We start from the raw sequence: 70,125 nt of genomic DNA on the forward strand, positions 1-70,125 counted from the left end.
TAGCCAGAGCTTTACAAGTCACAGTGCAGACTAACATGTACTCTACCAGTTGGGTAAAACTTGATGGCACTCAATATAGACCTGGTCTAGTTATATGCACAGAGATCAAAAATGAACTTCCGTTTTTCAGTAAAATCATTATCAGTAAACATTCTTGTGTTGGGTGAAAATGTTTATTTTGTGGTTGAAAAACTTGTTACAGAGTCGTTCAGTGAGCATTATAATGCATTCAGAGTGGGTGATGTTAATGAATTTGATGCAGTTGTTGAAGCTGATAATCTTAAGCATTATAAACCCTATGACCTTCAAAGTGCATGGACCGAATGTGAATATGTATGTTGTGCCTTTGCACAGTTTTGTAATGTTTTAACTGTTGTAAGAGTGAACACATTTTTTAAACTATTAAGAGTGCATATTCACATTTGGTCCATATGCCTTTTCACTGTTTTTATAGGCAGTGTAGTGTTTAAACTATTGTAAGACTAAGAACAAATGTTGTACTTGATGTTTTTGTGTTGAAACCATTCAGAGTATGCACATTTGGTCCATGTTTGTTGTATCTTTTTACTGTTTTATTGGCAGTGTAATGTTTTGACTGTTGTTTTGAGATTAAGTGTTAAAAACATGTCTTTGCCTTTGGTGTTTTGGTAAAAAGATCAAATGTGAATTTACCAAAATATAGCAACTTTCATCTGAACTATTTGTTTGTTAGATTAACATTTCTAGTTGTTATCAAATTTATCTTATTTAAATTTAAGGTAGTGTTATTTTACTCTGAAGAGTTGGATTAACATTTCTATGAGATGTCTGATTAACTCCGTAAGAGTTAAATGTTGAACTCTCAGTAAGTGTTAATTCATTAACACTTTTAAAAGTGTACATTTAACTAGGGCCAGTGTGGATTATATATACACCCAAAAAGTGTTAAAAATAACTCTCACAGAGTTAAATGAACACTGGTGATTTTGCAGTGTACTAAAAAGATGTTGAAAAAATGTTATAGGATACAAGCAGCAGTTTAAGAAAAGTAGCTGTTTTGTTCTTTTGAAGAGTTTGAAGGATTTAAAGAGCTGTACTGGAAAAATAATATCAATGAGCAATTTTCAAAAATGTAAAAAAAGACTCTTCTCTTTGCGGTCAACCAGTGTGTTGTGAACTTTGTTAAATAAAAAAACGTGATTATTTACAACCGCCATCCCTGAACCTAGTGCAAATTTAATAAATTTAATTATTTAATACAAAATTTACATTTAATACAAAAATTATTTGTTTAAATTATTTTTAAAAAATCAATTATTGTATAATGACAGGACTAATACACAGATTCCTCATAAATAAGCCTCCTCATAAAGAACTCTTACCGAGATCTGCACAAAACGTACATACAGTAGATTTAGTGATTTGGCAGGCCTCTGATCTTAAATGGCCCTGCCATTAGCACTCGGTACAGGAAATTTTCAGCCATTCTTCAAATCAAGTTAAATCCAAGTTAAAGCACTACATGAAACACAAGCCAAACGCCTCCCACATGTCTCACTTACACAGAACTCAGAAGATTGTTTAATATCTGGTGATCTACAGCCGAAACTTTTATTAATGACTCAAGGAAAATGGAGTTAATGCACACTTATTGACTCACAAAGGAAAATTTAAAGTATTATGTTATCATATGCTGATGTTTTAGATCCATTTTGAAATGCACATCCGCAACATAATATTATAACATCTAAACTGTTGAATGACATGATTTGGTCACTAACACACATCTATGTAGAATATACAGTACATGGAATATACATGAAAACAATTTTGTTTTAGTTTATCACTTAAAAAAGTTATATTACTTAATTTGGAAATACATGTAAAAAATATGCCGTTTAGATGAAAACTAGAAATTGTGTTAAAACAATAACAGGAGCTGTAATCACAAATCAATAAGGGGTTTTCCCCATTTAGTCTCCACCAATAATTGGTTACATAATAAAACAGTAAAATAATAACAGGCTTTGTACATTTCGTATATAATATGTGAAACGGGTCAGCTTACATCCCATCAATAGAATCAGCATCAGTGCAACTAATTCATTCCGCTGTTATGTAACATCTTATTAGTTATCTTTTATAGATGCCATATTTGCACCGTGTAATATGTTAGATTTGTGCATGCAGGCCGCATTGAACAGGCAGCTCCAGGGGAACATAGTATCTGTGACACAGAGAGATAAAAGCATAGGCCAGCGTACAAGAGGCTGGTTTAGAAACATCTGCACGTCCGACACGTTCGCACTCGGATCTTTCACACGCCATCATGAACTGCTCAGGATCCACCTATGAGTAGAAATGGAAAATCAAAGAGCAGCCATCAACGTGATGTGAAGGTGTCAACAGATTGACACATGAGCACGTACGGAGACAGAATTCTTCATTTGAAATTGATTTCACTCTTGTTTACTATTTCTCTCGTGCTTTTGTTGATTTCCTCTCATGCCCCCAGGACTCTGTGTCTTTTGATGAATCTAATCACAGGGGTCTTTTTATTCTTGTAATTACTAACTTGTAATAGATAGCACGTAAACCTTGGTGAAAGCCGTGCTGTTGGGTGCGAGAGTAATTACCACTCTGAAACAGGGACTCAGAGGTGAACTGGTGGAAAGGAACAGAGATTTGCATGACGGGGAGTCCGTGGTGCCATTTTCACAGAATCCTGATGTGCTGACGCACTTGGAATCCACCTACAGGAGTCATAAAGTTATATTAAATCCAAAGAGATATAGGTTACAAGCACAGATGGATATGCACATTTTCCTGCAGACCTTTTAAAGGCAGTTCATCCAAGAATGTTATAATAATTTTCTTACCAGTTCTATGAGTTTCTATGAAAATGTGTGAAGATTTGAGAGCTGACCAGTGAATAACTACAATTAAAACGTTTGTGTGGCTTCAGTATAACAGTAGTGCATGATGGAGTACTTTGGTATTACACTTTTGGGATTTTTGCTGAATATTCTTAAAGGGATAGTTCCACCAAAAATTAAAATTCTGTATGGCGGTACACATTGACATCTATTGTATGCACAAAACCAATGCAAGTCAATGGGTACCGCCATTGTTCGGTTATCAACATTCTTCAAAATATCTTCTTTTGTGTTGTGCAGAAGAAAGAAAGTCATACAGGTTTGAAATGACAAGAGGGTGAGTAATGATAACAGAATTGTCTTTTTGGGATGAGCTGTCCCTTTAACTCATCATTACTGATCAAAGCAATACTTTGCTTTCTTTTCAATTTGTTTTATTTATTAATTTTATATGATCAATCAAAAAACTGAAAAACATAAACAGGTGTGAATTCCTCTCTCTCTCTACCTGCCAGCTGTGAGTAAACTGAGTCACGCTGTGTGTGTGGGAGCCATCTGGCAGAGGAAGCTCATTAACCGCCTCATTATCATTTGTTCCTAAAAGACCCGCGGATACACCTGAAAAACAAAGGTACGGTTAAAGTTGATTACACATGCTTCCTACCAATTCATACTAGAAAGAAAGATTTGATGTGTCTTTAAGTGCAAAATTCAGTTCTTTAGAGTTACAGTACATTAACATTTACAATGGAGCGTGTTAAGTGACCTTTGTCCCATATGTATTTTGCTCATTCACTTTTTTATACACATGCCAAAATAAAACCTATATTAGGAGTTCGGAGCCTTGAACCAAACCAACCAACTCCAACAAGGGGAACATAATATTACGATTTGATTAAAAAAATAGAAAACGGTACAAGGACACTGATCACTGAACTTGAAAATAGTTCATAATAGTAATATGCTTTTACAATTTTCTCAAAAATTTCTCTCCCTCTTGCATACTTTTAGAACTCATGAGACATCTTTTTTAAAGTAATAAACCATTTATGTCATAATTTATATGAGTTTTGACACATTGAAGCTCTTTTTGGCATAATTCCTGTCTTAGTAGGGAGATCACTGATTGGTAGATTTTGTGTAAAACCTAATTAGTCTAAAACATACCAACATAGTTAAAATCACTTTTTTTGTTGAAAAAACAGCATTCACTTTAAAAGCATTCACTTGTCTTCCACTTGTATGTTATTGCTTAAAATCAATGCAGAAAATGAAAGACATTTGTATTTTCAGAACCCTACTGTTACACTCTTGTTCAAAGGAATTCCTGTAACTAGCAATTTCTCAAAATCTCAAAAACTTAAATAGTAATACTTGAACTACCTAACTAGAATTTAGGAAGCAAACAAAGCTAATGATCTTACCATGAAGCCATGCATCTATAATTAAACTGCAGACATCCATATGAGGGTCACATGATACCCGTACTCCTTTCTCATTGGACACCTCAATCAAGTTCATATCCTTTCTGATAGTCACTTCACTGTTTGTGTATGGTGTGTGCGTTACGTAGCAATTAACCTCCACCTAAAAAAGGTTAAAAAAAACTTCTTAGTCAAATTTACAGTAAGCCATAAACTGTCTTTTCCAGTGATGTGTGTTCAAATATCATGCACCTCTCCATTAGGGTGAACTGCAATTGTTGTGTTTTGCATCTGCATCATGAGCGAGCGACGTCGGAACCTGTCAGACTTGAGCAGAACGCTGAAGGTGTTCTCTACGACATCAGCTGCCAGAATGACATCACAGGAAGCAGGGACTTTTAACAAGTGGCCATCGAATGACACCAAATATTCATCCGCCACTAGAAATGCCTGATCTGGGCAGAGGAATAAAAGCACAGATGTGAGGAAATCTCATTTCAGTCTCCATAAATCCAAATATTAACTCAATAACTAGTCTACAAACATGCATTTGGCATAAGGGCCTGAGAGCCAGGGCACCAGAGCAGGGTTAATGGTAAATATGGGAAGGGTAAGGGTTAAAACAGAGCTCGGATTTAGCTGGCCAATCATCTGAAACTCTGATACTTGAAATACTTCATACTTGATACTCACGGTTGACAGGACTGTCCATGATCCTTCTCTTTAGCCGGTAGAGCTCTGCAGTGGCACTCAAAGAGTTTAAGGCTAGAAGTGGCTTCAGGACAAACTCCTCCAGAAGAACCTCAGTCACACCTGCCTCTTTCATCTTCAGCCAGGGGCCGACAGGGAGCGGCACTCTGAAAATTACCTCACCCTCACTGGACCAACACACAAAGTTTGTGACACTTCTGAAACTATTTTTTGTTCATTTTTAAAGGGATAGTTCACCCTAAAATGAAAATTCTTTCATAATTTACTCACCACTTTCTTTGTCATTTCGAAATTGTATGACTTTCTTTCTTTCGCAAAACACGAAAGTAGATATTTTGAAGAATGTTGTTAACCGGCAGGTCCGGCACCCATTCACTTGGTTTTGTGTCCATACAATAGAAGTGAATGGGTGCCGGCGCTGTTCGGTTACCAACTTTCTCCAAAATATCTTCTTTTGTGTTCTGCGGAAGAAAAAGTCCTACAGGTTTGAAATGACAAAGTAAATGGCGAGAAATGAGGTCAGAATTTTTATATTTGGGTCAACTATCCCTTTAATAATAAAAGTACAAACTGCAGATTTAATAAAAATGTTATAAACATCCCAAAATAACTTTTTGTAAAGAAAGGAAATGCTCCAAGCTGCAAACACAGGCACATTTAGAAATGCTTATGGAACAGCCCAAACATATGAAGACATGAGCTGTCATGTTTACAATGGATATAAATGACGAGTATGTCATTAAATGTCTTTTTGATGAACAATGCTTTTACAGTTTATGAAGCATATAAGTTACCTGTCACAAAGTCTTGGCAGAGTCCTTGAAGAATTAAAGCGTGCAGTGAAAATACCCAAATGAACAGTGTTTATCTGCAGGTTTGTTGTGTCAATACATTTGCTATCATCTGTTAGTAAGTCAAAAAACAATCGGCACACAATTGTTAAGGTCAGACTGAAATGATCAGGGTTCTTGTTATGGTCAAATTAAATCTAAAATGTAAATTCTATTTGTGCAAGGAACCATAACCAAGAATTTAATAAACAATAAATACATTTATGATTAATAGACACTATTAAAAGACCTTAATACCTCATCCAAGTGCTTTCAATAGATGGTCAATCAAATGGTGAAGGTTATTTTGTCCAACAAAATGAAACACTTTCTATAGTTGGTTTACTTGAAAATACGGTCACGTGGAATAGAGTTTAGATTACAAACAGATGGCCAGACAATCTGTTGTTGAATTTTGTTACAAGTGAAAATTCATTGGTCCCCCAATGATTGAAGCAATCCAGACTTTAAGGCATCAAAATCACCCCACATCATTATTTTGACACCATGCCTCACAGTTGGGGATGAGGGTTTGGTGTTGGTATGCATTTCGTTTCCAGCAAAACATCACGCTGCATGAATCAATTTAACAAACGGATAAATTTGGTCTCATGGCCACAGGACATTGTTTCAGTAGTGTGGTTCAACATTCAGGTGGTGTTTAGCATACTAAAGTGTTTTTCACATTTTTTATTAGAAACAGCAAAATACTCAAATGATCTAACCTACACTTGTTTTTGTTATCACTGACCATTTGTTCAAATACGTATACTTCATTTTAGATAATATATATTTATATCATATTCATGGAAATTGCCAACAACATTTATTTTTTCAATGACAAATCTGCTGACTGAGTAAAACAAATGAAACTGAAGGAATCTGTCTGTAATCCTTTCCAGTCTCGCTCTGAAATCCTTCTAAAATCTCTTTTGATTGGCCCGTCACAGTGAATTTTTCACTGAATTGTCTGAATTGAATCACTGAATTGAATTGTGTCGCTTGTGAAATAAGAATATCTTTATTTATTAGAATGACTTAGATTAGGATCAGATTACATTTCAAGAAGCCATGGAGAAATCCTAAAAATGTCAACCCATGTTAATATTATTAGTAATCCAGGTCAACATTTTCTCACAAGAACCAGGAGTGTATAATAGAACAGTCTCTTATATTCTGAGTGGGAAAGACAACTCTATAAACAAAGAACTCATCGTTTTCTTTTAAATCAACGTGATAACATCAAACACGTTCGCAGCTTCTGAGACTCCAGATATTAAACTTGATGTACACATGTACAAGTATATTAATAACAACTGTCCTATAAATGTATATTTAACATCACGCATCACGATTTAAATATCCCACAATGAGAGACATTTCAGAGCTATTGCCTACCTTTCAGAGAACTTGTACATGAGTGAAAGATGTCTTCTGAGTCCAACCAGCAAAGCAGCCACTCTGGCCTCCATCCATTGAAAAGTCTGCTGGCTCACCTGGAGAACATTGACATTACTTCAAGACAAGTACAAACTGTACTTGATCTTTGTCGAGAATGTACTTAAGACTGCTAAAAAACAGACAAATGTATCTGTCTTGCCATATCCAAAGTGATGATCGCTATCTGCAGAGCGGTCAGCGACGGCGTCTTCAGGTGATGATCGTGAAGCATTGAAGGCAGAAGTTCGGTCAGGTCTCTGGTCCACAGCTCCACTCCTTGCTGCCAAACGGTGTCCAAACGCTCCCCCGTCACATCATGATACGCTCCGGCTAGAGTGGCCAAAGGTCCTGGGAGAAATTAAACCTGGATTAATGTTTTTTTAATTTACTGACAGGCATCTACTACCTGAGATCACCAGAAGTTAAGAGTTAAGTATGAGCTGTACAGAGAACTTACTCCTGAGTTCAAGTTGGATCTGTTGAGACATTTCACTGAGGTGTCGAAGTGTGTGTGGCATACTGTGTGTGAGAGTGTGCCGGAGCGGGCTGGAGGTCCAGGTGTTCCACAGAGCTCCTGTTCTGAGCAAGAGGGTCTCAGTTTGTTGGGTAAGAGACAGTGGGCCTTCACTCAGCTCCTGTAGCAACATGCTGTCCCCTGCCTGTATGTAAGGGATAAATAGCATTAGCGTTAATATTAAAGGTATACGGTTTTAGACTTATATCACAGATCAAAATCATGTATGATATTTATTGAGTTTTATAGATTATAGATTAGAGCTTCATAGGTTCAGAAGATTTCTGAAGCCTGCACTACCAGTCAAATTTTTGAATGATTTTTGTTCTCATGATCTTCTTTTTAAAACGTACTTAAAGTGATAGTTCAGCCAAAAATGAAAATTCTGTCATCATCCTCTTGTCATTTCAAACCTGTATGACTTTCTTCTGCAAAAAAATAAACAAAAAAAGATATTTTGAAGGATGTTGGTAACCGAACAACGGCAGTACCCATTCACTTCTATTGTATAGACACAACACCATTGCAGGTCATTGGGTACCGCCGTGGTTCTATATCCAACATCCTTCAAAATATCTTTTGTGTTCTGCAGAAGAACGGAAGTCATACAGGTTTAAAATCACAAGAGAGCGAGTAAATGATGACAGAATTTTCATTTTTGGGTGAACTATCCCTTTAAAGATATCCCAGAAATGTTTAGCCCAGAGTTACACTCTGCTAGAGTAAAAGGTCAGTAGAGATCTAATGGAAGCCATTATTTCAGCCTGCAGTACATTAACAAAGATAAACCCCATTTTAAAATGAAACATCACCCAAAAATGAAAGTAGATCCTGATTTACTCATCCTCATGCCATTTGAAACCCATATAACTTTATTTCTTGATTATAACATACTCACCCTTCGACTCCTTGCGCATATTTCAAACATAGTTTAATATGAACTATAACAAACCTGTCTTCTGAATGCTAACAGAAGATGGTGAAGTCTCTGAACCCTGTCCAAAAGTTTACTCCTTATGCCGGATCCCAGCTGCTGGAGCCGTGCCTGTGAAGATACGATATCGAGCCAGACCTGAAAAACTATGTTTAATAGGGTATGTGCCACATTTACGGTTCTTGTGCGGGTTACATAACAATTCCTTTCCGTTCTCACCTCAGTGGCCCACAAGCATTCCCCGCATCCCTTAGATTGAAACAGCAGACTCTGATTGGCTGCTCCTACAGAGATGAGAGCGAGGGTCTCCTTCTCAATGCCACGCCCTCCTCTCTGAGTCTCCAGGGTAAACCAATGATGACCCTCCATGCAGAGAGCCACTTTGATATCATCAGATGTTTCTGATGGAAAGCAGAAATCCACACATACAAATACTTTACATATATTCATAACACTCAAAAAAGAATATAACCAATTTACAACAACGATAGTACCAACCAATAGTATACACTTTTTAAATAAGTTATGATACAAATGGTAAAAAACTACTTCAGCAGGTCAAATAATTCATGTTGTAGTCATAAAGTAGCATCATCACCATTGTCGTATCCAGCAGCAACTTGTAGGCAGCGTTTCCCCAGAGCCATCCGCAGCCACAGCATCTCACTGCGGTCTAGCCTCGCCTGAACCTGCATCCCAACATTCCTGCCTGAAAATACAGAACTGCACGCCAGCTCCACACTCCAGTTTCCTACCTGCCACTGAAACACACATACTTCAAATAAGTACCAACCTTCTAACTTAAGCATTCAAGATTTTGTTTCTTTTCTATTCAAGAGCATTCATAACTTCACTCATGTTCAACAGGAGACACGTTCATAATACCTCGGTGAGCAGTGAGTAGTTGAACTGTTGACTGCTGCTGATATTTCTGAGGGACAGTGTGAAGATGTTGTGTTGAGGGTGTCCAGACACAGACAGACGAGTGTGAGTGTATAACATCTCCTTGCCCAAGTTCACTCTGTGAGATCCAGACCAGATTAAAGCCTGTCAGAGACAAAGACAATGTTACTGTCAATTAATTTAAAGGGATAGTTCAGCCAAAAATGAAAAGTTCTTGTCATTTCAAACCTGTATGACTATCGTTCTTCTGCAGAACACAAAAGAAGATATTTTGAAGAATGTTGGAAACTGAACAACGGTGGTACCCATTCACTTGCATTGGTTTTGTGTCCTTACAATAGTAGTGAATGGGTACCGTCGTTGTTCGGAAGAAAGAAAGTCATTCAGGTTTAAAATGACATGAGGGTAAGTAAATGATGATAGAATATTCACTTTTGGATGAAATAATCACTTTAATATTACTACAAAACTAAACAAAGGCCATTTGCTCAATAGGTACAAGCTACTCTTAAAGTGATGGTTCACCCCAAAAGAAAACTTCTGTCATCATTTATTCCTTTCTAGAACACAAATGAAGATATTTTGAAGAATGTTGTTAACTGTCCACCATTCACTTGCATTGGCTTTGTAAATAGTAATGAATGGGGGCAGTGCTGTTCGGTTACCAACTTTCATCAAAATATCTTCTTTTGTGTTCTGTGGAAGGAAGAAAGTCATAAAGGTCTGAAATGACGAGTAAATGATGACAGAATTTAAGTTTTTTGGTGAACTATCCCTTTAATTCAGTCAAACTACTCTCCAGAAGCAACGTGGTTTAGCTACACTAAAAAATGTTTACAAAAGCAGTTAACCACACTAAAGCTATTCAAGAGGGAATTGACTGTAAATGAATATATAATTCATATAAATATCCGATTATATGACTATAGTATAAAAACAGTATTTATCTGGCACTAAAACAATACGATTATCAATCAAGATGACGGCATCACATGTAATATTTCTGAGTAATAGACATTCACTCTGAACATTGAAACTAAATAAATATACCACAGGGAGTATCAGGAATCAAAGTTACGCAAGTGTTATTGTAATTTAATTGAACAAAAAGACGACGTGATCTCACAGGCTGTGATGGACATAGCCCTAGCTGAACATGGTGCTCCAGGTGGTCCCTCAGGTTGGTGTGTATCTGGGTCAGAAGACTGTGAGACGGGCAGGGAGATGGAGAGACATTCTGAGCCCCCATCTCCACAAGAAGTGTGTGCATTCCTTTGACCCCTCCCTTGAAATACACATACAACAAGAGCAAAACATTTGAGATTGTAACAGCTTAAAGTAATGTAACAAAAATGAGTTTAAATCTCTTTTTAACATGCCTGGTATTTCATGCTTTGTGTGATTCTCTTGTCCTTCCATTTGAGTTCTGTGTTTTGGGAGTAGGCCTTTCCCTCCTGAGCAACAGCGAAGCATCCCTCCATCTCCACTAGAGAGAGCACTGACTCTAACTAATACAATACAAAGCAATATAGTTAAATTATTCCAACAAACTCTATTGCAGGAATATAATAAGATGCCGTGTAAACAATAGTTTAATGTTGTATAGAATTAAACAGATAACTGTGTGTGTGTGTTCATGTTTTTATATCCCGGTGGGGACCTAAACCTGAATGCACACCAACACATGGGGACTCGTGTCACCGTGGGGACCAAAATTGAGGTCCCCATAGGCAAAAAAGCTTATAAATCTTATAAATTGTACAGAACAATATTAAAAAAAATCTAAAAATGCAAAAAGTTTCCTATGATCTTTAGGTTTAGGGGATAGAATATACAGTTTGTACAGTATAAAAAACATTACACCTATGGACTGTCCCCACGGAGATAATAAACCAGACATATGTGTGTGTGTGTGTGTGTGTGTGTGTGCGTGTGTGTGTGTGTGTGCGTGTGTGCGTGTGCGTGTGTGTGTGTTCATGTTTGTATATCCCGGTGGGGACCTAAACCTGAATACACACCAACACATGGGGACTCGTGTCACCGTGGGGACCAAAATTGAGGTCCCCAGGGGCAAAAAAGCTAATAAATTGTACAGAACAATATTTTTTACAAATCTAAAAATGCAAAAAGTGTTCTATGATCTTTAGGTTTAGGGATAGGGTTAGAGATAGGGGATAGAATATACAGTTTGTACAGTATAAAAACATTACGCCTATGGACTGTCCCCACGGGGATAGTCAACCAAAGCCTGTGTGTGTGTGCGTGCGTGTGTGCGTGTGTGTGTGTGCGTGTGTGCGTGTACAACATGAAAAATGTACCTGGCCTGGAGAGAAAAGAACACAAGCCTGACCCCGGCTGGAGTCATCATGCCACTGCTTGCTCACTGTTACAGAAACATTTACAGGCTTTCCTTGATCCAAAGAAACACGGACCTGTACAGGAACACAACATTTATTCACATGAGTGTATTACAGATATATGCAAAGTGAATAAGTTAGCAGGGCATTAGAGAATAAAGCATTTAAAAGTAGCCTACAGAGAATTTAAAGGTGTGAGAGACGGACTATTTGTCAATGAAAAGAGTATTTGACAGCATAAAAATATCCAGGTTTTTAATAATGTGAAAGTATAATAATATTGAGTTAAAATCATGAAAGAGTGTTTGAGATTATCTGAGAGCAGAAACTGTGCACCTTGTTGTTGCGGCTATATCCGTGGGCTGGTCCATGTGACATAGCGTGTATGTGAAAGTGAGACAGTGTTGAGGTAAAAGCTTGTTTGTGCTGTAATGAGGTCTCACTCTCTCTGCTCACCAAAGTCCATGAGCATCCAGCTTTGACCTGAAAACACAAGACACAGTGAGTGGCCTCATATATGTGAGATTGTGCACAATAACACATACCCAAACTATAGCAGATGCCAAAAACACTCACCTGCTCATGGCTTCCAAACAGAGTCCAGTCAATACTGAGATCTCCTAGTTTTTTCTGTGCTTTATTTTCTACTCTTAGATCCAAACCCCAACCCTGAGCTTTTCCTAGAATTAGACATTTTAGCATTTGAAATGTCAGAAAGCAGGGGTCATAGAAATACAAGGCAATGTCAGTCATTTATTTATAACAGTTAATATGTTATATGTTAAAGTAGTTCAACCAAACATGAAAATGATGCCATTATTACCCTCTTGTTATTTCAAACCTGTATGACTTTTTTTCTTCCGCACGACACCAAATATATTTTGGGGACATTCTACCAGAAACGTACATTTACCGTGACAGGGCGTGACACTTTAGCTCGTCCTCCTCAAAAAAACAAGCTTAAAATTATACAATTCAATGACAGAACTCACCCTTGATCAGTGTCAGCTTCACCTCAGTCAAATGATGTCAAACCAAAGATGTATTGCACACATTTTATGTTGAGTTTTATGTAAACGTGACAGGACTGACCAAAAACATGGGGACATATGTAAAATAGTATTTATTTGTAAAATTTATGTATAATTTCATGTTTTTTATCAATTGATATGAACTTAAACTTTGATTGAGTTTTTTTCTAAATAACATTTTTTTAGCATAACAAAACTATGAAAGGACAGGGACAGGATTTGTGATTTTCAAAAGTGTTTTTAATAAAGAAAAATATATCTGAGAACCTAATGAATGACATTCCTTTACTGTAACAGTTCAAGGACAGATAATATATGTTTCTGTAGAATGTCCCTTTGAAGAAAGTTGGTAACCGAACAACGACGGTACCTATTCAATTGCATTGCTTTTGTTGCCATACAATAGAAGTGAATGGGTACCGCTGAATTTTGAAGAAAGTAAGTCATACAGTTTTGGGTGAAAAAATAATTACCTATCACTTTAATGTGTTTCAATTTGTCCACATTTTGTTGTTTAAATGTGCACAGGTCACATATCACCTGTCATTTTAGGATGATGTAACTGTGTGACATCTGAGGGGTCGGTGGGTGTCGACTGATTCTCCCACTGCACTCTGTGTGTGAGAATGTAAGACCACCCCTTTCCACCAAAGAGGGTCCTTACTGTCATAGTTTTAGGCAATGATAGCTAAGTGGTAAAAATAACAAATATTAACAGGAGTATTAAATAACAGAATGTAACATACTGACATGCAGTTACGTACTATTGAATAAGAAAATGACAAATATTAAAACATATTTAAGGGTATGCAAAACCAAATCTGAATTTTAAAAATATTTATTGTTTTTTATAAGGATTCCTGAACACCCTTTTAAATATGACTTTGGTGGTAAATCAGACAGTCTTGCACTTAACTCACTCCCATTGGTTCAGTCAATGTTGGTGTGTTTAACTAAATGAAAAGTACACTTGACGTACTTTACCTTTAATATTATGTCCTAAGTATTATGTATTACCTGTGGTATTGAGTGATTGAACACCAGCACTTGCTTAAAGCCAGATTTTGTGCTCGTGAGCTCTCCTTCAAAAGTCAAAGCAGTCTCTCCAACCAGAAGTTCTGCTGTACCCTTAACTGAAGAAAGTGAATGCCTCAACTGTATGGGAACAAAGTGCATAAAAGTAAAACAATTACTTTTCATGCTAAAGATGCTATGATAAGAATATTGAACTGATTTTGTCATACCTGCGATTGCGAGTGAAACTCAAATGGTAGGTACGGCTTAAAAGCAGATACGTTGTTGGACACGTTGATCAATAGCCCGATGCTAAAATGAAGAGCATTTTTCATGCATTACAGTAGCACATCACCTATGGATCACTATATTGTACTAATATTTGCTTTAGATAAAAATACTGTACTTTGAGGTATTATGATGACCTTGAAAATCAAATGAGAAACTCTCGGATTTCGAAAGAGCGATTCTAATTCCAACCTACAAAAAACAATGCGCCTTTAATCACATGTTGCAAGTACAGCACACAATCACTTTCTTCTTCAGAATGATTATTGCATCATTCAAAAAAAGGACAGATCCTCAATATTCTCACTTCCATACGTACTTTCAGAGAGCGTCCACGGTCCAGTCCAGAACAGACCCCCGGCAGGTGGTCCGCGTCAATCCCCTCTGTGCACTTCACCTGTAAAAACAAGCCTCCGTGTCTTCAGTTTGCTTTGCTCGTAGGAGAGGAGTGTGGAATCAGAGGCATTTCCCTCTAACAACACGAGAACTGACCCAAAGTGTTGAAAGGGTTTCTGGGGCAACCATATGGATAGTAACGCATGCTAAACCAACACAAGTGTTTATTGCTGCATGTTTGAATACGGCAGGCACCTCATGGTGTGTTTTAAAAATAAACAGAGACAAGCTGAATGATGTCACGACCATTGCATTTTGTAATGAACTATTAATTTAAGAACATTTTAACTTTCAGAAATGAATTTTATGGAGAAAAAAAGAATACACATAAGAATATAAATATATTAATATTTTTGCATTTTCCAAATTACTCTACTATGGGTCCCTGACCTGAGAACGTCCTGTAGTTTCTGTGTTATGCGAACGTCGCTCCAGTGTGGCTCTTATGCCCCGGACCCCTGTGTGCTGCTTCTCTTCGGCACACATCCTGCTTTCGTTCCAGTTCACATACACATCTGCACTGCTGTTAAATGGAAGCCCGTCTTCAATACAGAGAGAGAGAGAGAGAGAGAGAGAGAGAGAGAGAGAGAGAGAGAGAGAGAAATACTGAACACCGGTATATATCCATAGCTTATAATGCTTCTGAACATACCTGCAGAGGGTTGCCAAGGGAACATGTGCGAAGGTCGGGTGTGCAGACTCTTGCACCCGTGCTGTGTAAAACTACTGATGTTCACACATAGTGACTTGTCCATAGAAAGTGCACACAGCAAATATTCATTCCCACTCAGATCCTCTCTGGACTTCCTCTTATCCTGATGTGTCAGATCTAACCCGTATACAGAATCATCTATAACTAGTGTGAGCTCTCCTACAACACAGACACACACACACACACACACACACACGCACGCACGCACGCACACACACACACACACACGCACACACACACACACAGGGAACAAGACAGTTTCAAAGATTAATATGTACATATCAAGATGCTGTCTGTCAAGTTTGTTTGTTGCCATGGTTGCTAGCTGGGATGCTTTATTGTTGTATCCCAAATTAGCAAAGAATGATCCAGAAAGATCACATTTATGGCCAACAGTGCTTTATCTGGATACCAGACATTTTTATTTTTGTTTAATTCTCGTTTCTGTGGACATGCATGCGATGTGGATATCTTGCTGGAGCGTCTCGGTTGTTATGGTAACGTGCATGGAGAGAAATGACACAGGTCAACAACTTAATCAAATATTGGATAATTGTTTTCGTCACCAAACCCATTCGTATGGCTTTATGACACTTGAAATGTGCAGCATGAGATGCCTGGAGATATAATATCACACTTTAGTGTCCATTTGAAGCTTGAGAAAATTGACACAATCCACTCCTATATCACAAGAAAATGCCTAAACTTATTTTTATGTTTTGGTTCTGAATATCAAAGCCATTGGAGGTTTGAATGACACAAAATAAATAATGACAAAAAAATGATTTCGGGGTGAATTATTCCTTTAAGATGTTTAAAATAAAAACTTTGCCAATAACCTTTAAAAATGTGTCCAAGTGGACCTAAGAACTGGTGCTGAGAGTAAAGGGTTGCCAAATACTCACTTTGTGTTTTTGGTTTACTGCTCTTTGATATTTGTAAAGTTTAAATTAGAGACTTTATACACACACACAGTACTGCATATATTTCTGAAATGAGTCTTTACAGCAAACCTTTGTACAGACATTTAGAATGTATTTACCTTCGGTTTGACTGCCAGAAGTGGTTAGTACTCCAACCAAGCTGCTTATGTTGGGTAGAGCAGTGAGAGTTGAGATTGAATTGACAAGATCCCCTGAAATGGACATTCGTAACCCTGGATCATGCTCTAGAGATCCACTCAAGTGAGCACTCAATGCCCCTTCATTCTTTTCTACTGTACACTGCAAGAACACACTAGAAAGAGAACAAGGTGAAAGATGATTAGAAAGAGAAATATAAAGTGGCACAGGAAATAACATCCTACTGTAAGAAAACTACAATCAGCATATACTGTACCTTTTAGAAGAAGAGTTTGCCGTTAAATGAATACGACTATCAGAAGTAACCTCAGGAAATAAAGTCTGATGAAATCCAGCATGAATATACATTGCATTAACTCCATCTGGCACAGTGTTTTCTAGAGTAAAGAACAGTGTAGCATTTTTTTCATCTTCATTCAAGCTTATAGTACTGCTGATGTTTCCAGTAGTTGACACTGTCATTGCTGCATGTGCCTAGAATTACACAAACAAAATGAAAAAAAAAAACAATAATCTTTGTCCAAAAAACAATATGCAAAGAATAACTTGCAAAAGGACGTTTGAGAGTATTTACATGACAATCCTTGTCATCAATGGTTGCTTTCACATCAGAATGATACTCAAACTCGCTGGTCTTCTTGTGGCTCCTGTGAGCCTTAACATCCAGGCTGACAGAGGTTGGGTAATTTGGCTGGAAAATGTTAAAATTCAATTCAATTTATTTATATACAATGTGCATTGTTCCAAAGCCGCTTTACAGGAGAAAATAAGAAAAACTGAAAAACACAAAAAAAGGTAAAACACAGCACAGTGCAAGTGTTTATAGAACAAGAAAGATTATTCTAGTAAATAATATCTAATAAATGCAGTCCCCCGGTGGTTTGTTTAGCATATTATGCATTAAGTGAATGCTTGGCTGAAAAGATGTATCTTTAATCTAGATTTAAATTGGGAGAGTGTCTCTGACCCTCGAATAGTATCGGGAACGCTATTCCAGAGTTTAGGTGGATTTAGCTATTCTAGGTGTTATCAAAAGTCTGGAGTCTTGAGATCTTTGAGAGCGTGATGGGTTGTAGTGTGGTAGACATAAAAGACATGGTTTCAGGGCAAGACAACTAAAAACAGGTTTACCAAAGAAATCTAGCTGGTTAAGCTAGCTAAGATGTCAAGTAGGGTAACCAATACACTAATACTAGTGATGCACGATATTGGATTTTTGCCGATATCCGATACGCCGATAATTTCCACCTCAATAAACCAATAGCCGATGCCGATACCGATATATGCTGTGTATCCACCGGGCGTTTAGCTGCGTATCCGCTGCGTGTCCGCTTTGGCCGCCTGAATTTGGTTAAAGGCCTACTCTCCGTGACTGCTATAAAACAAAGGCAAGCAGTAATTATTATTAGTGTTAAGGCTGTAGGTTAACTTTTTTTGCACATAGCACTGGTGCTAGAAAGGTTTAAAGTTTGGTAGCACAGGCCAAACTGTAGGAGTATAAATCGTTTGTTGTCATCATTTAAAAAAAAATATGCAATTGCAGTTCATCATGAATAGTCAGGTAACTGACATAAGATATTAATGTTACATACAGATGAATAAATTAGGGCCGTATCATTTTTAGATTTCCTAAATTTATTTGAATATTTCTCAGTTGTGTATCTTTCCTTTTTAACTATACAATAGTGGTATATTTGTCCACATAAATTACTGTAGTATACTATAGTAAACTGCAGTAAAATTCTTAGATACTTTTTTGAACTTTACTATAGTATACAGTGTTTATCAATTCACTACAAGGGCACTACAATTTTCAATAGCAAATACTATAGTACACCACAGTATTTTTTGTCTGAGTGTTCAATTTAACGGGACTTTTATTTTGAAGGGTCTTTGGGAAGACGCATGTTTGCAGATAGCTTCACTCAAACAGTAAAACGCTCGTAAAATAAACTCTCAGAGCAACTCTGACTGGAGATGAAGTTCATGTGTTCATATCCTCATACAGTGCAGACGCAGATAAATCCTCGACCATCACTCGTGTTGTTTGTTAAACTGTGCACTTAATTCACTCAGACACGCAGAACAGCCAGATGACATTTAAATAACAGGATTCCGCGTCCGCATGTAGTTACATAGTGCGATGCGCCATTGATTATTGTCACACACAACAAGCACCACCACGACAAACGCACTACACACAAACACACAGCTCTGTCTAATGCACATATTCTTATTATTCTACATATATGTCGCACTGTTGTTATTTTCTTTCAAGTTACTTGTCCAGTCGGGCAAGTAAAGTTATTTCTCACTTGCCCATACAAAACATTCACTTGTCCCGGACAAGCGTTAATGTCGAGCCCTGCTTTTCACATTTTAAAATGATGATAAACGAAATAATTTTAAAACATTTGGAAAATGAATTTGGTGAATATTAATTAAAGAAGCAACAAGATCATAGGTGTCTTAGAAATGGAGACTACAAAACGGCAGTGAGTATGCAGAGACGAAAGTCACAGGGCGGCGCGTTGCATATTATGCACGCTTGAGCTCAAGTTCAAAGTCTACTCCCGATGGACGATGGGCAGGATTCAACTTTATTTTTACTCTGTGTTTTAGTTAAAAACGTTCATCAATAAATAGGCAGTGCGCGGCTGACGGGCGCAGAGATGGATTTCTTTGCGCACTCAGTTAATGTAAGAATGTGCTGCTTTTACAAGCATGATTTAATTACAGCTTCCTATCTGCGAGGCATATCGGCGTTATTTTCTTTGTCGGGCCGATAATTAATTTATAAGCCATTATCTGCCGATAATATCGTGCATCCCTAACCAATACAATACATTGCATTGAAGTAAATGGTCATAGAATGTACAAGCCTTTGCTTTACCTTTAGTAGCTGCTAGAGGTTGACTTTAATTGTAATACATTGCTGAGATGCTGAAGTTATGTCAAGATGAACTTGACCAAGAACCGAAAGCACTTCCTCCTTTCCAGTCCACAACTGCCACATAATATCACGCACAGTCTTCACAGAGAGGGTTAACAAAGTTTCAAGAACATTTCTTCAATAAAGTACTAATATCACAGAAGCATGACTACATTACACTCATTTTACACTCAACAAAAAAGTTTCTGGTCAGCTATAATGAGACGTACAGTATATAATATCTTGGCCTGTTACCTGGTTGTTTTGGACAGTGACACAGATTTTTGAATCTTGAGGGATTCTGTCAGTGCTGAAAGACTGGACTAAAGAGGAGCACACCTAACAAAAAAACCCACAATATATTACTTTTATACATTAATATTAGAATCACTTAACAGTGCACGTTACTTCTAAAGTGTATAGTAAAGACGAAAAGTTAAGACACAATAATACTAATATAGATGTTTATGGGCAGCACTAATTATTACGCATTGCAGTGTGTCTGAACTCACATATGGATGCTGAGGCTGGTAACCAAGAGTAAGCACATGAATGGCCTTTTTGTTTCCATTGACAAGAACCTTTGATTCTAAAGTGTACATTTTTTGAAACAGAGCAATTGTAAATGTCTCCTGGAGCATTAAACTCTGAGGAATAAACTTGAACGGCTGTCTGTAGAATGAAACAAAACATTCAACACACATGACACAATACTGCAAATGAGTTATAAATTGAATTTTCACATTTAAATGACCTGAAGTGTAGCCTCCATCGTTTCTGATAAATCCTCCTGTCCTTTCTCATCTCCTCTGTGGCACCCTCCATATGAAACTCCACATAAGGGGTTTTAAGATCCGACAGGGTCATTGTCGTCATTAAAACTCTCTTCTTCAATTTCTGAAAGAAAGAGCCAAATGATTCGATCAAATCCAGTCAAAGCTTTTATGCACATAAAGTACACATTTAGCTATATTCTGGACAAAGCAGATTTGCTGAGTGTCATTTATTACCTTATCAAGTGTACTAAGAACTGCAGAAATGTTAAAGTCTTGCTTGCCACAACCTCCACTTATTTCCAGTGTCTTATCATGCTTGGCATTGCCTAGAGAGATCTCTCCATGTAGGATTGGTGTCCAAGCTGTGCCGATTGAGTATGAACCCTTAACCCCACGCTTGCCAAGCAAACACCAGCCACCAAGCTAAACAACATAAAACAACTGAAAGGTTAATAGATTAGCAGGAAGAAATCCATGAATCTATCCTTGCTCCAGGGAAGACTGTCTGTGTGAACTGTAATAAAGGATCAGCCTAACTGAACTTCTATTAAAGTGACAGGTCACCCATAAATTAAAATTCTGTCATCATTTACTCACCCTCTTGTCATTTCAAACCTGTTTGACTTTCTTTATTCAGCAGAACACAAAAGAAGATATTCTGTTGTTAACTGGCCCCCATTCACTTGCATTGGTTTTGTCCAATAGAAGTGAATGGGGGCCAGTGCTGTTCGGTTACTAACTTTCTTCAAAATATCTTCTTTTGTGTTCTGCAGAAGAAAGAAAGTCATACAGGTTTGAAATGACAAGAGGGTGAGTAAATGAAAACAGAATTTTCATTTTTTTGGTGAACTATCACTTGAAATGACCTTTAACCAAAACTTATATTTGTACATCCTTGGGAACGTGTAAGCTTAACAAATATACACACAACTATACGAGGAGTGAGATGTGGAATGAATGATACACGCACCTTGATATAGCTGAGAGTGGGAGTGAAAAGGTGCAGCTGGCCCTGCCTCTCTTTACCCCTATCCTTATAGAAGCCCACCAGTGTAACAGTTGGGATGTTCACCAGTTTCCGGGTGTTGATCTCAGAATTGAAATGCGAGATGCCACGCTGGGGCTGAGTCAGTTTTTGGGTTGCGTACACATAGAGCCAGGGTGTGTCCATGTTGAATGAACCTGTGGGGACACAGTGAAGGTCAAATACAATTTCACATAAATGAGAAAATTCATATAAATTACATTGAGTGACAATTTCTGTAATTGTTTAAATAGGCTCTTTTCCATGAAATCCGTAATGCCGTGATAAACTGTTTCTGGTGACAATCAAGAAAATGTATTAATTATGCACCTTCCCAGTTTTGAAGTGAGGCTTTTGCTGACAAATTCTTCCAGTGCAGTCCGGCTACCAGAGGCATTTGATTGTTGTAATTGATTTTAAGATGGGTGCTACTCTCAGATTTCGGTCTCTTAAAATGAGAGTGCAGTAGCTGTGTTCTGAAATTCAGTCCCCTGTCTAGAAGACGCAAGCTGAGCTGGAAGAACAAGACATTGTGGTTATTTTTGTCCTGTTATTTTTGGGAACATTCATCTATTCATTTGTTTATGGTCAAGATACAAAACCATGAACAACATGTGACACAATTTAGATTAAATCTAGACTCAAAAGTTGAACCTCAACAGCATAACTGGTGAGGGCAGGTCCAGACTGGTTTCTAAGCGACTGGTTTAAGAGGATCCTGTGTTTGTTACTGCTCTGGTTCCATTGCTTCCCATAACTTATATCAAGTGAGGAATGGACATGGATTGGACTCCGTTCATGTCTGAGCTGAATCTATCGATCGAAACAATCCACTGATCAGCTTGTTAACATCTTATTTATCACAGACTCGAACAGCATGCGTGTGCCTGTGACCACCAAACTTTTCAAACTGTGACAGAAGACTATTACCTTGTGGTTTAGGTTGAAAAAGTGAGAACAGTAGAGTTCATGTGCTGCTGTTATACGGTAGGTCTGGACGGCGTCAGACTCACTATGTAAATTCTGAGTCATGTGACACTCTTGCATGTGTTGTGGATCCTCTGAAAAACGTAAACATGAATGAAGAATCTCTTGTACCCTAGTGTCATTCCAAACCTGTATGACTTTCTTTCTTGTGCAGAAAACAAAATATATTTTGAAGAACGTTGGTAACCAAACAACACTGGCCCCCATTGACTTCCATTGTATGGAAGCGTAACCACGCTCGACCTGATTTTGCCAAGTGGTTGATGTCCTCAGAGCAACATATTTTGTTGACCTAAGGACAACATTTTTATAAATAAAACCTAGACCCACAGCAAACCCCAACCCTAACCATAACTTACCCCTAAAACCAGAGGGAAATGATAAGTGAAAAACAATGGTCTAGAAGCACCTAATCCTGGTTGTAGGATTAAACTTAAAATAAACTGTAAATTTATTTCTGAAATCTGATTGATTGATTTAAATGTTGTCCCAGGGTCAACATGATGTTATCCTAAGGACATCAACCACTTGGCAAAATCAGGATAGCCCCGTAACCACAGAGACATTTATCAAAATATCTTCTTTTGTGTTCCACAGAAGAAAGAGTCGCATACAGGTTGTATAGAGCATTATGCTATTAGTGGAAATCTCTTACCTTGTACACCACACTTCAGTCTCAAAGCAGAGCTCCATTCTGTGCCCTTTTGCTTTAGTAGCCCAAGAGCCCTTATGCTCACTACGCTAGGCAAATGAAAACCTGCATCTACAGAATAGTGTCTTTGGCCATCTTCCAAACCTCTCTCCAGCTGCACTGTGAACGAAAGCACATCACAGAAACTTCAAATATGGACTAACATTCACATCACTGTGAATTATATGTTTAAAAGTAGAAGTTAAGTAATAGTAAACATAACAGCAATATCAGCAAATACATGCCTGAGAGTGATGCATCCTTATTGAAAACATTTTTAAGCAGTGCCTGTACTGTGATCTTTCTGCTGCGAGCGTGTGTGGTGTTGACAGACAGGGTTATTGGATGACCATCTGCCACTACTTTGGCATCTAGATGAAAGTGGGCTCGGGTCTCCGAAGCAGAATTCACCGTCTCCATTAGGCCCTTGAATTCAATGGTGAATGATTTCTTAAGATGATAACACAGCAGCTTTTAGTTGCAATAAGGAATGCTGCAAGCTAATCTCACTTACTTTGATAAAATAATGGTGGATGTTGTCTATCAGTAGTTCGATTCTACCGGAATGTTGGTTGTTTAATTGTTCAAGCTGTCCTATTTCAAAATATGAGGAAATATGAACAGAAACAATTTCTAGATAAGCATTTTGTATTAACATTTTACAAATTAAAGTTGTTAAAATTAAAATTGTGTCCAACATTTTAAATGTACTTTTAAAAGGTTACTATCATCATTTTATAATTCTGTGGTACAAATAATAATTGTATAATTCATGTTATTAATAATAAAAACATATTTCATGTTTGTAATAATAATAATTTTACACTCTTAAAAAGGATGCTTCACAATGTAGAAGAACCATTTTGGCTGAATGGTATCATAAAGAACCCTTGAAAGGGGTTCTTTAGATTTAAAAAAAATATATTTAGATTTTTAGATTTAATAAATGTTCTTATAAGAACCTTTGAGTAAATGGTACCTTGAGTAACCAAAAATGGTTCTTCTATGGTATCACTGTGAAGAAGCACTGGTAGCATCTTTTGACATTTTTTTATTAAATTTATAATTGATGTTCTTGAAATCCAAATAAAACAAATATATTTGATTTTAAGTGCTTTTGAAACCTTGAATGAGAATGGTTTTTAGGGGATGGGTTATTTTCAGAATCATCTTCTTTGGATTAAAATTCAGGTCCAGGGAAACATCTCTGGGGAAAGTGGATTGTGGCGTGCCAAGAAAGAGAAGCAAAGTGGCTTCTTGGGGCATCCAGGAATTCCTCTGACAAAGCACAGAAAGATCATTTTGACCCAAAAAAATCTTAATAAAATGCAAAAATCTTACATATCTTGACATCATAATTGATAAAACTGCATCTACCTGAGGTACAAAAGTATAGGCCGCCTCCATGAGATACTGCTTGAGACTTTTGTCCAATTTTTGTAGTCTCAGACTAAAAAGAACAGGTCCCAGAAGTGGGAAGCCTCTCGGTGTCAAGGGATAGGTGAGATCAGAGCACAACTGCCATCCAATCATCTTAGACACTGCAAAATGACCGTACAAATACATTTTTTATTATACGTTTTTATACCATAATGTCAAATGTCACTGAAAGATAGCCTTTTTATTAAACCCACATGCTTTAGGAGTACATGTGTTCTTCTCTTTGAGATTTCTCATGGCTGTGAGCTCCTCTCTAGTGTCCCCGCTCACATGAAACATCCTGGAGCTGTTCGAAAAAGAAGCTCAAACTATTTTAAAGTCAAGAAAAACAACTGTACATACTTGAAATAACAGTAAACACTATACCTGAAGGTAAAAATATCGATGACATCTTCTGGAGTGTTGAGGGCCACCTTTACGCTCTGGCCATGGTGCACATATACACCTCCATCTAAGCTGGTGGAGGTTTTAAATTGAGTGACCCACTCTGACCCCACACGACCAAATGCTCCATCCACTCCCGCTCTCACAGAGATGGCAACGAATGCACTGCGTCAAAAGACAAACATGACTTGACATCATGACTTCAACCTGACAGCACATTTGCATTCATAAAGCTTCACCACACACACTTTGGTTTGACATAACCAGCCGTTGAGAAATGTGACCAGTTCTTGTAGTTTGCAGTGCCTTTAAGTCTCATTGTGAAGACTGTGGACATGTTGAGGCTCAGCTTCATGGGTAGACCGGAGAGGGACGGTAAAACCAGTTCTTCTGCCATCACTATTGGCCTTTGACTGATTTTAATCTCTTGACCCTGACAAATTGGAGATAAAACCACTGGATAAGATATAAATATACTTTCAAACATAAGGAAGACACATACAAATTTTTACTTTTATGCATGACAAAGTCTAACAAGATTACAAGAAAATTTGTCATTTCGCTATCTTTGAAAGGGAGCAATAAAATGTTTAAACCTTTAACAACTTCACAACAAGTCCAGCTGTGTTGAGTGACAATTTTCTCTGAAATGCGTGGAGGTCATCACATGTCAAAAAGCTGACATCACTGCCAAACATCTTCACATTAATCCAGCATCTGAACGCTTTGTCTCTTTTCCTCTGCCCTGTGAACTTAAACAAAAAATAAAAGTAGAACCATAAAACAGACACCAAACCACCATTCGCATCTCAATCTCACCTTAGACCTAATGGAATCTAAAACTGATGATTGACAGCCTTTTCTGGAGATGTCCACCCGCTCCTCATCACTGTTCATTTCCATCTGCTCATACGCCATAGAGTCTTTAGGTCTGGAGTTATCAGCTGATGCTAGAGGATGTTCCTCAAACATGTTCTTCAGAATCAGCTCGAGGTTTTCCATTCTAAAACTGATCTAAAAAATAAAATAAATAGGCCATTATGACCCATTTTATAGTGTTTGCACCGTATGGAGCTTTCCAGACATAAGCTATATAAACTTTGATTGTACGGCAAAAACTTTTGGGCCAAATGTAATCAAAATGTCCTTCTCTTTTCACCTCCAAAAGATTGAATGCTCTGCCCAGGATGTGAACTGTCAGATTCGCCATAGCATAACGTGGAAGAAAAGATTCAGGGGAGAAAACTACGGCTCCCTCCATGTTTGCAGCTGCCACTCCTAAAATACAGACACCGAAGACCAAAACTAGACACTGGAAACCATATATTGAAAAACAGAAAACTGTCATTTGATAGAGAAGTTACCTGTGATTGAAAATGATTACCTGTATCCACTGTGTAGTCCATGTGTGAGGAATATTTCCACGGCTCGGCTTCAAAGTCTTTACTAATGATGTCATCTGGCAGTGACTCCATCAGATCTTTCTTCAGGGGGTCTTCTGTCTTCTGGATATTAAACAGGTGACTCCAAATAAACGACCCAACTGAAAGGATTTCAGAATGTCAAAATGTTTCTCATTTTATAACTGATGCTGATAGGTTTGGCTCATTTTGTTCAATAACTCAAACCTTGACTGGACTTATCGATGCTTAAAGTTGTCTTTACAATTCTGAAGATGTCCTGGTTTGGGCAGTGCATTAGTTGCTGGTATGCTGCAATTCTGACCTCCACATTTTCATCTTGTCTCTGAAATGCCCAAGCAAGGACTTTCCTCTGGTAAAAGACACAAAAATGTAAACAGTTGTAGGTCACATGGCATGATGTGTTCCTTGATTCCAACAATAAATGCTGTATAAGCAGGTGAAAAAGCAAAGAAAAGGAAAATTACAAATTCAGTAAATTTGTAAATGTATGAGAAATCATCAGAGACACAGTTAATACTTAAAGGGACAGTTCACCCCCAAAAAATCTGTCATCATTTACTCATACTTGAGTTGTTCCAACTCTATAAATGTATTTGTTCTGATGAACACAGAGAAAGATATTTGGAAGAATGCTTGGTAGTAATGATTACAACAATGGTAGTCAAAAGTTCCCCAGAACTGTTTGCTGTCCTACATTCTTCAAAATATCTTTTTTTGTGTTCAACAGAACAAAGAAATTTAGAAAGCAATTTTTCCTACTATGGTAGTCAATGGTGGCCAAGAACTGTTTAGTTACAAGCATTCTTCCAAACATCTTTCTCTATGTTCATCAGAATCTGGAACAACTTGAGGGTGAGTAAATGAAGACAGAATTTCCATTTTTGGGTGTGCTATCCCTTTAAATGAAAAAAACAAGAACCTATAGGAAACTGATATGAAGCATCCAGTATTAAACTCTTCTTATACTGTATAGTTCGGTAAAACTGACATTCATATGGCATGGTATTCTCCTGAACGCTCGTATAGCAGCCAGCCGAAGCTCCAACAACACAGTATGATCTTGTACACAGCGGCTCAGTGATGGAATGAGATCTGCCATGCCTGCGTTCTCCACAGCTTTCAACACATGTAGCAACTGTTTGAGAGAAAGCACAGAACAACTCAGCCTACATGCAATTTCAGAACACCTCTACCATCTTCTACCATTCTTCTCACCTCTGTGATCTCTGACTGGTCATCCACTACACATCCTCCCTCAAGTCTTTGCTTCAGAACATGGACAAACTGTTGGACTTCTGTAATCTCATTGCAAGGGGTCTGATTTCGTTGACACAGTCTGTGGACCAGCGAAGAGACAACCAGCAGTGCTTTTGGACCAATAATAGGAAACTGCAGCAGGGCCTGTTGGAGAATATGGTGCAAATGAACATGTAAAACAGATCACACTGTGTGTTTTAGAGTTCAGTGTTAATATGTAACTTAAACACGTACACTGGTGTGGTTAATCATAGATGATGTGGGGTAGGGAGCAAAGGTGATAGTATTGAGGAGAGCCAAGGTTTGCTCCTGGTCAACTTCTTTGTTCAGTATGAGGTCTGTAGTGAATAGGATGCAAGCCTCACTTCCACACGCTGACAGTGTTTCTAACAGGGGCTGCCTGGCGTAACAACAAAATACACAAAATAGTTTGTTTGGGAATAATTATAACATGCTATGTTATGTATAACATTATATGCAGACAAATGAGGATGCCAAGGGACCACCACTGGTACACTTACAGTTCTTTTTTGACAAAGTAATAAGATACATACCATCGCTTAGCAAAATAGGCCGAGAAAGAGTCAACCATTTAGCCATGTAAAATTCTTATTAGAATTGTTAATGGACAAACCAGTCATCTCGACATTTGAAGGAGGCCTCATTCCACAATTCTCTCAACTGCTGGGACGACAAGGTCCTCAGCTGAACCATTAGACCCAAGAGGAGCTCTGACTGCTGAGAGAAGAAGATACAAGAATAAATACAGCCGTGGAAAAAATTAAGAGACCATTTCAAAATTATTTTCAGTTTTAATGAATGTACTATTTATAGGTATGTGTTTGGGTCAAATGATCATTTTTGTTTTGTTCTGTGAACTACTAAAAAATGTCTTTAAAATTTCTAATAAAAATATTGTTTCTATTTGGATTTATTAATTAAAATAAAAACTGGAGAAACAAAAAGATTCTGTATTTTCTTTCAACTGTAAAGAAAACAAGCTCATATTCACTTTTAAGCGACACAACAGTATTTGTACATGTACTTAGGAAAAGTTAAGAAAAATGTATTTTTTATGCGATAACCTCAATTTTATAACAGTTTTCATGTGGCTTGTCATGCTGTCAGTCTTTCACATTGCTGTTGGATGATTTTATGTCATTCCTGATTTTGTTGAAATTCAACAGACACTGGACTGGAATGGCCACAATACATCTAGAAATACTGATTCAATGAAAATTTGGAATTGTCTCTTAATTTTTTCCATGGCTGTATGCGAGAAACCTGAATTAACAAATGAAAGTTATAAATTAAAGTACATTTACATGATTCATTTGGCAGACTGTCATGGCTCTGCTTCATTTAGTCATGTTTTTCTTGGTCCTGTAGCAGAGTCATGACAAAGCCTTTGGTTATGTGTGGAGAGAAACATATTATTGTCCTTTTGACAATAATATACGTTCTCTCCAGTGTCTCGTCATTGGCCCCGTTCCTCTCGTTTCCTTGTTATCTTTCCCTAAGTGTTTGATTACCCACACCTGCCCTGTGTCGTTATCCCTCGTTTGTGTTCCCCTATAAATGCCCTCTTGTTTCATTGTCCGGTGCTCGTTCGTTGTCTCATGTGCCTGTGTTCGTGTAGTCAAGTGTTTGAGAGATTCTGTCCTGCCTAATTCTCATTGTTGTGAGAATTTTCTGTGTGTGCTTCTGCTGTGCCTTGGATTATTTTCATCTTGTCATAGTAAGTCAGTTAGTTTATTTCCAGTGTTCTGTAGTTAGTCCAGTCAGTTTAGTGTGCCTGTCTAGTCTGTTTATTATTTATCCTCAGTGTTTTACCCCCTTGTGGGTTTTTGTTTTGTGTTTCTTGTTAAGAAATAAAGTTTTGTGTTAACCCCTTCACGGCTGTTGCCTGCGCTTGGGTTCTTCTGCCACAGTCGTAACAGAACGAACGAGCCAAACGCGAACCCAGCAGGCGATATGGATTCGGGCCAGGTATTCCTTCGGTCCCGCGAGGCCCATTTATTATTCGGGTTTTGTCAGGGGAACCACGGGACCAAGGAATTCGCTGAGGCGTTTATGACGGTGGCGAGGGAGACAGACTTCGGAGATGCAGAACTGCAAGTTGTCTTCGACGGCTGTCTCACCCACCGTCTGACGCCTGGCGAGAGGAGGATGTTGAGACCCCTGATGTTCGCCGACATGGTACGGTATGTAGTCAATCGGGACGAGCCCGGGCGGGAGACCCCAGCCCGGGCTTCGGCCTCATTGCCCGTCGTCCCGGAGTACTGCATACTGGCCACTGTCACCCGGGGGGACTCTGCGCCTTCCTCCGCCAACTCCGCAGCCCTTGGTCCTCCTGCAACCCTCCGCGGCAAGCGGGGGAGGAGGGCCTCCGGGGAAGTGTCTACGGACTCTTCCGGGGCGGAGCTAGCCACGCCCTCCACCGCTACCTCGCAGCCGACCACAGGTCCTGCGGTTCGGTTGAAGAAGAAGAGGCAGCGGAGGGGGGTACGGACTCCTGCACAGCCTGAGTCCAGTCCAGCATCCAGTCCGGTGATCCAGTTGGCGTCCAGTCTTGTGTCCAGTCTTGTGTCCGGTCCTGTGTCCAGTCTTGTGTCCGGTCCTGTGTCCAGTCTTGTGTCCGGTCCGGTGGTCCGTCCGGCGTCCGGTCCGGTGGTCCGGCCGGCGTCCAGTCCGGTGCGTCAAGCCCTGTCCAGCCGGCGTCGGGCCCTGTCCAGCCGGCCTTCCAGCCGGCCTTCCAGCCAGCGTCAAGCCCTGTCCAGCCGGCCCTCCAGCCGGCCTTCCAGCCGGTCCCTAGTCCGGCAGCCAAGCCGGCCCCGGGGAGACCCCCAGGGTCAAGGACTGTCCCCCCAGGACTCCCCCTAAGTCCCCTAGGACTACGCGCCCTTGAGCGCAGCCGGGGACTGGGGCTTCTCCTTACCCCCATGGACTGCCCCCTATGGGCCCTGGTTTGGCCCCCTCCTTTTGTTTTTTGTTAAGTACCCCATTCCTTAGTCTTGTTGTCTTGTCTGCCCCTGTCTTGTTCCCATGTTGTCTGTTTTTTCACCGTTCCAGTCTTTGTTCGTTCAGTCTACCTACCTTGTGAGCACTGGAGTGTCATTAAAGGGGGGCTTCTGTCATGGCTCTGCTTCATTTAGTCATGTTTTTCTTGGTCCTGTAGCAGAGTCATGACAAAGCCTTTGGTTATGTGTGGAGAGAAACATATTATTGTCCTTTTGACAATAATATACGTTCTCTCCAGTGTCTCGTCATTGGCCCCGTTCCTCTCGTTTCCTTGTTATCTTTCCCTAAGTGTTTGATTACCCACACCTGCCCTGTGTCGTTATCCCTCGTTTGTGTTCCCCTATAAATGCCCTCTTGTTTCATTGTCCGGTGCTCGTTCGTTGTCTCATGTGCCTGTGTTCGTGTAGTCAAGTGTTTGAGAGATTCTGTCCTGCCTAATTCTCATTGTTGTGAGAATTTTCTGTGTGTGCTTCTGCTGTGCCTTGGATTATTTTCATCTTGTCATAGTAAGTCAGTTAGTTTATTTCCAGTGTTCTGTAGTTAGTCCAGTCAGTTTAGTGTGCCTGTCTAGTCTGTTTATTATTTATCCTCAGTGTTTTACCCCCTTGTGGGTTTATGTTTTGTGTTTCTTGTTAAGAAATAAAGTTTTGTGTTAACCCCTTCACGGCTGTTGCCTGCGCTTGGGTTCTTCTGCCACAGTCGTGACAGCAGACATTTTATCCAAAGCGACTTACAAGTAGGAGAGCAGATAAACATTTAGTCAACACGCTAAACAGTACCGTTAGTTTACAAAGCCATGCTACTAGGAGGATTAAAGCTGGAGTAAGCAAAGGAGAGATTTTTATTTTTTTTGAGAGACAGACATACAGAGTTATTGGTTAGTCAAATAAATGCGGAACAGGTATGTTTTGAGCTGTTTTTTGAAACAGTAATAAGTAATATAATAGTACTTATTATAAGTACAATAATACAATAAAAGTAATAAGCTGAAGTAGCATCTGACCTGCTGTTGATCTGAGAGGTGAGCGCACAACCTCCTCACACTGTTGGTAACCTCCTGAACTGAAGATCCAACATGTCTGCCTGGATTCTGGACTCCAGACTCAAACACAAGACCACTCAAATAGCCTGTGTTCTGTACTGAAATCACAATAGAGAAACATGCAATTTGCAAAAATGTTTAAACACATGTATTTCATTATAATTGAAAAGTAAATGTGAACGTATTGGAACAAGAACATCAGAAGTACACATACCCAAACTCATTGGTATCACTTCAAGTGTCCTGAGGAGAGTTAGGCTTGAAATGGTCTTGGTTTCTGTTACTTCTAACGGGCCTGGTAGTGGAACCAGTGACACTATTTCGGTACAGTTCACCTTGTTCATCATTGTCCCATCGTAGAGCTGGATGCATGTGAGGCTGGCCTTCACTGTCTACTCAAAACACAGAGGAACTTAAATTCATGACTTTTATGACACTTTCTTCTGTGAAACACAACAAAAGATGTCTCAGTGGTTTTGTGTCTATACGATGAAAGGCAAAGCGGGGGTGATGTTGTTCGGTTACCAACGTTGTTCAAAATATCTTTCTTTTGTGTTCTGTCAAACAGGTCACACATGTTTGGAATGACATGAGGATAAGTAAAAAGTTTTTATTTTTGAGTGACTTTTCCTTTATAGTGATTTAACCGTTATTAGAACAATAATGAGAAATGTCCTGACTTCTTGAGTGCCAACGTACAGTAATAGAATAAATGTGTAGCTTACTTTCCCGCCCTCCTTTAGCGGGACCGAGTGCCTCCAAAACTGACCGATTCTGTCACTAAGACACTGCTGCAGGTTTCTGGTTTTTATCAGTGATGTTCCCCTCTGTTCATAAGAACTTGTGCATGTCCCGTACACATCGGTCTGCAGAAAAATGACATCATAAGTCATCAGAATTATTCAGTAATGTTCATAACTTAATAATGATGATATATTCAAGCTTATACATATACATATGGCTCAAATATGAACGTTTTTGAGTGCAAAGCTAGCTACAAAACTCTCTGACCTCTTTCACTGTTTCCCTAGCTCGTCCCGAGTCAGAGGTCTGGAGCATACTCAGAATGGACCTCTTGATGTTTAGGGTCCACACCTGCTCAGCCTCCTGTGGGCAGAGCTTTGTGACCTTTCCCCCCTCAAGCGAGAACTGCAGGGGGTTCTTCTCCAATGACTCTCTGAGGAATCAAAACACCAGATGGACCTTCAACCTCTCACCATCATCCAAGATGACTCCAAACTAACTATTTGCAGCAGTACAAATGTGTCAGTAAAGTATAATAGTGAATGGACAACATGGAGACCTGTGTTGGGGTGTAAACATTCAAAGAACTATGCTCAGCGTTTCAAGTCATTCAGTACTCATTCAGTATTTTCACGCTCAATAAACAAAGAATAACAGTGAAGTATCAACAAAAAGGCTTAGGTTACCTAATGTTTTTCAAGCGTAGCACAGAATTGTCTCTCTTCGATGAGCTATGCTTTATTTGTATGTTCCTCATCTATGCACAAATAAATAGAACAAAAATGAATAAATCACATTTGTATATTATTATTATATAATTTATTATTATTATACAAATATGTATTGGATGTATTTGGGGGTCTTATAGTTTAGTATAATGCTTGTTATAAAATGTATTAGAAGATACCTTTAGAATCATCTCTGGACATCCTTGTCGAACATCAATGTCAACAACACAGTCCAAAGCTAATTGATTTCCCGCTAATGATGGACCTTTCAGGGCATTTGCTATTGTTGTACTGTATCTATAGGTGTGCATTTGCCCCTTCTGCACATCTGTACACACAAATATACATAAACGTATGTCTAAAATAGTATTGGTAAATAAAAAAATATTTTTCATTTTTGCCTTACCTGGGCAAGTAGACTTGCAAAGTTGACCTTGGAGTTTGTGAGCATGAGCTTGAACAAACATGGGTAATAAATCAAGTATTGATTTTAAATATCATGTACACAAAAAGAAAAACACTAAACTTAAAATGATCCTATATTTTGCCTAACAGTCAAAAAGAACTATTGATATTAAACACGCACTTACCAGTGAGAAAGCCAAACACAACAATTAAAGTAAGATTTCTGATCAACAGAAGGTAGACCGAAGACATGGCCAGAATAATTGGATTCGATGTAATGCCCAAGACCAACACTTCACAGAAAAGATCATTACTGGGAAAGCATAACCACATAAGTGAATGGAAAGATGTTGAGCCAAGCCTTAGTAGAAACCCAAAAGACACTCAGGAACCAATCAGAAGACAGACTATCACCAGGGGACCATTCGGCTATCCAAATCTTACAACATCCTGATAGACAACTTTAGCTGAATTTACAATAATATTTTTATCAAACAGTTACAAATCTGGCATAGAAAACAGTTTGTTTGGGGCTTGAGCATTTTATTTTTCAATTGTTTTTGGTTTTAAAATGTTACTCTTATATTATTATTATTGTCTAAATCAAATGTATTTTGATTAGAAAAATTCATTAAATATGAATTCAAATATTTGTTTAAATATTGAAAATATTCAGTCATTCAAAATAAACCTTGAAAAGCAAAAACCTTGATTTTTACATTAATGTGAATTCAAGAAATTTAAGATAAAGAACAGATTTTTTTCTTAGTTAGTTAGAATACACGATTTTTTAGAGTCGATAAATCAACAAAATATTTCTCCATGAAATTAAAAGGAGATTTGATGAATGTCAATAAAGGGCTGCTTTGTATGCTTGTAATAAAATATGGTGCTTTAAGATGTTTCATAATACATTTCATTTGGCACCATCTACTGGGCAAAGTTGAGACTCAGGTCAGGCAATTTAACAATTTCAAACATTTCAGATTCATGTCTATTCCAAATCTGACCTATTCCAAATCTGTATCTTTGCCTTGTTTTTTTCTGTTAAAACACTTAAACAATAATGAGACCAAATAAACAATGCAAAGAAGCTAAATTTGTATTTCGAATTTTGTTAGGTGGGAAATAATTTGCCAATAGAACAATGCAAAATACATTTATTATAGGTCCATATTCAAGTCTCAATAAATCATGCAATTTTGCCTCTTCAGTTTATTTATCATATTTTAAGGCTGATTCAATATTTTTACAGAAAAAAAAATAATGATATTGCACAGTGTAGCCAATGCAAATATTAATTCATTTAGTAGAATATTTCATGAAATGCATCCTGCAAAAACACTTATATTTACCTCTGTGTGTGTGTAACTCCTAAAGGCCCTCTGGCACCTCCTCCCTGATGACCAACACATTTAACACAGAAAATTTTAGGTCAGCTTTATGTTCGCTGTCATATTAATACCTTATTCCTTTCATTTCTCCACTGCACCCTCCACATGTTGGATAAATAGGAAGGAGGCCATGCATGAATCACATCATCTGTTTGAGCTTTCAGGTTGCCCTACTTTATCCTAGTGTGTTTAGTCTCTGATAATCATACTGTGTTTCATGGTTCATTCCTCTATGTAATATTCTGACATCTGATCTATGGGATTAAAGCCTTGTATTGATGACTATTAATGTGCATTCTGATGACAAGTACAGCATACAAAGATGAGTCTTATATTTACGAGAATACGCTTTTACAAACTCAGTTGATGCGCTGTAGGACTTTAACATAGTTTACATAAGTAAAGGGTTTAGAAATGTTGTTAAATGTAAATGTCGAGTGTATATGGGACATGTTGGGCGTTGATTAAAAACAACAAGAACAGACCTAAACTGCGTGGCAGGAGCTAAGTAGCCTTTTTTCCTGGCTTGTAAATGACGACTTTCAGCATATCAAGTATCAAAATTAGTTAGTAGGCAGATACACCTCCCTCTTCGACTTTGATTTTAAAATCTGACAGAACAACACATAAAGCGTGCTGTACTGTGATTATATTTTTGATCGGTTTCGGGTGTAATTTGACTCATCATTAAATAGACTCCTTTCGCTCCACTCCCTTATCGCGCATCAGCTACTCACGTCACTCCATGCGTGTTTCGCTTGGCATGCTTGTAAAATCGTACTACGGCGAAAGGGTTAGCTCATGAATATGAATGACGTCTTGTTGAAGTTGCTCGGCAACCTTCCTGAAGAGTCCCTCACGTAACCTAATTTATTTTTACATTCGATTCGTCAGTTTGCCAGTTTAGAGCCACCTATTTACTAACGTATGCTGTTCACCCAATCAGTATTGCATATTGCATAACACGTACGTGATACGTAATTAATATTCATGAGCCAAACCTTCATCGTACTGGGATTACTAAAGTCTCTACCGGGGGCGTGGCGTGTGCTTAGCCGGTTGTAGCAGCAGCAGACACAATGAAACGAGGAGCAATGTAGGACACCACGTTGGGGCTTGAAACGCAGACACCCCGGTAGCGTGTTTTTTCAACTTAATTTCAGACATTTTTGTCTTTCATTTGATTTATTTATTTTGTATCTATCGTAGATAGAGACCCGAGTCGCCGATGAGAAAAACGCGGAGTTAAAAATCTCTGGAGAACAACTGACCGAGCTCAGGAAACGAGGCTCTCCTTAACTTTTGCTTTGTCGTTAAACGCAGTCGCGATATAATGTCGTTCGCTTATTCGGATTATTTAGCCGCAGAGTGCCTGGTGTCGATAGCCAGCGGTCCCGTACTCCATCGACCCACCCCGGTGTCTGGTGCGGCTCAGGCCCTTCCGCAGGGCCTTACTGCCGGGGAGCCAGACGGGTCGAGCGAGGACAGGGAGGTGCGGGAGACGCTCCGGTTAGAGGGGGCCAATATGATGACGGTGGCGGAGATCCTCACCGACCTGCACGGCAATTTTCGTCCTATGTCGGCCTATTCCGAAAGCAGCAACTCGTCATGCGGAGAGAGCGGTTACACCACGTTGTCAGACTCCACCACCCCAACGCCGACCATGACCCCCTCTGCCACCCCTGTCCCGGGACAGTACAATAACACCCCCCAGCAGATTTGGGGAGGAGGGGGAGCACCCCGGTCCCCAACCAAGCGTCACCCCTGTACTTTCAACGGGTGTGATAGGGTGTACGGCAAATCATCCCACCTGAAAGCGCACATCAGAACACACACAGGTAACGTTAAGACAAACCACATGGTAGAAGATGAGCGCTAATGTTACAGATAGCATATTGGTATATAGCATTTATTGTTATATAATGTACCCATTATATACAGATCGCTTTTGCTATTACCTTGGATCAAATGTAAACTTATATGACGTAAGCAAGTATACATACATTTTCCACGCTGCTTGCATTGTATTAGAAATGGGTACAGTTTGGATAGCATTAAATGGCTATTAGGAAGAATTTTAGGCATAGGCCTTATGCACTGCGTATGTGTTTTATTACACGTTTTGGATAGGGGAACTTTTATTCGTGCCAGTCGTTTGTTTGTTGACTGGGCCTCTTCCTGTCAGCACTCATCAACGGCGATTAATAGATGTGTTACAAGTGAATTTGTGGATAATAATGTAATTTACTATTCGTTAGCTGAACAAAAGAGTGGAAAAACTCCCAACTGAGGCCGCCGGACAAAGAAAGTTTATGAACAAAGGAAGGAGCGTGTGAGGGAGGACCGAGTATAGTAGTGTAGTGACGAACCCCATATTTGCATATGAACAGAGCTCGAGCACAAACCGCGTGCGCGCGCCCCGTCTGCCCAGGTTCCCATTTAAATGCACCTTCTGTTATTTGACTAAAGCTAAAAGAGCTTGTAAGCCACGCACCTGGCCTCTCATTATGCGCCATTCAGTTTGCAAAGTTTACTGTATGTACTTGAAATGTTGTACAGTATGGTCAACAGGGTGATGGCGTTCAAGCAAAAAGTACAGTACTGTGTACACTAATAATTTGGTAGTACACCATGATAACTAAGAGAACACTAATACAGTTGTTAGGATAGTTCTTAAAAGTACTAGTGTAGTGGCTAGTACACAAAGAAAACCCAAGTTGTGTTCTAGTAATCAAATTCTAGTAGAACAACAGTACACTTGTACTATTAAAAGAAAATTTGTACAATAATAGTGCACAAAAAGCAGCATGTCAGTTTATAGTTTGTAGTGCACTAACCGAATAATACTATAGTAGTTCCTTGTAATTCATTAAGAACACTTGATTTTATGTGTACTACTGCTTTAAACAAATTCCACCAATCACTCTTAAATATATTACATACAGCTAATTCTCCATGTTAATTTTTTAGGTGAGAGGCCTTTTCCCTGCACTTGGCCTGACTGCGAAAAAAAATTTGCACGTTCAGACGAGCTAGCCCGGCACCTGCGCACGCACACGGGCGAGAAGCGCTTCCTGTGCCCCCTCTGCGATAAGCGCTTCATGCGCAGCGACCACCTCATCAAGCACGCTCGTCGGCACCCCAACTTCCACCCCTCCATGATCAACCGTAAGGTCTCAGTTCAAGGATCTGCCTCCGCCCAGCCCTCTCCCTCCTCAGAGTACGCCAGCACTGCCGAGTAGACACACCCACTGCCTCACCGGGACCTCGATCAGACCCCTGTTTTCTGCACTGTGACCACCATCCCTGTAAGACGCAATGCAGTCTGATTCGATCACTGTGCATGCTGGGATCTTTTGAGCTCAGTTCTTACTTCCACAGGCCAAAAAACGGAGAACTTCATGTCTTCCTCTGAACCCCTTTCGTAATGACCAAAATGGGCGACGGAGACACAAACTCTTAAGCACATTCCCCTGATATGCCAGAGTCATGCGATTATATGATCACATGGCTGGCAAGTGATGCCGAATACATTGTTGATCTTAATTGTGCCTGCTTTGGGTGAAATGTATTGTGAGATGTTTTTGGGCGCATGTTGACAAAATGGCCACCAGGAGTTTTCCAACAACACTTGTGTTATTTGTCATCTAGCCTAGCATCACTTGTCAGCCATGTTTTATAACCTCTGAAAGGATCTCCTGTTTCCTGTCTTTCCATCTATTGTCGAAAATTTAGCACAACCTTGTTTGTCTTGTCTTTTTGTACAGCCAGAATAGCAAACTCCCGCTGATCTGTTTTGCTTGTCCACACATAATGTACGATACAATAACCACATTGATTTGTAGTATTGTTATCACAACGTTTACCTACATTGACGTCGTGCGTTTTTAAAACGTTTGGTATAAACTTAGTCGGGTATTTTCATTCCTTAATCTAATAAGATCCTCAATGCCCATTTAAAGAAAACATTGCTTATAATTAAAACCGAAATGGCCAGTGAGTTTCCGTTAGGTAGAAACACTGCCTGTATTTCCACAGCTTTCCCTACTGAAATTATTGAAATCATAATAACTTATTGGCATTTTATTTTACTTTTTTGCTTACGTTTTCTACTTGGATCAGCATGGCGTCTAAAATAGCCTTTTAGTTTTTTTAATCACTTATAGCCCATGCATCTATTATTGCTTTGCGCATCGAGGAACTTGTGTTTGTCCATGTAATGTTGACATGTTGATACATGTAGCGATGTGTTTAATAGTAATGTGGATATGTGTAGATAATATCTATGCTCGAAGCTTCAATGGTTAAGATGTTATTATATAAACTACTAAAAGGAATACTTATGACAGTACACGCTTGAATAGAATAGAGTGCTGCTTGTGTGCGAATGTTTGCGCGTCACGTTTGTATGTATATTCACGCGGGGGAAGAACGCGAACTGTCGCGAACTCTACCTGAACTGTCCCGTCTGCGGACCTCTTACAACTATCTCAGAGAACAAAGAACACATCAGGAAACTCAGAAAGCCTTAAATACGTTGACTTGTTTTGCACCATTGTTTACTGTTTGATATTTTCTACAGGTATGCCGGCAGGCATTGATCTACTCAACTAAAGAAATACAAATGCAATATTGCACTTTTTTCTTACTGGTATTGTCAATGATATTATTCGTCTGCTAGTGTGATGGGTTACACTTTATGCTACTGCATAGTTCTTCTACAATATGAACACTGTGGAAGGGGGTAAAGACCTGTCACAATAAATCGATACATTAGTCTCAATATGCACATTTGTCTGTGTGTGGACAAAGTGATTTTTGTGGCATTTTCAGTTTCGTTTGTATTATTTCCTTCACGTTCTGTAGTATCAAATCAACTCTGTTACATCAGTAACCGATTCAAACGCTTACAAGTTTGTCTGCTGTCTTTCTGGTTCTCAAACCTACAGATAACATTTTAATACTGTATAATACAGTTTGTCTGGGAAAAAATGTTTTTCTGTGCTAAACATGCAATACTCAACGTACTTCAGGTAGCTGCAGGCAGATATCTGAAGTGCAATGATAAATACTTTCTCAACAATAACAAACCAAACCAGAATAGTATCTAAGACTATATGTATTCAGTAGCCAATTAAATGATGTATTCCTAAAACTGCTTTGTAGGTTTGGCCACAAATCTCTTTCAAAGGCCTTAAGAGCTGTTTTCTTCCAATCAGATGCATGGTTTGAGTTGTCTTTGTATCTGTTGTACTGTGTTTGGCTAATGCACTATTACATCAATGGTACACTGTGCTATGCTGCAGCGGGTTTTGTATGTGATACTGGACCATTGTGATGTGTCTTTTGATTTTCACTTACAATGCCCTCTTTTAGCAGTCTGGAGTCAACTTTGCATTTGAGATACCTCCCATTATGCTCCACACATTTGTAGCTAGAACTCTGGACAGTCTGTGCTATCACAAACCACTGGATCAAGTCTTGATTTGTTTTTAATTGTGTGTTTTGAGGTCTTTCATTTCAGTGATTATTATCTTTTGTATTGTTTGGTTTGTTGTATTGAAAGGTCTTGTTTCTTATGCTTTGTATTAGATTGTGTACTATAGGTGTCTCTAAAGTATAGCTTAGCAATCATATAGCAAAGAGAGGTCTTGCTCTATAGTTCCTTCAGGAAAATGCTGCATCATTTGCTTTTTTTTAGCATCTATTTCTCTGTATATCAAAAGCAGGTTAGCTGAGATATGTGTGTGAGTGTGGTTGCTTTAAATCTAATTGCTAGATTGAGAATTTGTAGAGGGATGACTTTATTTCGAGAACTGCTTTGTTGCTTGGCGTACAATCTATACATTGTTCATCCTGAAGTTTTTTACACACTAAACTGACTGGCAGACAGTCTACAGTAAATCACACTAGAGTTATGTCTAAAGAGATCTTTTCATGGTCTCAATCTACAGCCATGTCCCATATCAGTGGACAAGCGGGTTTAGTCTGTACAAATGCTTCCATGTATCTCCTCAGGTGATGAAACTAAATGTTGAAATCTCTGTTCTTCTGGAGCAGGACCTAATGTTAAGCATTCTTTTCATTTGCTTTGTTTTGCGGTATTCTGCTTTAATTATTTATTACTTGCTATTGTTTTGATGTGCTTTAAAATATCTTTTTTCAGTACTTATTTGTGGTATGAGACTTGACTAATAATTTGATTTGAGAAATTGATTCATTGTTTGCCTCCAAAAAACCCTCCAGTGCTTTTTAAATAATAAACTGATAAAGAGTTAACTGGTGTTTTTGTGTTTATTACTTTTAATGACTTGGATATTATAAAAGGTTTTTCCTTCTAATTATTGTATAATTATAATACATGCAGATTTTATGGACTCATTAACCCTTTTATGCATAGACAGTGGACAGCTAACAAAAATCCATTTCTTGCGTTTGCATGGGGTTTGATGGCATAGCATCAGCCACTATATCATATAAAATGCCCATTCTAGTTGAAATGAAGAGTGGAAAGTGAAAAAATGTGTACAGTCCAAAATCTTGTTTCATGCCCCAAGAGCAATACAAACACATGAAAAACTTCATGACTGAGGATACCATAATTCATGCATAAAATGGTTTAATTGAGAATTTATGAATAGCTGAGTTTCATAGCATGATGACAGTCTTTTTTATTTTACATCAAGGTTTAATTTTACACTGAAAAAATTGCAATAAGTCCTCCAACTCATACGACCACATTGGTCGTTTACAACGTTCCCCAAATACGACCCATGGAGCGTTTCCTAAAATAGCGCTTCTACCGGCAGCAGGAGGAGTTGTCTACCGTAATTATACAATTATATATTGCGCTATTATTTTGCAATAATGACACGTATTGGAGTGTGATTCTCACTTTAAACTGTCAGGATGAACTTTATTTACATTACAAATGACACCATTCACGCATTTTGAGCAAGCAACGTAACCCCTTTATTTATTGTATAACATAAAACACAGCATATAAAACACTCACAATTGTTTTTCAAAACGGACAAATATTCCAAGTGTACCGATGTCAAACGATCGATTTTTATGAGGAAAAGACGCTGAAATGAGCACAATCTGCAGTTAATCTTCACGTCCTGTGAACTTCCGGGTTTAACACTCATTTAAAATTACCGCCAGACGAAGTGATAGGTTATGGAAGCATATTGGTAGCAATTATCAAATTGAAATGCAATTTTCAAAATGGCAATGCATTTATGTCTTTAAATATACATTTAAAACAACATATGTGCAACATTAGGTGCAAAATGTAAATGAAAATTCAATAATACAATTGACATTTGTCCGTTCCTACACTACTTTTAATATGTATTTTAAACATATTTTAACTCTCTTTAAGTTGCAAAATTCAAATGAAAATGCATTCCCCGGATTGAGTATATGTGTTTAAGATAGCCCAGCAAAACTGTAGCAAAATGATAATTCAAATGTTACTTTCTCTAAATGCATTAACATTAACAGGTTGAACATTTGGGATTGCATTTTCATTACACACAGCTACCGAGTGTTGCAAAATTCAATGTGGACTTGAAAATGCATTTCGAGCTGGCCACGCCCCCTCCCTGATACAGCATCATTGCGTGTCATTTTACATACTGCATTGCCATTTTGCAAATTGCATTTCAATTTGATAATTGCTACCAATATGCTTCCATAATTATATAACTGTAGCATTTATCAAATTGTTAATTTAATCAGTTTGTCTGCCTCCTAACATGAGCCATTAAAATTTGATTATAATAATAAGAAAGAGACCATGTGGCCGGAATGTTAAAAGCCACCAGGTTGTTTTTTTATTTCATTGCTCTGTAAACAACATATTGTCATTCTACATGCTCTTAACTTATGACTGGACAATTTTACTGACAGTTCAATCACGGTTCAAAATTTTCTGTCAGTCATCCTTTTCATAAATCCCCTGTCATTTTTGTTGTACATCAGTGCTTAATCCAGGAATTTGGACAAATTCGTATCTTGGCTTTGCTCTCACGGGTCATAAGGCATGTAACCTGATCTAAGGTCAGTCCAGCAATAATTTTCCCATTCACTTCTAGAATCTCATCTCCAACACCCAGTAGTCCAGTGTAGATGTTCTCGGTGGGACTGTCTCCAACCCGTTCCACATATATACCTGTAAAACCAAAGCATACTGTAATACATCCTTGAACTTTATAGAAAATATGCTTTGAATCCTCTCAAATATAGTCTACCTGAGTCAGGTCTTCCTTTACCCCTGGAAATGACAAAGCCAAAGGGTGCGTTGGCAGGTCTGATGAGCTCAATGAGCAAAGTTCCATCAGGAAAAGCTTGGACAAGGCGTCCTAGAGGACCGGTTTCGCGAGAATCCTCTAGTGCCTCATCTTTCTCAAGCTCCCTGCAACATATTATGACATTAACAGAGTGTGGCACATCTGCCTTTCTGTCTGAATGGGTCACAATTATTTTAAGACATTAAAAGAACTCTTCACACCTGGATGCCAAACTCAGTGGTAGTGGTAACTCTCCTAGTATAGTAGAACTTTCAAACTTTCTCTTTGGGGACTGGAGACTTTGGACAGAAGAGACTTTGCGCAATTGAGTCAGAGGAGACTGCTGTGGGTAGACAGCAACAACACAATAGTGAAACACAGGTCTCTTTTTATAAACAGTAATTATTGACATTTAATGCATTTGTATTTAACTGGCATGTTCAAATTCTGAATTTTTCCCTTTACAGTAATCAGGATTACATCTGGCGAAAGGCAGTGTTAAGTGTTATATTATTTATGAAAAATTTAAGTTTTTTGATTCATATTTAATTTATTTGCTTTAGAATAGACTTTCTTTTTACCTAGACATGTTCTTGATGGGTTTTAGAAAATTACACACACACACACACACACACACACACACATATATATGGGTAGTTGACAGATACACTGTAGATTTGTCCTATGGTGTGACAACAAAAATTTAGAAAACAAACTGTTAAAGGGATAGTTCACCTAAATTCTGTCATTATTTACACGCCCTCTCGTCAATTTAAACCTGTATGACTTGCTTTCTTCTGCAGAACACAAAGGAAGATATTTTGAAAAATGTTGGTAACAGAAAACTGTTGGTCCCTATTGACTTGCATTGGTTTTGCGTCTATACAATTCAATGGGGACCAACGGTTTTTGGATTGCAGAAGAAAGAAAATCACACAGGTTAAAAATGACAACCGGGTGAGTAAATGATGACAGAATTATCATTTTGAAGGTGACCTGTATGGAAAGCAGTAGTTATTTTTTTCTGTTCATTTTTCCAGGTTGATTAAAGTATCTCATAACATACAGTAAATGTATTATGATCAGCAGACTAACCACTTGATGGGTTTTTCAATTTCATTTAACAAAGCCAGAGATCATTAAACTATCTCCCAGGATATTGTGGCGTGTCTGGTGGATTAAATCTTTAATGAACAATTCTGAATGCTGACAACATACTTACTACATGCAGAGACTGGAGAGATGGAGTTCTCTGCAGAGGGATCAGGCCTCTGTGTGTTGGACTGGGGGAGGCAGAAGAACTGTAGCGGCCAGTGGGAAAACACAGATGCTCCATGCTGTTGTAGCGCCTGCCATTCACCAGTTTACCTACACTGTTTAGTCCCATAGCTGAGAAAAAGCGACGAAGGGATAATTTAGGCCTTGTTTCCCGCACCCCTGCTCTCCTGCAGTACATATAGACGTGAGTGAAGTCCATAGTGAGATCAATAAACGATTACATGTAAATGTATACAAAAAAGTCATTGTACCAAAAACTTGTAATGATGTATCTTACCTACACCCAGTCAAACTATCATCACACAGCATTTCAAATTTTCGGTGCTCTGATCTCAGAAGTTCTGCCCTCAGATCTGACTTGGACGTAGCTCTTAGGGTTGGTCGGCATTCTGAGGGAACAGGGGTTGTGGAAACGCTTCTGGGATCCCTGTAGACACCATCACTTGCTAAATGACCTGATGCACAATAAACGCAAAAGGTTATATTGCCACATTGAACTGTTTTAATCATTAGTTCATATTCTTTTTTTTCTTTTTTTTGTACCTGTCTCAACATTACCACACAGTAAAATCGCCAGTGTTAAAAATGTCAAATTAACTCTCACAGTGTTTATATAATCCACACTTTGAGAGTGTGGATTATATATACACTGTGAGTGTTAATTTGACCCTTTTGAACACTGGCGATTTTGATGTGCAGTCAAATCGTATTGTTTACTGTCATGGTGATGCATTAAACATGATGGGTAATGGTCTGTTTTTGTTAAACAAAGAAAAATATCCTTTGTTCTACGTAAATTACCTTACCAGTGACTGTGTCTCCAGCAGTGTCCCATATTGTTAAAGCCTGAAGGTCCGTGGTCAGCATAGCTGAAGTATACCTGAGAGAGGATGGTCTGATACAAGAAGTCAGTCCTGAGGTGACTGGAAGCACCTGTGGTGAGGCATTGAGAGTGACACTAAGGTGCTCATCGGCTTGAACGTTTTCTTGGTGAGAGCCTCCATCCAGTTTGTGGTCAAGGTGAATTAGGTGGTAGTGAACCGAGGGCATTAGCTTAACCACCCGTGGCCCAGTCTGCTTGCTCTTGGAACCTGATTTCAGAGCCGATTTGATAGGAAGCTGAGGTGAATCAGTTGAGGTTTCACTCTGTGTAGGCGTCTTCAAAACTTTAGAACGAGTAGTTTGATCCTCCAGACTTGATCTGGTTTTGGAGTTCCTTCTCCAGCCCATAGATCCTGACTCCGAGCGTATGGACCGAGACCTGTTTCAACTCTGCTTTCCCCTTTCCTGCTCCTCCTCCTGAGTTTTCCAAACCCTGACACGCTCTCACCTGCATTACCCACACCTTGTTTTCCCACACTTTCATCCAAACTCTGACCTCTAGTCAAAGAAATGCCTTCCATAAAAGTAGGAGAGATGGTTTCATGACTTGTTTGGTCAGGGGTGGCCCATCGAGGACTTGTCTTACCCTGAGAATCTGTGCCACCGTGAGTCGGCTTAGAAGAAAAGTCATTGGTCTGCGCAGGTCTCAAGATGCTTCCACAGACTTCACACGTCCTGAGAATTTCTTCTTTTGGAACCATGGCAGCCAAACACTCTCCCTCATTGGTCAATATAGCCACAGGGATACCAACGTTAACCCAATTTATTGCACTCCCTCTGCTTTCCTCAGGTTCTGGTTTGTGCTGATGGGTAGACTGGGATTTCTCCACCACCACTGGACCACGTTGACGTACCCGGTCTAAGTATCGTCGTTTAGCTTCCTTTTCTGACTCGTCTTCGAAACGTACTCTTGTGGGTGACTGTCCACATTGGCGCATGCGCACCCCTCGTTCATGAGGATATGAAGCCACCTGCTCTTGAGCTGTCACAATAACAGCACTGTGCACTGTAGGTGAAACAGTGATTGGTAACAGCTTCCTACAAAGCAAAGGCAAGAGTTGTTAGAGAACACCTGGATACTTCTGTCATTTTATTATCTATATTATGTCACAGCATAATGTTACATAATTATCATGTAAAGCTGACAAAGAACATAAAATATAAGAGGATTTTTATGTGCATTTAGGTTTGTATTATCAGAAAATATGACTAGAAATCAACTTCACAAATATACGCCACAGAAAAATTAAGAGACCATTTCAAACAGCATTTTTAGTTTTTCTGAATGTACTATCTATATGTGTTTAGGTAAAAAAAAGTTTTGTTTCAATCTGTGAACTGAATATTTCTCCCAAATTTCAAACAGAAATATTCTTTCTATTTGCATTTATTTGCAGAAAATAAAAAATGGAGAAACAGGTCAAAATACCAGAAAAGATGCTCTGCAAAGAAAACAAGCTTATATTCACTTTTAGACAATACAACTGTACTATTTGTACATGTATTTAAGAAAAGTTTACATTGTTTTATTTTTTATTTTCATGTGTCTTGTCTTGCTGTCAGTCTTTCACATTGCTGTTGGATGAATTTAGGTCACTCCTGAGGTTTGAGTTTGTTGAAATTCAACAAACACTGGATTGCAATGGACAAAATACATCTAGAAATGCTGAATAAATAAAAATTTGGAGTGGTCTCTTAATTTTTTCTGTGGCTGTATGTTATATGCAATATATGTGATTATGTAACATGAAAGCACATATTTTGTAAAGAACTACTTCGTTTTAATACTAGACATGGTCATGATTCTAGAAAGGAGAATCAAGGCAGTGTTTTTTATTATAAGTGATAACAAACTGATCTGAAAACAATAAGGTCTCTGGTATGTGTTTAGTTTATTGTTAGTATTAGATCAGATCAGTGAAAAGGACATCATTTACGTATGTTAAACACCAAGAAGCAAATAAAAAAGTGCAGAGGTGACTTACAGGCTCTCCTTTTGAGCAGTGCAGGTGGAGTTTTCACTTTTCGGGATTTGAGAACGTGCTTTTAATCGAGCTCTTTCTAACAGACGCTTTGCTTGCTCATGACGTGGGCTAAGAATTACGTCAGTGCTGGCAATCAGGGGTCTGTGCAGAACAGATTAAAGGTTTTATACTTTTATTTAACAATTATTCTGAATAGAATATTTTGATGGTTTTGATTTGTCAGTCATCTACATAATAAAAGGCTCTTCTGTTATCATATTTTATGTCCTACTTTACTCATTTACAAGATTAAAGTGTATCAAATTAAATTTTATTATAAATCTAAATGCTTTTGTGCTTGCATAAACATTGGGTTATTAGTAGGATGATCTTGTATCATACAATCCAAGCACCACAAATCAGAAACCATTCAATGTTTGGAGTGCCAGATTAATAATTCTGTTTTACTTAATCTCTGCCATGGCCATGTTATGCGCATGCTGAGGGTGGTTTTAATCTTAGAATGATGGGATATTTGTTTTTCATATGGACTTGTATTCTGTCCAGAGGTCTATCACAAATGCAAATTAATAAACCTTTTTGATAGTGTGTTTGTTGAGAATGTCACTTACTTATAATTAAACACAGGCTCCTTTGTGATGACTGCTGAATACAAATCCTCTACTTTGTAAGAAGATAAATCTGTGTAAAAACACAAAATAACAGACTCTGCTGTGGAATAACAATACAAACTACACAGTGCAAATAATATAAACCTATTGAACCCTTTTCTTCTAGCTTTCTGAGCCAGAGCTCAGCCTGCTGTTACGTTACACAACACTCCTGAAAACCAAGCCAGCAGAATCCAGTCTTTCTCGACATCATGCAATATTAAAATACTGTTATCTCCACCAGTCCACTTTCACAGCCCCTCCCCCCACATCTGTAATCACGGACACAGGCACATCTGTTCTGAGAGATCATACTAACCTTCCTGCTGTGGGTTCTGGCTCGGTGACCCATGGGTGACTAATGCTGGTTAAATCATGAATACAATGAAAACGTGTCCAAGGCAATTATCACCAGATGAATTGCTTTGTGTTATGTGACATTAAAAAATAAGTGTGTTAATGTATCAGATATGTTTTGGAAAGTACAGTACATTCTTTGTAACCTTCTGTGTAGACAGGACAGATCCCTTCTGGAAAATCCAGAGAATAGTGATAATTCAACCAAAAATAAAATGTTGTCATCATTTTCTCACCCTCATGTAGTTCAAGACTTTGTCTATTCTGAAAAAGACAAAAAAAGATATTTTGAAGAATGTTGGTAACCAAACAACACTGGCCCCCATTGACTTCCACTGTATTGACACAAAACTGTCATGGTTCTGCCCCACCTTGTCTTGCTTTTCTTGACCTAGTGGCAGAACCATGATAGAACCTCTTGTTTTATGTGGAGAGTGACGTTTTGTCCCTGTTGGTCTTCCACTCTCTCCGGTGTGGCGTCTCTGTTCCCGCCCTTTCGTCTCCTCCTTATTGTTTAATTAGTTCATGCCCCGCACCTGCTTCCTCTTGATTTGTCCCCTTTATAAGGTCCCTGTGTTTTCTGTCCTGTGCTGGATCATTGTTCTGTTGTGGCATGTGGGTGAGTTACTGGTCTGTAGTTAGTTTAGTTTATTGTGGTTATGTCAAGTGTTGTTATTATTTCTATTCTAGTTAGTCCCTGTCCTTGTTGCCAAGTTTTGTTATGTTCCCCCACGTGGGTCTTTGTTTTGTATTTTTTAGTTATAATTAAAGTCTGTCTTGTTAACCCCTTACCCGCTGTCTGCACTTGGGTCCTCTGTCCATGTATCCATGTCTCTTACCCCGAGTACCGTGACACAAAACCACTGCAACACTGTGGAAGTCAATGGGGGATGAGATCTGACATTCTTCCAAAATATCTTCTTTTGTGTTCAAAATAAGATAGAGTCATAGGTTTTGAATGACTTCAGGGTAAATAAATGATCACAGAATTTTAATTTTTGGGCAAACTTAAGCTAAACGGTAGCTATTTTCTACCTTTGTCCAAGCTGGTCATGAGCTGGTTGACCAAGTTGTGGCTGGTTTGTTGCACGTAAACTAACAAAATGTTTTAAACCGGGATTTAATGGGATTGTTTGCACAAAATTTTATCATTTACTCACCTTCGATTGTTCCAAACCTGTATAAATTTCTTTGTTCTGCTAAACACATAAGACATTTTGGAAGAATGTCAGATCTCATCCCCCATTGACTTCCACTGTGTTTATTTTCCCTATGGCAGTATATGGGGGACGAAATCTGCCTGGTTACTCAATTCAATTTTATTTATATAGCGCTTTTCACAATGTGCATTGTTATAAAGCAGCTTTACAGGAGAAAATAAGAAAACCTGAAAAACACAAAAAAGGTAAAAAAAAACAGCACTGTGCATGTGTTTATAGAACAAGCAAGATTATTTTAGTAAATATCTAACAAATGCAGTTTCCCGGTGGTTTATTTAGCATATTTTGCATTAAGTGAATGCTTTGCTGAAAAGATGTGTCTTTAATCTAGATTTAAATTGGTAGAGTGTGTCTGACCCTCGAGTGTGTCTGACCCCTGACTTACATTCTTCCAAATATCTTCCTTGGTGTTTAGCAGAACAAATACATTTATAAAGGTTTGGAACAATCTGAGGGTGAGTAAATGATGACATATGACAGACATTTTTGGGTGAACTATCACTTTAAGCTACATTTTCCAGCAGGGGTACTTGTTTAGTCCTACCTTGGTTTGACTCCATTGGTGGTTTATACTGTCCCTCTGGACGCATGGAAGTTGTAATCTCTATGGCCTTCATTTGGTATTGGTTGAGGTATCTCTTGTTCATCTCTACGTTATCTGCAAGAGACAAAGCCCCTCCTCTGGAGCATACTGTGTCCAAGCTGTCTGCCTTCCACATCCCACCAACTGGATCCGTCGTACCCCGAACCGTCTCTTTTTGAAGATATCTATGAAAAGCACTTTCCAAGCTGTCAGACCTTTGCAGCTCTTTGTGAACAACGGCATCCACAGTCCTTAGCTTTGGCTTCTGTTTTGAATCCTCCTCATTTTTGGGAGGTACATCCTTTGTGACAGAACTCTCTGAATTTATCTGTAATGTCTCGGGTCGGGCCACTTTCCAGAAGCCCTTTGGAGGAGCCCAGTGCCTGGGAGACGACATTGTGGAATTTGTTGGTGGGGTGTCTCCTTGAAGCTCACTAACACCACCCACTGCGGTGTTGTCCAGGCTAGACCCTTCACAAAGCCCACGCGAAATTGCTGCTACACCCTGAGATCCACTTTTGGTGCAAGACTCCCTTGGTCCTTGCCTTACACAGTTGGGGAGAGCAGTGTGCACCTGAAACTTGGGCTCTAGCACTTCATCATCACCAGTGCTTGACATTTCTGTTTGGGGAGTCCACCGCTCATTGTCTTGTTTATCCTTCACTGACTGTTCTGTGCAAAGATCATCTCTCTCCTTCCCCCTGAGCTTTCTCTGGGACACTTCTCTGACTTTTGATTGAAGGGCAGAAACTGCTGAACCACAGATGGCAGGTGAGGAGCCGGGGCAGCTGGAAGTTTTTAATAGAACAGTGGAGGGTTCATCTTTCTCTGCCCCACTTGTGAGTGAGTGTGTGCCGGAGAGACCTTGGGCTGCTGTCTCCATTTGGAAAGAAACCTTCAAAATAAATGCCACAAATTGACACAAATTTGATCTTGAACTTCGCACAAAACTGCATACAGTACGCAGAAATTATAAGGTGATGTTATACGTATATGTGTCTGTTATGCAGAACATTCTTTGCAAGTTTTCATAGCTTTGTTGGCTTTGTAAATTTAGATATAATAAAGTGTGATATTTTATATCACATAATGGCAAGTCAGTTAACAGAATGAAAGCAAAGAGGATTGAATGCTTGCTTACAAAAAGGTGTCATCTTGAGGTTTATTTAGTTTTTAAGTTAAAAAAAAAAATCATTTGTAATTTTAATACCAGTTGAGAAACTAATACCAGAAATCTCACAGCATAAAAAAACTCATGCACATGTTTGTATAGTTTTACTAGTGTGACCATACTGTATGTGCCACTTTACCTGGACACGTCTTGGCCAGGATTTCAGGTTATTATAAAATTAACATTTATTGTTCTTAAGACTTATAATTATTGTAGTTTCATTCTTACCTTGAAATATAATGGTTGCTTTTCTGAAATAAAACCTGAAATAATGAACCTCGATGACGTACAGTATGCGTTGGACAAATGAGACCTCTGGAAGACGCACCCCAAATGCTATAGCCAGGACGTTTCCCTAAAAAAATGGCACGTGTGGTCACCCTAATTTTTACACTTGATAAAGGATGATGTCATTGTTAGGGACAAGGCTTTGTTGTTTAAAGGGTCATTAGAAGATTAACAGGACAGAAAGTAAAATTTTAGAACACAGGAGCAACCTATATGATAACCACTTAAAACAACAGTAACAAAATGGAAAGGAAATTCAAGTAACATGGAAAATATTAAAATAAAATAAAAAAAGTTAATCATCAATATGTAGTACCCGAAAACATGGCAAAAGGCAAAATCCACAACCCAAACTGAAGCAGTGAAATTATTTGATATTGTGATATCCCATTATGTCTATTATATTATGTCTCAAAGCATAACATATACAGTATGACAACAGACAAAAAGTGTCCAGATTCTATTTTGTAGTATAAATTATTTTAAAATGCACTGTATGTAGTACTAAAAATGAATAAAATTAATTATATATAATAATTTATGCATAGGGTATAGAACAATAGATAAAGGTAAATAAAAACGTATTGCTTGTTTGCAGCTAGACTTTGTAAACAGTAAATAATAATTTATTAGCATCTTACCTTGGTCCTTCCACTGAAAATCCTTTCACAGAGTCTGTCACAATTGTTGAGTTATTAATTGCTCTAACAAAACATGCAGAATCATTCCTGACTCTTTTTGCTCTGCAATACCTCAATGGCCCAAACCATGAACAAATGCTTTCTATTCTAAACCTCTGAAACAAGGACTGATTCATAAGCTCCTCTTCATTCAGCTGTCGTCAGCACCTATCACTGTGCATCCACTGCTTGTAGATTCCATCTCCAGCCTATAAGCACTCTCTCAATATTCATGATTGGTCTGTTAATCCCTGCAGAAATCAGACGGATTAGACAAAAATGAAAAATAAATGCGTACTTTAATTCCTTTGATGTCAACTGTAGCATTTTATTGCATAAATTGGTACAATCCATACAAACAGTGTTTAAAAGGTCCACTCAATATATAAAGGTTATGTGTCACTGAACAAGCATTTTTGAGAGACAGAACTGATTGCAATTGCACGATCCATGTGAGAACCTTGAAAATATTATAGCGTTGATAAACAAATAGGAAAACATTTATTTTGTAAATAACCATTTTATGGTCATATTAAGAAGGATATATGTATTTCATATAAAGTACATATTCTGTATTATCGTAAGTCTAGCACATTTAATTAGCTCGAATGACTTTTGAAAAAAAATTTCAACATACTTTTAAAGCACAGAACAATTAATTTATGATTGAGTCAGTGAAAGCTACAATGCTTAATATATGACAATATCTATTAAATAAAATTGCAAAAGATCCCCTTGTGTTAATTTCTGTCTAATAGTCTTTCAATTGCTCACCTATATTGTGGTTTTAGAACTGAAGAAAACAGGAACACCCTGTTATTTTTTTATTATATCACAAAGGTCACTTTTTTAGTAATTTATTTTTTACAAGTTCTATTTTCCTGTACTTCTAATTAAACACTTGACCAATCTTCCCATTTTGCTATGAACCCTCAATAATTCATTAAAATAAAATGTTTTGTGCTGAAAATCTTGACTTGGTGCCAGAAGGTATTCACTATGCAGTAGGGATGCACCGAAACGAAAATTCTTGGCCGAAGCCGAACATGCTGTAAAACACTTGGCCGAAGGCCGAATAATACCGAACACCGAACATATTTTTTTGCATTTCTTCTATTTATTAAGCTATTTTTTTCACTATTGCACAAACTGAATAGTCAAAATGTGCTTTTTATAATTTGTCTTGCTTTTCAATAAAATACAATACAACTTAATATAAAATTGAGCAAAACAGTAAATTCAAACAAAATATTGAGCCCTCTCCCTTCATGAATAGTCTATATTAATTAGGCCTATAACCAGGGGTGCACATAAGTTTTTCTATCTGGTTCTCAAGAGAGCACCTGGAGATTCGGTTTGGTGCTCACATTGCACATAGTGTGACAAATTATATTTACCTATTAAAAATAAAAGTAAAAAAGTAGTTACTTTTTAATGAACAATAAACAAAATAATAAAGTGGGATAATACTATATTTATATTACTTTAAAGTACACTTAAAATACAATGGTAATGTATTTCTTCTTGTTTTTCTTTTTACATTAGTAAATATTAATTTTCAACACCAATTTTGAAACCTAAAACGACAACCTTTTTGGTTTTTGGCAGGTTGCTGGTAAGTGCACTTGCGAACGCACATGGAGAGTTGCGGTGCGTAGCTAGGATCGAGTATAGGATAGAGAAACACAAGCTGCGTGCAAGTGTTAAACAGCTTGTCCTTTTAGAAAGTTTAAGAGAAGCTGTGTTTTGGTAGACATGCAGCGCAGGTCCAGACATTCACAGAGGCTGCGCGTGCCGCGTGCTTCTCTATTAACGAAAGCAAAACCATCAAAGGCGGAGCTACCAATACTCCGTTTTTCATCATTTACACCCAGGTCCCGTTTATCACCGGTAACAAACGAGATATCAGTAGATTTGGCAGCATTCAGTACAAACTGAAATATTATCCAGTATTACATTTAGTCGGTCTAAAACAGTGATTGTGCATCAAAAGGTAACCATGTCAGTACGCAAATGAGCGTTCTAAACTTATTTACAGAGCGCATTTTTAATTTTGGTCGCGCATGCGCACCTGCGCACCACTTATGCCCATCCCTGCCTATAACTGACTGCTAAAAGAATGTAATGTAAGTTACTCTGTACCCCTACAACAAAACAGTTCATTAAAAAGTGTCATTCCACATTAGGCCTATAAAATAAAAATACGAATAAACTAAAACTGTTGGATTATTATAGGCTACATTGCAAAATGATTTGAGAAAAAAAAACATCCAATGCAAGCAATTCTGACTGATGCTGACTGACAACCATTTCAGTTCACGTCTCTCCTCCAAACTCCGCCCACAAAAGCTGACTGTCACTGTTCTCTCAGAAGGTGCACAGAACATACTTTGGTAAAGTTCCGACCGGTAAAGACGCTTTCATTCGGAAATTTACTTCCGTGCGGCAAGTCCCGTGCTGTGTCTTTCTCTGACACTTTAAAATGCTACACGCCACACACACACACACACACACACACACACGCACACCACACGCACGAACCAGCACGCACGCGACGACGCACGCACACACACACACACACGCACACACCACACACCATACACCAACACACACACAGACTCGCCACACACAGCTGCACAACCACAGAGTGGCGTGTTCCATCACACACGCACAGGCTTTGGTTGACTATCCCCGTGGGGACAGTCCATAGGCGTAATGTTTTTATACTGTACAAACTGTATATTCTATCCCCTATCCCTATCCCTAAACCTAAAGATCATAGAACACTTTTTGCATTTTTAGATTTGTAAAAAATATTGTTCTGTACAATTTATTAGCTTTTTTGCCCCTGGGGACCTCAATTTTGGTCCCCACGGTGACACGAGTCCCCATGTGTTGGTGTGTATTCAGGTTTAGGTCCCCACCGGGATATACAAACATGAACGCTTTCACACACGCACGCACGCACGCACACGCACGCACGCACGCACACAGCCAAAATGTTTGCGGCAGTAATAAAGCGCACGCGTGTCTCTGTCTCTCTCTCACGCTCTGCGCTGGTTGCTGCTTGATCATATCACGAGTCATGTTCGGTAAAATTTATTCGGCCATTTCACACATTCGGCCGAACACCGAACTTGCGTTTTTTGCTATTTTCGGGCGAACATTCGGTGCATCCCTACTATGCAGCAACAGTTTCTAATGTGCGTGTTGTGTATCAAAGTCTGGATGTGTTGTTGCTGAGCAACAGTTTGACAGGAATTCATCGGTCCGAATGCAGTGCGCTGCTCAGCCAGAGAGGGCGCCCGGGTACTGACCTGTTTCTTCTCTTCCTTGTTTAACTCAAGCCCTGCTCTGCCGCTGCTGGTAGTTTTATGCGAGGAACTCCCGAACTATTTCGGTAACCCGTTATAACGGTCGACATGGCGACCGAGGAAATTATTAAGCGTTTTCTTAAGAAAAGATGAAGATAGCCGATACTCAGCAAGAATGAGTGAGTTACTTAATATTGATCATGTCTTTGCGCTTTTGACTTGCAGAACCGTATTTTCTGTGCATTATTTGTGCGTTTCTGGGTGTGGACCGCACACTGGTGGCTAACCTGATAGCTCGTTTGTAGCAGTTAACGTTAGCCGCCCGTCTAGCGCGTTCGGCTCTTTGGTTAATTTCAAGGTTTAGCGTTACGCGTGAAGACTTGTTTTGTTTTCGGTTAGTGCTATGCACAGCGTTTTTATTAATCTTGTCAGAAAATCTGATTTTAGTGGAAAGTAGCAGTTTAGCATAAGTTAGCTTATTTAGCTTGTTGCGTTAGCATGTCTGGCTAAACATAGTGATGTAAATAGGGAGGCCTTCGCTAACAAAAATAGCTAACATTATTTATGTTACAGTTGTTCTCGTGTTGATGTCAAAAGCATTCTTATCTAACGTTACTCTCGTCAAATTCCTCATTCCGCTAACGTTACATTGTTGTGATAGTGTGTTAGGTTATAACCGAGAAGGTTATTTAAGCGAGGTTCAGTGGTCGAAATATTACATAATCGCGGTATCGCTTGTGGCTTAGTATAAACCAATAGACTTAGATTTCTTGCGTATCCTCCACTTTTTATTTAGCATTTTAGCCTTTTTGCAACAAACTATTTTCGGTATCCATTTAACTCTATCTCTGTATATATTATTCTTTTACCTAACTAGAATAAATTGTGATTATTGAGCAATGTGTCCATGTTAAACTGTTAACGTTAGCTGAGATCATGTAGATTAACGTGAAAACATTGTGTTTGCTTGATAGCTAATGAATGTGGGCTGGAGAGAACATGATATTAAGCGTTAAAGCAGTTTGGCATGTTTTGTCGCAGATAACGGTGGTAGATGTCCACATTAGAATATTAGACTTGTATGTATACGTTAATGTAATTCTAATAAAGTCAAAATTGTTTACATTATGAAGTTGAATATATTGACAGACGTGTTAGCGCAGGCTAGCCTGTATGCAGAATGCCATGATAGAAAATAATATTATTTCTAATCAAATATGATTTACTTCCACTGAGCGAAGTTTTATAGAAAATATACTACGTTCGTAATTTAAAAGTTTTTTTGTTTTCAATTTAATGCATTATGTATTATTCATGTACTTTAGATTTTTTACTCATGTTTGGGTAGCATCAGTTGCCAGGCTTGTTTCGTCATTGTGCTTAACGTAAAATGACTATTATACTGTGTTCACACCAAACGCGAGCAATCGCGTTCCACGCTCTTTATTACTCGCGGGTAATATTTCGATATTTTCGCGTGAGTGACGCGAAAACTCTTCGCGCGAATTCATAGCTCGAGTTGAAAATTTTCAACTTGCGCGGAAGAACGCCTCAAACGCGCCGCCCGATTCGCGTCATTCGCACAGCCTGCCGCGAGTTCGCGTCTTTGCATTGACTTGGTATGTAATTTACTCTCGCCAAACGCTTAACACAGCATTAGGGAACTGCGTTTTACTGCATGATAGTGGTGAATACTATACCTTATATATACACCATTTTGGCTATTTGTTTCTACTGTTTACATATTTCTTTAAATAACCTGTAACATTTTTATTTTGCAGGTTTCAGGTTTCACACCATGTGATGATCACCCTGGACGTGTGAATTTATCTTATTTAACTCCTGTGTTCAGAAGATTTTTTGATTCCAGTGGAATCTTTCATTTTTCTCATCTATCGTTTTTCCCTTTGTTAAATGTAATGCCCAATCACACACACACACGTGCACGCACCTAGGAGAACCCCCCTTGCTCCCCTAGAACAGCCTTGCTACGATGCCTGTACAAGCTCCACAATGGACCGAGTTTTTACTGTGCCCCATATGCACCCAGACGTTCGAGGAAACGGTGCGTCGACCCATCAGTCTAGGTTGCGGCCACACCGTTTGCAAGATGTGCCTCAACAAGCTGCACCGCAAGGCCTGTCCCTTCGACCAGACGGCCATCAACACTGACATTGAGCAGTTGCCTGTCAACTCTGCCCTGCTACAGCTGGTCGGGGGACAGGTGAGATATTTCGATCAGTGCAATTTTACCGCAGATCTTTCTAAAGAGGTCACCTACATGAACTTGTTGCTTTATGTCCTTCTTTCTCAGGTGCCCAAACAGCAACCTGTGGCACTCATTACCTGTCCAGAGGACACCTAGCATTATGAAGAGGCACGGCAGTGCGTTGAGGAGCTGGCCCTCTACCTCAAACCCCTCAGCAGTGCGCGAGGTAACACGCATTATATCATACACTTACGTATGGTCCGTGTAAGTCAGTGTTATGGTCATAATCAAAATCGTTTACATATTTTTTCCTGTGTTTAGGGGTGGGGTTGAATAATGCTGCTCAGAGCATGCTAAGCCGCCCCATGCAGAGAAAGCTGGTGACCCTGGTGCACTGTCAACTGGTGGAAGAAGAAGGCAGGGTCAGGGCCATGCGGGCGGCCCGTTCTCTGGGTGAAAGGACTGTTACAGAGCTCATCCTGCAGCATCAAAATCCCCAGCAGCTCTCCTCCAACCTGTGGGCTGCTGTCAGAGCCAGAGGCTGCCAGTTCCTGGGCCCAGGTAAGATGATACTTAAAGGTGACAATTTTTTGTATTATGTTGTCCTATTCCAATAGAATGAACAGAAACAATAGTGTGCACACAAAGTAAGTCTAAACGCGATCAAAACGTTTTATTTTATTTTTATTCCAACATGGCTAAATCAATGGCTATAGTTTAGTTAAATAGGGCAGAACCATCTGTTTGATGACTAATGTATAGTGGTTGGGAAACTAGTTGTGCAGAAATGATAAGTGTCACCTTAAAGTGGTTGTTTGACATGTTATGCATGGAAGTTTTTTTTCTTGTGTCTTTACCTGTTGAATCTTTGTTTATCTATAGCCATGCAAGAGGAGGCACTAAAGCTGGTGCTGTTGGCCTTGGAAGATGGATCTGCTCTTTCCAGGAAGGTTCTGGTTCTCTTTGTAGTCCAGAGACTTGAACCCAGGTTTCCTCAGGCCTCCAAAACCAGTATTGGACATGTAGTCCAGCTCCTCTACCGTGCCTCCTGCTTCAAGGTTAGTCTATCTCCCGGAGAGCTGCTTGCATATGTACAGTATATTCATTATATTTATTTTTGTAGTGTGTTGTTGGGCAACTGCTATAGCTCTGGTGTTTCAGTTGAATCTATTTGGTATTGTAGGTGACGAAGCGAGATGAGGACTCATCGCTAATGCAGTTGAAAGAGGAATTCCGCACGTATGAGGCACTTCGGCGGGAACACGACTCTCAGATTGTGCAAATTGCCATGGAGGGAGGCTTACGCATCGCCCCCGATCAGTGGTCCTCTTTACTCTATGGAGACCAGTCCCACAAGTCCCACATGCAATCCATTATTGACAAGGTATACTCAGCCCAGCATGATTGCTATACTAAGTAACATCAAAGACTTACAAAATCACATTATTTCTGCCTTCTTCTCCTTCACCCATCTGTTTGGATGCATTAAATGTTTTTATTTCTTTCTTTGGTCTTTTTTTAATTTGTTTAATAATTGAGAATGTAAAATCTGGCAGGAATTGTGACTTTTATTGTCCTTGCTTTTTCAGTTGCAGACGCCAGCGTCATTTGCTCAGAGCGTTCAGGAGTTGACCATCGCACTGCAGAGGACGGGTGACCCCGCCAACCTCAACCGGCTAAGACCTCACCTGGAGCTGCTTGCAAACATCGACCCCAGTCCAGGTTGGTTATAAAATAAACATCAATCTGCCATATAATCGTCATCTTTTGACTGGTGTATTGAATGCTTGTGTATTGTAGTAAGAAATTGTATTAACTGAAACTGAGCTTTAGAGCATTACTAGTCTTACATAGGCAGAATTTTGTATGCCTTATGCTTTATACGGTTATCTGTTTACCACTAATGGCTGTTGCTTCCTCCAGACGCTCCTCCTCCCACCTGGGAGCAGTTGGAGAAAGGGTTGGTGGCGGTAAAGACTGTAGTGCACGGCCTGGTGGACTTCATTCAGAACCACAGTAAGAAGGGTGCTGACACGCAGCAGCTGCCCCAGCACAGCAAGTACAAGACATACATGTGCAGAGACATGAAGCAGAAAGGAGGCTGTCCCAGAGGAGCCAGCTGCACCTTCGCCCATTCTCAGGAGGAGCTGGAAAAGTGAGTGCCAATACCCTCTATATCTGGTGGTTTAAAATTCATTATTGGTTTTGTTTGGCCATTGCCGATATCTTGAAAGCAGAATTTAAGTGAAGTAAATACAAAATAGTTAAAGCTAAACACATTCCTATTTTATTTTATGTAGTAAAGCTCTATTCGCACGGGATTAGTATTACCTGGGGTCCTCTAGTCATTTGTAATAATTGCAGAGGTTAATCCCGTGCGAATCCATATTTTGACGAACACCGAGGTCCTGTGATAATATTAGTCCCGTGCGAATCGGCATCTCTGTGATTTGGCGGGCTCATATATCATTTTTCAAGGTTATATCCACCGTTTGCGAATAATGGAGGCTGTTTTGAAGTGTTTTGATATTATTTCGGGTGCTGGGTCATATCCATAAGTTACAGGGAGTTTGTTTATTTATCATGGAAACTCTTGTAACATTTGAGACCCGAGATCGCGGTGATCTTCTGTCTGGTTCGCGATCACGGGTCTCAAATGCTGACAGGTATGGTCATATATCATTAAACACCATACAACTATAGGCTATACAAACTATACACAAAGCCTTGCCATTAGGGCTGTGCGATTTGGGGAAAATATCTAATTGCGATTTTTTTTGACAGACATTGCGATTGCGATTTGATTTGCGATTTAATGTTTCTAAATCAAGCTTCAACTCTATATTGTCAATAGTGTGCCGCACAGTATGGGTATAGTTGCCCTGCTGAAAAAAACCATCAAAACCATTAGAGAAATTCTAATTGTTTCCATTAAAACCATTACAAAATTCAGTTTGCAGTTTTGGGTATTATTGATATAGGAATTACTGTTGTTCTATAGGTTGCCAACTGCCAGATTACACCACACCAATAGAATCCAAATACCAGTGTACACTATTAGAGTTTTCATTAAAACAAATACAACGCCCATTATAACCTTTAAATCCATAAAATGTTCTATTGTATCAGTGAATTATTAAAATGGGTTACACAGTTTGATTTATTAATTTTTATGTAGGCCTGGGCCTATTTGGGATTTTTAAAATAAGTTGAAAATTTGCTGAAATCCAAGTGAAATTAGTAAAGCAGTTAGATAGAATTTACATTTGTTTGAAATGCAGAGCCAGGCGTGAGTTGACACAGGGTGCGCCCGTGCGTCAAGCCTCGTCCATATTGCCAGATGCGCTTGTGGAGACATTGTGGAGCCGGACTCAAGTATAACGGAGACGCGCGAGTATAACAGGCTGCATGTGCGTCAAGGCAGAGACGCGCGTGCGAGTATGACAGCCTGTGTGTCCACGCGTCAAGTTTAAACAGTTCCTCGCGAGACGTGGGAAACGTGCAACGCAGGGCAGAGACGCGCGATAATCCTCTCTCGCTCTCTCTCGTTCTCTCTCTCTCTCTCTCTCTCTGCGTCTCTCTCTCGCTCTCTCGCTCTCTCTCTCTCTTCGCTCTCTCTCTCGCTCTCCTCTCTCGTCTCCGCTCCTCTCTCTGCGCTCTTCTCTCTCTCGCTCTCTCTCTCTGCTCTCCTCTCTCTCTCTCTCCTCGCTCTCTCTCTCTCGCTCTCTCTCTCCTGCGAGGGTCTCTCTCTCGCTCTCTCTCTCTCTCGCTCTCTCTCTCTCGCTCTCTCTCTCTCGCTCTCTCTCTCTCGCTCTCTCTCTCGCTCTCTCTCTCGCTCTCTCTGTTTTTATGACTACCGTTTACGCAGTTCGCAAGGGCAGTGCTATTTGGGCATAACGGAGGTGCGCTCACTCAGTTGGTTAGCAAGAATGCCCCTCAAAGCGGGCTTGGAACAGACGCGTTTCATTTTTTTACATAGCGTCCACATCGCAGCTTCTTGCGATTAGCAAATTGCAATGTCTCACATCGCGATTGCGATTCGATTTCGATTAATCGCACAGCCCTACTTGCCATCACATCTGGGGAAATAAGTCAGTAAATTTGAGTAAAATCACAGGCTTCACTTATCTTGTGCGAATGCGCCACATGAAATACAGATGTGGGAGGTAATTTATAAACCACACGAGGTCCCCAGATAATACTAATCCCGTGCGAATAGGATGTAAGTCTGTTAATTTTGACTGTATGAAAATGGTTAAACTATTTGGGGAAAAGACATGTTTCCCACTCGTACCAATTTTTTAATATAACATTGGTATTATTGTTTATAGCACACAGTAGGTTCAACCATCTAGCACATATTTGGTAAATTATACCTTTACCATGTTGCTCCTGTTATTCTTTTACCGGTACACCTCTTTTACCTCTACACCATCGTTTCCTTCTCTTATCCACCAGTAACGTCCTGAAGAGCGTAATCCACAATTTTTTTTTTATTAACCCTCTGCAGGTACCGTAAAATGAACAAACGTCTTGCTGCACGGGTGTCCTGCACTCCTGGTCTGCTGCCTGAAGAAGTGGTTCCATTGGAACCTGGACGGAAGCCCTCAACCCTTACCAATGGTATTGCTGGTCCTGGGACCCATCTTCCCCAGCTCATCCCCAGAGGCACAGATCCCTCCACTTACGAAATTTTACTAAAAACCAAGATGGATGGCATTAGTCTAAGTGCTCCTGGATCTCCACCTGACTCGTAAGCTCATTTGTTATATGATGCAATCTGAATTGAGCACATTATCTTTAAGGTCAACAACCATAATTGCAAATAAAGTTCTGATTATCAGAACGCTTCCATTTACTTGATTACTTTTGTGTTATTAAAGTATATCAGTAAAATGTACTATATGAAGGTGAAATTGCATATTATAGATTAGACTTTAAGAGGAAAGAACAGTGTGCACGCAAGTTTTTATCGGCTGATTTCTGCTGTTTTGTTTTCCTTTAGTCTTGATAAATCTGGCATGGCCCTAATACCGCACTCTGTGCCTCACCCCAGGGCAGAGCACTTACCCATGTCCAAGCAGGTGCCAGTCATGCCCAGAGGTGCTCCACAGATGTATCCTCAACAACCTGAGCTCTTCTACCCAGAGCCAGCCAGACCTCCACCCTCAGGATCTCAGTATGATGCTCAATACCCAGCAGGTGAATGGGCTTCGACACATTTGACAGTTTAGTCTCATACATGGAGATAATCAAAATGCTTGTCCTAAATTAGCAGTCAGGCACTTCATGTTCATATTCTTTTTTTTTTACAGGCAACCCCTACCCATACCAACCTCCACAGTATGTATCTCCCCGTTACATCCGCAACCCACCTCCGCCTGGAGAGTCTACAGTGTCCCCTTACCCAGAGCCCTACCCAGGTTACGGCCAAGAGCGCCAATATCAGAACCACCACTCTGGTCCTCCTTTCTCAGCCCACCCCTACGCACCCCCCTCCCATTACAGCCGCAGACATGGACATTATCCCGCACCCCCACCTCCATTCGCCCCTCCCAGAGATGACTTGGTGAGGATGAGCCCCATTCCTTTAGACGTTCCTCCAGCCCCTATGCCTCCACCTCCCGCAGGGGCCACAGGGTCTCTGTACCACCCCCAGGAGTCTTCACCCCGAGATAGGTACCCACCAGATGGGTACTATCCTGCTGGATCACACCCCAGCCAGATGAGATCCCACTTGAGAGTAAGTCGTGTTTCTGTTAAATAGATGGCGAATGAGCTACGGTTTTGTTGCATGCCAGTCTATAATTAAACTGTCCATTGATTTGTTGATGTTCTCTTGCTCGTAAGGACCCGTACAGTCGTTCTCAGCCTAGTCTGGACGACTTGCACCGTAGGCGTAAGGAGCTGCTGGTCCAGCTGGAGGAAAGAAAAGTAATCTCTCCTCCTCCCTTTGCTGCCTCCCCCACTCTCCCCACACACCCTTTCCCCAATGACTACCCTCAGGAGGTGAGACCATCTCACTGTTATCTCGAACAAATCCCTTTTATGGCGTTGACAATGTATTTCAAGTGTAATGCTCAACTCTTCTTCTGAATGTTTTTTTAGTATTTGGAAGATGGCTCAAAAGTCTTTGGAAGTCGGGAGCCAGACTACGCTGGACAGTATTCCCCCTGGTCATGTGATACAATAGGATCATACATTGGCTCCAAGGATGCTAAACCAAAAGATATCACTAGCACTGTGGAGATGATGGCAAGTGACCCATCTGTTTTTCATGAATTGAAAGGTTTTATTGATCTGTTTTTCACTTGCTTGCTGTACTCTCTCAAAACAGAACGCAGAGGGAAAAGTTCTGCGCGAGCCTCCGCTGGACACCCAGCGACGCTCTGCCGAAGCCAAAGACGATGATCCAATCATTCCCTTTGGCCCTCTGCCCACAGTGTCTCCCTTTGGTGCCATTTCACGCACATCGAAAACGGGTTACCAGACCACTGGGCCGGTACAGGCCATGGCTTCCTCACAGGCCTCAGGCTCGAAACACCTGACAATGACAGGTGACTAAAAATCTTTATACACCAGTAATCAAAAGTGTTTCTATAGCTTAACTGCTAGAGCATGGTGCTTGCAATGCTAACGTCATGGTTTCGATCCCCAAAGAATAAACATGGCTGTTTGGTATAATGTTCTTTCCTTACACAGCAGACTATTCGTATGGAAACCACAGCAGCTGGGGCAGAGCTTCGTACTCTCAGCACCAGAGCATGAACACTCAGGGACATTTCAGCGAGCGGTACACACTCTTAAACCATCTGAGAATTACATGAAATGCGTGCTTGTGTGTCATTTATCATGATGATGGTACACATGTCTGCTTCTCATGTTTCCGACAGTCTGCCCGTGTCCGCCTCTGACCGCGAGCAGCTCAAGATCGAGCTCCAGCAAGTCAACCAGCAGATCAGTCAGCAGACCCGGGGCATGGAGGTGCATTTGAAATGTCCATTTAAATTCATGACTCACAAATCGGCCAGACTCAGGTTACATGGTTCAATGTATCCCACTTAGTAATATTAATAAATGTCTGTCTTGCTCGCTCACACAGGCTGCCAGTAACTCCATGCTCCTGCAGAGGGAGGCGTGCGCGCTGGCGGCTCAGCCCGCGCCAGCAGTGAAATGGTCTACAGCTGCAGCTGTATCCAGTGAACAGCTCAGCCTGGAGCTGCATCACGTTGAGCGAGAGATCGGAAAGAGAACCCGTGAAATTGCCTTGGTGAGTCAAGCAGGCATCCCTAGTTCCTTTGAAGTTGTATTATTGTTGTTGTTTTGTTTTTATTTGTTCCTTTAATGTATGAAAATTTTGATCTCAGTCTGTGTCCACAATTACAGGAGAACCAGGTGGCTCATGAATACAAACTGAAGGCCACAGAGAACGGGCAGCCTGACCATAAAGCCCAGCTGGAGGAACTCTCCTTAGCGCTGGGGTGAGTGAGCAGCTGAGCTTTTGCACACAGAACTCTTTGTTAATTGCCATTGAGAAGATGCTTTGCTCTAGAGAACCTGCAGATCTCGAATAGCAGTTACTGTCTACCCAGAGTAAAGATAGAATGTTTTTTAAAAAAATGTTTTTTTGCTGCCCTGACAGACATTAAAAGGAACAGGTCACCCAAAAATGAAAATTCTGTCTTCATTTACTCACCCTCTAGTTGTTCCAACTCTGTATAGATTTCTTTGTTCTGATGAACACAGAGAAAGATGTTTGGATGAATGCTTGTAACTAAGGCTGCACGATAATTTATCGCGATACCACTAAATCCTATTGAAATCAAGCTGGCTGTGATATGCAATGTGTCGATTTTTTTATGCTTAGCTTGTCTGTGAAGCACGTCTCTGCTCGATCTAAAAGCAGTGCGAGTTTGAGTCGCTTATAATGTGCATTTGAAAAAGCAACACCGGTAATGACATGATCATTATAAATATACTTTATTATCATAAAAATACCTGATGAGGCTTGTGTAACAGTGATAAAAAGATGTCCATAGGCATTTCCTAGATTCTAGAACTTGTTACGGTCTTCTTCTGCAGTGCGTTTTTGGAGTTTCCACATGAGAGCGCCCTCTGGCCTTCGGATGCAGCAGCATTTTCCCGTACTTCACTCAAAAGCTGTGCATAAATCACGTTAGGTCGGTTTATCGCGACAGCCCTACTTGTAACCAAACAGTAGTTCTTGGCCACCATTGACTACCATAGTAGGAAAAATACTTGTTCTGTTGAAAACAAAACAAAAAATTTTTGAAGAATGTAGGATAGCAAACCGTTCTGGTGCACTTTTGACTACCACTGGACTTTTTCCTACTATGGTAGTCAATGGTGGCCAAGAACTGTTTGGTTACAAGCATTCTTACAAATATCTTACTCTGTGTTCATCAGAACAAATTAATTTATACAGGTTTGGAACAACTCGAGGGTGAGTAAATGATGACAGAATTTTTATTTTTGGGTGAACTGTCCCTTTATATATCATATCCACAAATACACTAACTCTCTCTGTTGTTGTCCCCATCTCTCCACCAGTGAGGTGTCTAATGGATCCAGTGGCATGAAGCCAGCCAGTAGCGTGGGTGGATCTATGCTGTCGCTGACCAATAAGACGTCTTCTCTCACCCTCTGCTCTGCTGACCAATCAGCAAGTAGCTCAGACCTTCAAAAGAATGGTGTCGTTCACTCTTGCTCTTAAGAGTGTATTTACACAAAACACACACACAAATATCCTGTCCACCTCCAATGGTCAACATGCTTTCTTGGTGGGGTCTTAAAAAACATCTCTTACCTAATTTGAACCGAAGGGGATCCAGGATCGTGATAAAGACGCCGAGAGGCGTTTTTAATATTCAAAATAAGGAACGCACATTTTCACACGCGCACACACCTGCATGCTGCTACATGCATGCACAAACACAAACCTCTCTGTTGTTTTATTTAGAAAATGAGCAGTATCTGCCGTGATATAAATTTTTCTTTTTGTTCTGTGAATGAGCTTTTTGTTTTAAACGACTTCTCATCGCCTGGAAACCAGGGCATCTGAATAATGCTTACTTTTTGCCGTTTCCCCCGTATATCAACAACAAACAGTAAACCCAAAGCTAGCATGGAATATGTGATCATTAGTGGAATGGAAGTGAAAATCAAGCACACATTTTTAGCATCGGTACTAGTTACTGTAACGAGCGCTGCAGTCAGGGCCTGCGTTGAAACATTTAAACTCCCTGGATCCCTGCAGCCTTGGATATGATCTGACTCGCCAGGTGTAACGTAGCATGGAGAACCTTTTATGAATCCATTTTTATGGACCGTTAACATGGGACTCCACACACAATTTACAACCGTGGCAGTGTATCGCTGTAAGCCAGTTAGATTGAGCTCTGGATAACACAAGGGGAATATATATATATATATATATATATATTGTCAGGTTTTTGTTTAATTTATGGTTTGGCTATATAACTGTTAGGGAATTTGTAAATGTGTTCTAACACGCATCTAAAGCATTCTGTTTTATAGAATGCAAACAAATGTCTTTAAGAATGAGCACTTTTTTCCATGTTTTTTCCATGTGTGTGCTTTTCAGTATAAGAGGTTCGACACTTCAAGTCCCTTGTGTTCTCCAGAGCTTTGCGGTTCGGGATGAAATTATTTTCGTCTCCAAGCGCCACAGTCGTTTTGTAAGATTACAGCCTATAAGGAAATATTTTCATCAGTTTTCCCTAACTTCTGTGAAGTTGCATATTTGGCTCTCCTGGTCGAGTTTGCATATTCATGCCGCTAAACCGCTGCACAGAAAAGTACCAGGGAGTGTAGCTTCAACAACGGCAGGTCCCGTAGCCGACTATCTTACAGTTTTGACACTCTGGAGAACATGAAATTTACTTATGAATTTCTATAAAAATCTTGACGGGTTTCCAGACAGGTGTTTATACTAGATTAGCTATTTAATGTCTTTTAAATGAAATAGATCTGCAAATGACTTCTTTGTTTGTATGATTTGTTTGAAATCAATTCTATAGAAAACCAGACAAGGGTATTTCTCTAAACGGTTTGTAAAAACATTATGCAAATTGTCGCATCAAATTGAATGCAACCGTTTACATAAAAAAGGTTTTTACAAACTATAGACACATAAATTGGTTCTGTTCATAAAGGAGGTCTATTTATACCTCAACCACCCTGCTTTGACTTAAATGTGTTTTTACACAATCTATTCAGTGACTGTTTAAAAATGAGGCCCCGTGAGAGAACACGATTATTTGAAGTCTTCCTATAGTGATGACATTCTTCACGTGTGACATTTTGTTCTAGTCTCTTGAGACCGACTATGATATACAGCTCCAATTTTGGGTGCAACCTCTTAACATGTAATCTTTGTCGTTTTTGTGCTATAGTTGTGGTGATAGTTGATTTCTCCTATTATGATGACTTGTAGTCACGGTCATTTGATGTTTTTGCTCGTGCAGAGCGCACACAGCCTTTTCAAGAAATCATCAAGATTGAAATCGAGCTGTGCTGACACGCAGAGATGACGTCAACCTTCCTAATGAGGTTTAAACTTATTGTGTGATGTCCATCACACTTGCTCTGAGCAAATTCTCCAGAATGTCATCTTTATTGATGCTAAATTGTTACTTCCTCCCTCTCTTTAACATGAAAATTCTTTGTCAGTTTTAGTAGCGTTTTCCATGCTGTTGAATTCTCAAGACCTAGTTCATGCCTTGTCTGATATGTAAGATTATATAATGCTTTCACTCCGTAACTAGGAGCATTTAGACCTTTCCATCTGCTCGGAGACTTCTGGGCTTTGTTGTAGCCTGTTGTTGGGTCAGTTAAACAAAAACAAGGTCACATTTCATTCCAAGATCAAAAGAAAAATATGTATTATGCATAATGGAAATTAAGCTTCTTTTTAGGACCATTTAGGTTGTTTCATTGTTACATTATTTTAATGGTAAATTCTTACAAATCTGGTCAGTTATTGTTTAGTAACTCCCATTATTCTCAATGGTGATTCTTATATGATTTGCATTACCGAAATATTATTTAAATGTACATGTTAAGACAATACCATAATTACCTTTGCATAATAAAAATGATTTATTTTTTTGACTTTTTGATTTTGGGTGAAATACGCCCCAGAAATGTTTTAAACGTGTTTTGTGAGATTGACCCAATTGCCTTTTCTAGTTACCGATCATTAATATGAGACACCTCAACTATTGCATTTGCGTTCAATGGTTCCATTTTATGAAATACCTGAATGAATTGCGCCAGGAGAATAGGCTCACTGAATTTCCTTTACATTTAAATAGAGAATTGCACACTCCTGCAAACTTGTGTAGGATACGTTTGAATCCAGTGGATACTCTTTAAAGACATGAACATGACAAACCACGTTACAAGGCAACGCTTTATTTTTTAAAAGAGGCAAAAAACTGGCTTTGAGTCCAAGAATCATCTCCTGGCTGTGTACAGGTTGTTCTTGTTGCAGTCAGAATAGTCATATCTTTGCCAAATTAAACTTGCAGGAGCTTTACTAACACGCTCCAGTCACCATTAGCATTGGGTTTTCTTTGGTTCTGGCTAGGTGAACGTGCTAGCATGATGTGCATTCTGTTTCGCAATGCTAACTGCTGCTATGACAGAAAAAACGGAGCCTGATGCGTTAGCCAACGCTTTGCGGGTGTGCTGACTTTTCCTTTGGCTTTCACAGAGTGCCCAATGTTGTGCTACAGCAAGCATTCTCGAGTGATGCACTGCCAGGATGCTTTTTATTTTAATGTTTAGATTATATGGGAATGTGCTATCTTGTATTTAATATTTAGCACTTGCTTGGGTGCTGTTGAACTTTTTTCTTCAATTATCAGTGATCTCACTGAGCTAATTATTTCTATGTGGATATTTTTTCATTTGTTTTACAAATTAAATCATGTCGATTACATTAGCAACTTCATGGGAAGAGTCATTGTAAGGCTCATTTACAGTTTTCTGCATGAGTTTTTGTTTCCTCAATAGAGAAATTGCAGGATTGAGTGATTTTCTTTGAGAACGGGTCTGTTCGTAATGGATGATATTCATTTCTTTGCCTGAATTGTCTGTTTTGAGCAGACCTGTTAAATTCATTTACATGAAAAGCAAATTAACTCATTTTGAACCTTATAACACTGTTATGGCTGTCTTTTGTGTTTTTGTTGTTGTTGTTGTTTTATTCCTAACTTTTTGGGAAATGTAATGGCTTTTTTATGATTACTTCCAAGTTGTCTTGTAAAATCTCTTAAATTAAGGTACAGGCTCAATTTCAACAAGGAAAGGTTTTATATATAAATATATATTATACTCCATTAAGGAATGTTTAGAACCATCTTACTCCAATGTGGATGTAGCCATTATTACGCCATTTTATGACTTTGTAAAAGAATTCACTGT

The 70,125-nt window shown here is 39.3% G+C and overlaps 5 protein-coding genes across 7 annotated transcripts in view; 2 read left to right on the plus strand and 3 right to left on the minus strand.

Annotated features, from left to right (window-relative positions):
- Positions 1-1,205: 1,205 nt before the first annotated feature.
- Positions 1,206-17,172, minus strand: LOC130554972 (uncharacterized). Its single transcript, XM_057334915.1, has 29 exons — positions 17,066-17,172; positions 16,748-16,965; positions 16,452-16,645; positions 15,350-15,568; positions 15,088-15,239; positions 14,621-14,698; positions 14,420-14,493; positions 14,244-14,325; positions 14,017-14,154; positions 13,540-13,687; positions 12,545-12,648; positions 12,305-12,451; positions 11,930-12,043; positions 10,991-11,119; positions 10,738-10,896; positions 9,594-9,755; positions 9,307-9,469; positions 8,928-9,109; positions 8,727-8,819; positions 7,718-7,919; positions 7,421-7,608; positions 7,219-7,316; positions 5,785-5,808; positions 4,973-5,157; positions 4,532-4,734; positions 4,280-4,442; positions 3,364-3,473; positions 2,616-2,732; positions 1,206-2,328 (listed from the first exon to the last, which is right to left on the minus strand). Exons 2-29 carry the CDS (start codon positions 16,951-16,953, stop codon positions 2,152-2,154), a joined length of 4,011 nt encoding a protein of 1,336 aa, XP_057190898.1. The 5' UTR covers positions 16,954-16,965; positions 17,066-17,172; the 3' UTR covers positions 1,206-2,151.
- On the minus strand, positions 17,088-33,662 carry LOC130554971 (apolipophorins-like). Of its 3 annotated transcripts, none has more exons than XM_057334912.1 (35): positions 33,532-33,662; positions 33,348-33,395; positions 33,121-33,269; positions 32,900-32,970; positions 32,481-32,646; positions 32,195-32,335; positions 31,684-31,861; positions 31,431-31,567; positions 28,041-28,141; positions 27,641-27,806; positions 27,365-27,550; positions 27,138-27,284; positions 26,354-26,498; positions 26,110-26,268; positions 25,885-26,003; positions 25,545-25,739; positions 25,322-25,477; positions 24,974-25,158; positions 24,708-24,890; positions 24,536-24,627; positions 24,279-24,442; positions 24,026-24,179; positions 23,416-23,495; positions 23,147-23,327; positions 22,866-23,021; positions 22,154-22,284; positions 21,878-22,036; positions 21,554-21,737; positions 21,170-21,381; positions 20,434-20,622; positions 20,178-20,320; positions 19,936-20,095; positions 19,679-19,762; positions 19,385-19,522; positions 17,088-17,182 (listed from the first exon to the last, which is right to left on the minus strand). In XM_057334912.1, exons 1-34 carry the CDS (start codon positions 33,596-33,598, stop codon positions 19,397-19,399), a joined length of 4,914 nt encoding a protein of 1,637 aa, XP_057190895.1. In that variant the 5' UTR covers positions 33,599-33,662; the 3' UTR covers positions 17,088-17,182; positions 19,385-19,396. The 3 variants fall into 3 exon arrangements, with proteins under 3 accessions (XP_057190895.1, XP_057190894.1, XP_057190896.1); XM_057334911.1 differs by having other exon boundaries at positions 28,041-28,144; XM_057334913.1 differs by lacking the exon at positions 21,878-22,036 and having other exon boundaries at positions 28,041-28,144.
- Positions 33,663-35,805: 2,143 nt separating this feature from the next.
- Positions 35,806-41,010, plus strand: zgc:153115 (uncharacterized protein LOC768186 homolog). Its single transcript, XM_057334812.1, has 3 exons — positions 35,806-35,875; positions 35,950-36,578; positions 37,711-41,010. The coding sequence occupies exons 2-3, from the start codon at positions 36,074-36,076 to the stop codon at positions 37,980-37,982; spliced, it is 777 nt and encodes a 258-aa protein (XP_057190795.1). The 5' UTR covers positions 35,806-35,875; positions 35,950-36,073; the 3' UTR covers positions 37,983-41,010.
- An 810-nt stretch (positions 41,011-41,820) lies between these two features.
- si:ch211-13f8.1 (uncharacterized) lies at positions 41,821-45,637 on the minus strand. The gene is made up of 6 exons (XM_057334467.1): positions 45,122-45,637; positions 44,593-44,770; positions 44,260-44,482; positions 43,259-43,380; positions 42,999-43,162; positions 41,821-42,919 (listed from the first exon to the last, which is right to left on the minus strand). Exons 1-6 carry the CDS (start codon positions 45,543-45,545, stop codon positions 42,726-42,728), a joined length of 1,305 nt encoding a protein of 434 aa, XP_057190450.1. The 5' UTR covers positions 45,546-45,637; the 3' UTR covers positions 41,821-42,725.
- A 9,648-nt stretch (positions 45,638-55,285) lies between these two features.
- The window catches only part of rc3h1b (ring finger and CCCH-type domains 1b), a 15,050-nt gene continuing 210 nt past the window's right edge, over positions 55,286-70,125 (plus strand). Inside the window, exons 1-19 of the mRNA XM_057333875.1 lie at positions 55,286-55,624; positions 57,227-57,669; positions 57,760-57,880; positions 57,976-58,215; positions 58,537-58,712; positions 58,838-59,038; positions 59,244-59,376; positions 59,578-59,809; positions 62,165-62,407; positions 62,660-62,856; positions 62,970-63,397; positions 63,505-63,663; positions 63,763-63,909; positions 63,992-64,211; positions 64,357-64,447; positions 64,548-64,638; positions 64,757-64,924; positions 65,041-65,135; positions 66,226-70,125. The exon at positions 66,226-70,125 is cut by the window's right edge and continues 210 nt beyond it. Of these exons, the coding sequence (XP_057189858.1) occupies positions 58,005-58,215; positions 58,537-58,712; positions 58,838-59,038; positions 59,244-59,376; positions 59,578-59,809; positions 62,165-62,407; positions 62,660-62,856; positions 62,970-63,397; positions 63,505-63,663; positions 63,763-63,909; positions 63,992-64,211; positions 64,357-64,447; positions 64,548-64,638; positions 64,757-64,924; positions 65,041-65,135; positions 66,226-66,388 (2,955 nt within the window). The 5' untranslated portion in view covers positions 55,286-55,624; positions 57,227-57,669; positions 57,760-57,880; positions 57,976-58,004 and the 3' untranslated portion in view covers positions 66,389-70,125. The remainder of the gene's footprint in view (positions 55,625-57,226; positions 57,670-57,759; positions 57,881-57,975; positions 58,216-58,536; positions 58,713-58,837; positions 59,039-59,243; positions 59,377-59,577; positions 59,810-62,164; positions 62,408-62,659; positions 62,857-62,969; positions 63,398-63,504; positions 63,664-63,762; positions 63,910-63,991; positions 64,212-64,356; positions 64,448-64,547; positions 64,639-64,756; positions 64,925-65,040; positions 65,136-66,225) is intronic.

This window comes from Triplophysa rosa, linkage group LG5 (genome assembly GCF_024868665.1).
Source record: "Triplophysa rosa linkage group LG5, Trosa_1v2, whole genome shotgun sequence".
NCBI lineage: Eukaryota > Metazoa > Chordata > Actinopteri > Cypriniformes > Nemacheilidae > Triplophysa > Triplophysa rosa.

Excerpts from the sequence above, each read along its gene's own strand:
- LOC130554971 (XM_057334911.1), bottom strand. The coding sequence starts at position 33,598 with ATGTCTTCGGTCTACCTTCTGTTGATCAGAAATCTTACTTTAATTGTT. Across the intron at positions 24,891-24,973 it reads GCTGGTTATGTCAAACCAAA|TGCATTCGTTGCCATCTCTG; the intron begins GTGTGTGTGGTG and ends CTTTTGACGCAG. Across the intron at positions 24,628-24,707 it reads ATCGATATTTTTACCTTCAG|CTCCAGGATGTTTCATGTGA; the intron begins GTATAGTGTTTA and ends TTTTTCGAACAG.
- si:ch211-13f8.1 (XM_057334467.1), bottom strand. The coding sequence starts at position 45,545 with ATGGGCTGGAGAAGGAACTCCAAAACCAGATCAAGTCTGGAGGATCAA. Across the intron at positions 43,381-44,259 it reads CTCTCCAGTCTCTGCATGTA|CAGTCTCCTCTGACTCAATT; the intron begins GTAAGTATGTTG and ends GTCTACCCACAG. Across the intron at positions 42,920-42,998 it reads TAAAGGAAGACCTGACTCAG|GTATATATGTGGAACGGGTT; the intron begins GTAGACTATATT and ends TTGGTTTTACAG.
- zgc:153115 (XM_057334812.1), top strand. The coding sequence starts at position 36,074 with ATGTCGTTCGCTTATTCGGATTATTTAGCCGCAGAGTGCCTGGTGTCG. Across the intron at positions 36,579-37,710 it reads GCACATCAGAACACACACAG|GTGAGAGGCCTTTTCCCTGC; the intron begins GTAACGTTAAGA and ends TTAATTTTTTAG.
- LOC130554972 (XM_057334915.1), bottom strand. The coding sequence starts at position 16,953 with ATGACAGTGTCAACTACTGGAAACATCAGCAGTACTATAAGCTTGAAT. Across the intron at positions 10,897-10,990 it reads CACAAAGCATGAAATACCAG|GGAGGGGTCAAAGGAATGCA; the intron begins GCATGTTAAAAA and ends GTGTATTTCAAG. Across the intron at positions 8,820-8,927 it reads AATGCTTGTGGGCCACTGAG|GCACGGCTCCAGCAGCTGGG; the intron begins GTGAGAACGGAA and ends GTATCTTCACAG.